This window comes from Salvelinus alpinus, chromosome 29 (assembly GCF_045679555.1).
Source record: "Salvelinus alpinus chromosome 29, SLU_Salpinus.1, whole genome shotgun sequence".
Taxonomy (NCBI): Eukaryota; Metazoa; Chordata; class Actinopteri; order Salmoniformes; family Salmonidae; genus Salvelinus; species Salvelinus alpinus.
Genome location: NC_092114.1, coordinates 12,320,739 through 12,392,827, shown reverse-complemented (window position 1 = coordinate 12,392,827; position 72,089 = coordinate 12,320,739). Strand labels below are relative to the sequence as shown.

Here is a 72,089-nt window from a genome sequence, read left to right as displayed (position 1 = left end):
CCAGACAAAATGCTGATAGGCACAGTATCTGTATCGGCTGGGAATGACAATGAAAGATGAAAGGTCCACATTGTTATATAACCAGAATACTTCTTCTGTGGTATTATTTAAAAGGTTGTTTATTCTACATGGACCTGTTGCTATATTTGAAAGTTATCAAAACACTTAGTTTAATATATTTACATCAATTCAGCAATTGCATTCTTCTCATATTAATCTGTTGGCTACTGACCTATTCAAGGCTTCCTCCGGCATCTGACCGTACATCTGTCTGTAGTTACTGAACTCAACCTGCAGGGGGAGGTTTAGTTGTTGTGATTGAGTGGAGGGGAAACAGCTGTGGGCAAGGTTCTGACAGAGGGGTGTGTCTTGGTGGTGGCAAGGACACACCCAAGAAACACCCACATCAAACCACACCCCCAAGACAACTCACGTTTGGCGTCTGTCATGGCCGCCAGCGTTTCTTGAGGAGCTGAAAAAAGAGGCCAAATCAGCGGGTGCAGTTCCCCTTTAACTTCTCTGATCTACGGATACCGGATGCGGGTTTAAATTCGACAACATACGGTGATCGCCACAAATAGTCATATTAAACATTCCTGAAAATACAAGTGTCTCACATGCTTCAAAAGCCTAGAATCTTGCTAATCCAACTGCGTTGTCAGATTTAAAAAAGGATTTACTGCGAAAGAATACGATGTGATTATCTGAGCACAGAGACCCATACCAAAAAACTTTTTCAACCAGCACAGGCGTAACAAAATCACAGATTGCAATGAAATAAATTGTTTACCTTTGAAGATCTTGCTCTGTTTGCAATCCCAAGGCTCATTGTTACACAATGAATGGTCTTTTGTTCGGTTAAATCCATTTTTATAGCCTAACACGAAACATTTTGTGAACGCTTATCTCGTTGAATTTCGTGTCATTCAATTTTCGACGAAACATTCGACGTAAATACACAGACTAAACCTGACTTTATCCAGTCATGTTTGGTTTCCTTGCAATCAACTGTTTGTTTGTAACACAACCAAACATGATGGGTCATTTCGCGGGACGTATTGACCCAAAGAAACCAATTGGAAGACAACAAGTAACGACCTCATTGTGCACCAATTATATTACCGCTGTTTCGTTGATTGACTGTATTTTAACCCAATGACCACTGATCGTCTTGAAATCTAGCTGGGTAGATAGCCAATGAGTAGAGGTAAACGGCAATATCTAATGTTTGTGTTTTGGAAGACCAACCCATGTAGTAAACTCCGGCCTAAAGACGGTCTTTCGCCATTGAAGATTCATACTGGAAGGAGCCAAGCTTGTTACGCACAGCACTGTTTCGGTAACAAGCATCTTCAGATGTTTATATATCGAACATCATGGCGAATAAGTCAGGGAAAGATAAATCTAAGACTAGATATACGAATGTAGACAAAATTATAGAGGAAATTGATCGTGAAAGTGAAACATATGCTTTTGGAAGACGACTCAGTTAGCGACCATGACTCAAATGGAAGCATATTTTTTGAACGGAGAGGACATTGTTTTGGACTGGTAAGTTCTTCTCATGCTAATGCCGTTGTTTGAAATTAATAATATAAAATATTATTTGAGATTGTTTTTACATTTTATTTGCAATATATAAAAATGTAATGAAATGTGTAAAGTACACATTGGTTATACTTCCTCCAGCGGCATGCTTCCTCAACTCAGTCTACATATTATGGATTAGAGGGAGCATGGTCGAGATGCGTGTGTCTGAAGCTGGTTCATCCAGCTGGACTCCTACTGTCTCTGGCTCCACACCTCCCGGGCCATCTAGAGGTAAACTGTTCATATTTACTCTTGAGGGCTATATAAATTGATTTGATTTGATAGAGGACTGAGGGTCTTCCAAATATAGAAAGTGTGTAAATAGTTACCCATGTTATTTTGTAAATGTATATATTCTTTTTCTTCAATATTTTATTTTTCAATATTTTTTTTCCCATTTTTTTCCTCCATTTTTTGGGGGGGTGTGTTAGAATACCATTTTGGTATTTTGTATATAGTTATTTGTTTCAAAATGTATACCTTCACCAATTTGGCCACTTGGGTACATTTGGGCTACTTGTGTGGGACACCTGGGTGACTTCATGATAAATGTCATGTAGCACACTCATTTAGGAAGTTATCATTCTGAAACTTTGCACAAGTACTGTTGCCCTCTTATGTGTTCCACTGAAATTGTCCCCATATTCATATCTGAATGTTTGTTTTATCTTGTTCATTTTAAAGATGATGATACAACAATTAAAAATTAAAAACGTATGGTTTTTTCATTGTATTATCTAAACCAGATCTATTGTGTTATATTCTCCTACATTCAATTCACATTTGTAAAAACTTCAGAGTGTTTACTTTCAGATGGTACCAAGAATATGCCTATCCTTGCTCCTGGGCCTGAGCTAGAGGCAGTTAGATTTGGGTATGTCTTCAGGCGGAAATTGAAAGGGGGGGGTAGCTGTAAGAAAGGGTAGCTGTAAGAGGTTTTAAGTGACAAGAAAAGAGTCACATTATTGCAGTGGTTTTGTATCGCCATCTAGTGTACTTTTACTAAACACTGAGTTTACACTGACATCAGCCATGCCCGTCCTGCAATAACATAACTTCACCAATAGGTGTCAGCAAAGTACTACAGATTCCTGCATTATCACATATCACAGCTAAAGTACTACAGTATGACAATTGGGTACTTTTCCCCCCACTGATGGCCAGAGAAGGGAGAGATGTGTCCACCACCGACCAACCACCCCAAACCGTTTATGGAACTGAGTGAAAGTTAATGTAGAGTACCAGTCAATAGTTTGGACCTTCTCATTCAAGGATTTTCTTTATTTTTCACTATTTTCTACATTGTAGAATAATAGTGAAGACATCAAAACTATGAAATAACACATATGGAATCACGTAGTAATGAAAAAAAAGTGTTAAACAAGTCAAAATATATTTTAGATTCTTCAAAGTAGCCACCCTTTGCCTTGATGACAGCTTTGCACACTACAAACACACTTTAATTTTATTTATTTTATTCCACCTTTATTTAACCAGGTAGGCTAGTTGAGTACAAGTTCTCATTTACAACTGTGACCTAGCCAAGATAAAGCACAGCAGATTGACACATACAACAACACAGAGTTACACATGGAATAAACAAACATAGAGTCCATAATACAGTAGAAAAATCTATATACAATGTGTGCAAATGAGGTAGGATAAGAGAGGTAAGGCAATAAATAGCTATGGTGGCGAAGTAATTACAATATAGCAATTAAACACTGGAATGGTAGGATGTGCAGAAGATGAAAGTGCAAGTTGAGATACTGGGGTGCAAAGGAGCAAGATAAATAAATAAATACAGTATGGGGATGAGGTAGTTGGATGGGCTATTTACAGATGAGCTATGCACAGGTGCAGTGATCTGTGAACTGCTCTGACAGTGTCACGCCCTGACCATAGTAAGCTGTTTTTTCTCTGTGTTGGTTGGGGCGTGATAGTGACTAGGGTGGGTCATCTAGGTTTTTGTATGTCTATGTTGGCCTGATATGGTTCCCAATTAGAGGCAGCTGTTTATCGTTGTCTCTGATTGGGGATCATATTTAGGTAGCCATTTTCCCCATTGTTAGTTGTGGGATCTTATCTAAGTTTAGTTGCCTGTCTGAACTATTTGTATAGCTTCACGTTTCGTTCGTTGATTTTTGTTGTTTTTGTTAAGTGTTTCATTCATATGAGAATGTACGCATACCACGCTGTGCCTTGGTCTCATCTCATACGACGATCGTGACAGAAGATCCCACCAATAATGGACCAAGCAGCGTGTACAGGAGGAGTGGACTTGGGAGGAGATCCTGGATGGAAAAGGACTCTGGACGCAGGCCGGGGAGTATCGCCGTCCTAAGGAGGAGATAGAGGCAGCGAAAGCGGAACGGCGGCGATACGAGGAGATAGCTCAACGGAGCAAGCACGAGAGGCAACCCCAATATATATATTTTTTTGGGGGGGGCACATGGAGCCAGTCAGGGAGTCGAGTGAGGAGTTCGATGCAAGATTCCGAAGAGAGGTGCTGGCATTGAGAGCGCTGCAGAGCGGGCGTGCTGAGGTGCGTGTCATCAGCCCGGTGCCGCCTGTATCGGTCCCACGCATCAGGTCTCCAGTGCGCTTTCACAGCCCAGTGCCTCCTGTGCTAGCTTCCCACACTTGCCGGGCTGGAGTGAGCATCCAGTCAGGATGGGTTGTGCCAGCTCTGTGCCCTAGACCTCCAGTGCGCCTCCACAGTCCAGTACGTCCTGTGCCTCCTCTCCGCACTCGCCCTGAGGTGCGTGTCATCAGCCCGGTGCCACATGTACCGGTCCCACGCATCAGGTCTCCAGTGTGCATCCACAGTCCAGTACGTCCTGTGCCTCCTCTCCGCATTCGCCCTAAGGTGCGTGTCATCAGCCCGGTGCCACCGGTACCGGTCCCACGCATCAGGCCTCCAGTGCGCCTCCACAGTCCAGAGCTTCCGGCGACAGTTCCCAGTCCAGAGCTTCCGGCGACAGTTCCCAGTCCAGAGCTTCCGGCGACGTTTCACGGTCCGGAACCTCCTGAGACGGTCTACGGTCCGGAACCTCCTGAGACGGTCTACGGTCCGGAACCTCCTGAGACGGTCTACGGTCCGGAACCTCCTGAGACGGTCTGCGGTCCGGAACCTCCTGAGACGGTCTGCGGTCCGGAACCTCCTGAGACGGTCTACGGTCCGGAACCTTCTGAGACGGTCTACGGTCCGGAACCTCCTGAGACGGTCTACGGTCCGGAACCTCCTGAGACGGTCTGCGGTCCGGAACCTCCTGAGACGGTGTACGGTCCGGAACCTCCTGAGACGGTCTACGGTCCGGAACCTTCTGAGACGGTCTACGGTCCGGAACCTCCTGAGACGGTGTACGGTCCGGAACCTCCTGAGACGGTCTGCGGTCCGGAACCTCCTGAGACGGTCAGCGGTCCGGAACCTCCTGAGACGGTCTATGGTCCGGAACCTCCTGAGACGGTCTGCGGTCCGGAACCTCCTGAGACGGTCTGCGGTCCGGAACCTCCTGAGACGGTCTACGGTCCGGAACCTCCACCGACGGTCTGCGGTCCGGAGCCTCCTGAGACTGTCTACGGTCCGGAACCTCCTGAGACGGTCTGCGGTTCGGAGCCTCCAGCGACGGTCTGCGGTCCGGAGCCTCCAGCGACGGTCTGCGGTCCGGAGCCTCCAGAGACGGTCTGCGGTCCGGAGCCTCCAGCGACGGTCTGCGGTCCGGAGCCTCCAGCGACGGTCTACGGTCCGGAGCCTCCGGTGACTGTCGGCGGTCCAGAGCCTCCAGCGAGGGTCGGCGGTCCAGAGCCTCCAGCGAGGGTCGGCGGTCCAGAGCCTTCAGCAGGGGTTCTCAGTCCAGAGCCTCCTGCAACAATTTACGGTCCGGTTCCTCTGCCGACGATCCACGGTCCGGGGCCTCCAGCGAGAATCCACGGTCCGGGGCCTCCGGCGACGACCCACGGTCCGGAGCTTCCAGCAATGCGCCCCGCACTGGAGCCGTCCCCGACGCCCTGCGTCATCCAGCATAGATGCCCACCTGGACCCTCTCCTATTGAGTCAGGTTTTGCGGTCGGAGTCCGCACCTTTGGGAGGGGGTACTGTCACGCCCTGACCATAGTAAGCTGTTTTTTCTCTGTGTTGGTTGGGGCGTGATAGTGACTAGGGTGGGTCATCTAGGTTTTTGTATGTCTATGTTGGCCTGATATGGTTCCCAATCAAAGACAGCTGTTTATCGTTGTCTCTGATTGGGCATCATATTTAGGTAGTCATTTTCTCCATTGTTAGTTGTGGGATCTTATCTAAGTTTAGTTGCCAGTCTGAACTATTTGTATAGCTTCAAGTTTCGATCGTTGATTTTTGTTGTTTTTGTTAAGTGTTTCATTCATTATATGAGAATGTACGCATACCACGCTGCGCCTTGGTCTCACTCATACGACGATCGTGACAGACAGCTGGTGCTTAAATTATAGATGGGCTATGTACAGGTGCAGTAATCTATGAGCTGCTCTGACAGCTGGTGCTTAAAGCTAGTGAGGGAGGTAAGAGTCTCCAGCTTCAGAGATTTTTGCAGTTCATTCGAGTCATTGGCAGCAGAGAACTGGAAGGAGAGGTGGCCAAAGGAAGAATTGGCTTTTGGGGGTGACCAGTGAGATATACCTGCTGGAGCGCGTGCTACGGGTGGGTGCTGCTATGGTGACCAGTGAGCTGAGATAAGGCCGGGCTTTACCTAGCAGAGACTTGTAGATGACCTGGAGCCAGATGGTTTGGCGACGAGTATGAAGCGAGGGCCAGCCAACGAGATCATACAGGTCGCAGTGGTGGGTAGTATATGGGGCTTTGGTGACAAAACGGATGGCACTGTGATAGACTGCATCCAATTTATTGAGTAGAGTGTTGGAGGCTATTTTGTAAATGACATCGCCGAAGTCGAGGATCGGTAGGATGGTCAGTTTTTACGAGGGTATGTTTGGCAGCATAAGTGAAGGATGCTTTGTTGCGGAATAGGAAGCCGATTCTAGATTTAATTGGAGATGTTTAATGTGAGTCTGGAAGGAGAGTTTACAGTCTAACCAGACACCTAGGTATTTGTAGTTGTCCACATATTCTAAATCAGAACCGTCCAGAGTAGTGATGCTGGACGGGCGGGCAGGTGCGGGCAGCGATCGGTTGAAGAGCATGCATTTAGTTTTAATTGCATTTAAGAGCAGTTGGAGGCCACGGAAGGAGAGTTGTATGGCATTGAAGCTCATCTGGAGGTTAGCTAACACAGTGTCCAAAGAGGGGCCAGAAGTATACAGAATGGTGTCGTCTGCGTAGAGGTGGATCAGAGAATCATCAGCAGCGAGAGCGACATCATTGATGTCTACAGAGAAAAGAGTAGGCCCGAGAATTGAACACTGTGGTACCCCCATAGAGACTGCCAGCGGCCCGGACAACAGGCCCTCCGATTTGACACACTGAACTCTATCGGAGAAGTAGTTGGTGAACCAAGCGAGGCAATCATTTGAGAAACCAAGGCTGTTGAGTCTGCCAATTAGAATGTTGTGATTGACAGAGTTGAAAGCTTTAGCCAGGTCGATGAATACGGCTGCACAGTAATGTCTCTTATCGATGGCGGTTAGGATATCGTTTAGGACCTTGAGCGTGGCTGAGGTATACCCATGACCAGCTTTGAAACCAGATTGCATAGCGGAGAAGGTATGGTGAGATTCGAAATGGTCGGTAATCTGTTTGTTAACTTGGCTTCCAAAGACCTTAGAAAGACAGGGTAGGATAGATATCGGTCTGTAACAGTTTGGGTCTAGAGTGTCTCCCCCTTTGAAGAGGGGGATGACCACGGAAGCTTTCCAATCTATGGGAATCTCAGACGAAACGAAAGAGAGGTTGAACAGGCTAGTAATAGGGGTTGCAATAATTTCGGCAGATCATTTTAGAAAGAGAGGGTCCAGATTGTCTAGCCCGGCTGATTTGTAGTGGTCCAGGTTTTGCAGCTCTTTCAGAACATCAGCTATCTGGATTTGGGTGAAGGAGAAATGGGGGAGGCTTGGGCAAGTTGCTGTGGGGGGTGCAGGGCTGTTGACCAGGGTAGGGGTAGCCAGGTGGAAAGCATGGCCAGCCGTAAAAAAAAATGCTTATTGAAATTCTTAATTATTGTGGATTTATCAGTTATGACAGTGTTTCCTAGCCTCAGTGCAGTGGGCAGCTGGGAGGGGGTGCTCTTATTCTCCATAGACTTTACAGTGTTCCAGAACTTTTTTGAGTTTGTACTACAGGATGCAAATTTCTGTTTGAAAAAGCTAGCCTTAGCTTTCCTAACTGCCTTTGTATATTGGTTCCCAACTTCCCTAAAAGGTTGCATATCACGGGGGCTATTCGATGCTAATGCAGTACGCTACAGGATGTTTTTGTGCTGGTCCAGGGCAGTCAGGTCTGGAGTGAACCAAGGGCTATATCTGTTCTTAGTTCTGAATTTTTTGAAAGGGGCATGCTTATTTTAGATGGTGAGGAAGGCACTTTTAAAGAACAACCAGGCATCCTCTACTGACGGGATGAGGTCAATGTCATTCCAGGACACACAAGGAGAATATAGCCCAAGAGTCACAAGTCCAAGTTCATACGGACACGCCATTCCTCTAATGTAAACACAGTGACATCGTCAACGTCAGAACCTGTAGTGTACAGTGATTTGTGTCTCAACGACCCCGAGACACATTGTCAGGACTGATGGACTTTGACACCCATCAGCTGAGATTTCTAAACAAGCCCTGTATGTGTTTATGCGTGTGCGTGTGTGTGTGTGCGCACATCCGCTGATTGGCCACTGAGGACAGTCACTTGAACTTGAGCCTAGAGGTAATTTCAGTCCAAGAGAAAGAACCAAACGAACAGGATCAGACCATAGATGAACAGGATCAGACTAGAGACGAACAGAACCAGACCAGAAATGAACAGGATCAGATTAACAGGATCAGACCAGAAATGAACAGGATCAGATGAACAGGATCAGACCAGGGATGACAGGATCAGATGAACAAGATCAGATGAACAGGATCAGACCAGAGATGAACAGGATCAGATTAACAGGATCAGACCAGAAATGAACAGGATCAGATGAACAGGATCAGACCAGGGATGACAGGATCAGATGAACAAGATCAGATGAACAGGATCAGACCAGAGATGGACAGGATCAGATGAACAGGATCAGACCAGAGATGAACAGGATCAAATGAACAGGATCAGATGAACAGGATCAGACCAGAGATGAACAGGATCAGATGAACATGATCAGATGAACAGGATCAGACCAGAGATGAACAGGATCAGATGAACAGGATCAGACCAGAGATGAACAGGATCAGATGAACAGGATCAGACCAGAGATGAACAGGATCAGATGAACAGGATCAGACCAGAGATGAACAGGATCAGATGAACAGGATCAGATAAACAGGATCAGACCAGAGATGAACAGGATCAGATGAACAGGATCAGATGAACAGGATCAGATGAACAGGATCAGATGAACAGGATCAAACCAGAGAAGAACAGGATCAGACAGTGGAAGAGTTTTCCCATGTACAGCAAGCTGTGACCTTTACCACTAATATTCCTGATTAAATCAATACTTCCAGTCCTAGTGCAGTCAAATAATACTGTGAAAATGATCAGGCCCTTTTAGTTTAAGAGCTGTTTGAAAAGCCTACCTGACATTCCAGCCGGTTGCGGTGGGATGGCGTTTTGGCCTGTCCAGTGACATCACCAAGTGGTAAATTGGTTAATAGACCAATAACAAAGAGAGTTCCAAAGCTCTCTGCCAATAACAGCTAGTTTTCAGTTGTCCCCTCCCCACTCAGACCGCTCCCAGACAGTCCTAGCAAACTTCTTGCTTGAGAAATTGCTCTTTGCTAAGAAGCATGTTTTTGTTGTTGAACATTTTAATTGAAAACAATCCCAATAAGATATTTAATTGTTACCCACAAATTATTTGATATTGAGATACAAATGGCTGGATTGGACCTTTAAAGCTGGAGAAGGTTTTAGGAATCAAAACAATATGAGATTAAAACAATATTATCATTAAGCAAGACGGTGGAACTAAGCTCATGAGGCAATGTATAAGTTATTTTCTTCAAGAATCAATGGGCATTCATATCATTCATGTAAAATACCTAAAATGGTTTTACTCAGGCTTGTATGAAGTCACAGTATTGTGCTGGATTGTTGTAGAACACGGACAGTAGAGCTGGCAGCAAGCATCACACCATGGACAAGTATACTGACGCTCCTACCACTGCCCTCCTGGTCACCACTGTGTGTTGACAATGGCATGGAGAAGTTCTGATGTGATCATTTATGGAGTCGAAATTACTAACACCCTTCTGTCACGGATTCCCTTACCTGTGAGTTGTATAACTCCCATGTAGCTCACTCTACTCTCCCCCCCCCCCACCCCAACAGTGGAATAGAGGCTAGGGAAGAGGGTTTCCAACCCTGTTCCTGGAGCGCTACCCTCCTGTGGGTTTTCACTCCAACCCTGTTCCTGGAGCGCTACCCTCCTGTAGGTTTTAACTCCAACCCTGTTCCTGGAGAGATACCCTCCTGTGGGTTTTCACTCCAACCCTGTTCCTGGAGAGATACCCTCCTGTGGGTTTTCACTCCAACTCTGTTCCAGGAGAGCTACCCTCCTGTGGGTTTTAACTCCAACCCTGTTCCTGGAGAGCTACCCTCCTGTGGGTTTTAACTCCAACCCTGTTCCTGGAGAGCTACCCTCCTGTGGGTTTTAACTCCAACTCTGTTCCTGGAGAGAGACCCTCCTGTAGGTTTTAACTCCAACCCTGTTCCTGGAGAGATACCCTCCTGTAGGTTTTAACTCCAACCCTGTTCCTGGAGAGAAACCCTCCTGTAGGTTTTAACTCCAACCCTGTTCCTGGAGAGCTACCCTCCTGTAGGTTTTCACTCCAACCCTGTTCCAGGAGAGCTACCCTCCTGTAGGTTTTCACTCCAACCCTGTTCCTGGAGAGAAACCCTCCTGTAGGTTTTAACTCCAACCCTGTTCCTGGAGAGATACCCTCCTGTAGGTTTTAACTCTATTCCCTAATAGTGCACTACTTTAGACCAGAGCCCTATTCCCTATATAGTACACTACTTTAGACCAGAGCCCTATTCCCTATATAGTACACTACTTTAGACCAGAGCCCTATTCCCTAATAGTGCACTACTTTAGACCAGAGCCCTATTCCCTATATAGTACACTACTTTAGACCAGAGCCCTATATAGTGCACTACTTTAGACCAGAGCCCTATTCCCTATTATAGTGCACTACTTTAGACCAGAGCCCTATTCCCTATATAGTACACTACTTTAGACCAGAGCCCTATATAGTCCACTACTTTAGACCAGAGCCCTATTCCCTATTATAGTGCACTACTTTAGACCAGAGCCCTATTCCCTATATAGTACACTACTTTAGACCATGGGGATAGGGTTCTGTGTAGCTATTGTGTTTGAAATAATCACAACGAATGTCAGGACCCGGTGCGAGAAACAGTCACTAAATAATTGGCAGAACCCAGAAGATGAGGCAGACACAGCAGTACTAGAGATGGTGGTTTAATAAAAAATAGATATCCTCCAAAATACAACGAAAAATCCACAAAGTGGTAAAAAACAGCAGGGAAAAACAAACCTCAAAAGACTACTCAAATAATAAACAAGAACAAAACCAGAGAACCTCTGGAAAATCCAACAAGAGAAAAGTCTATATAAAACAAGGCTTGGGCTGGGGCTGGGTGCTAACTTACAAACACTGAGCAAGGAACTAAGGAACACACAGGGTTTAAATACTAACAAGGGAATGACTTACAGGTGCAAACAATAATTGGAGCAAGAAAAACAAAAGGTACAAAAAAAGGTGCAAGGGGGACATCTAGTGAACAAAACCTGAACAGTCCTGGCCAAAACCTGACAGAATCCCCCCCCTAGGAACGGCTCCTGACGTTCCTACCAGCCTTCTCAGGGTGGAGGACCCTGAACTGACGAATGAGGTCAGGGTCCAGTATGTCCTTGGCAGGAACCCAGGAGCGCTCCTCGGGACCGTAGCCTTCCCGGTCCACCAGATACTGCCAGGACCGCTGCACCCGGCGGGAATCCAGTATCCGATGGACGGTATAAGCCGACTGGCCTCCGATGATACGGGGCGGAGGGGGAGGTCTGCCTGCCGGGATAAGGGGAGAAAAAACAACAGGTTTTAATAAAGAAATGTGAAACGTGGGATTAATTTTAAGGGATCTGGGTAAGTGCAGGCGAAAAGTAACGGGGTTCACTTTTCTGGCAACCTTAAAGGGACCGATGAATTTCTGGGACAGTTTGCGAGACTCCACCCGTAGCGGTAAATTCTTGGTTGAGAGCCATACTCTCTGGCCGAGGCGCAGGGTAGGCCCGGGACGGCGACGTCTGTTGGCTTGTTGTTGGTACCTCTGTGAGGAACGCAGAAGATTAAGACGGGCTTTCTTCCACGTAAGCCGACAGCGTCTGATGAACCTCGAGGCTGAAGGCACACTGACTTCTGCCTCCTGGTCCGGGAACAATGGAGGAGCATAGCCAAACTGACACTCGTGCGGGGACATACCAGTGGAGGAGGAGCACAAGGTGTTGTGCGCATACTCGGCCCAAACCATGAAGGACGACCATGTGGACGGGTTGTTGGAGACCATACATCTGAGGGTGGTTTCCAGCTCTTGATTCATCCTCTCGGTTTGGCCATTGGACTCCGGATGGTACCCTGAAGATAGACTGGCAGTGGCCCCTATGAGTTGGCAGAAGGCCTTCCAAAACCTTGAGGCGAACTGGGGACCTCTGTCAGAAACCATATCTTGCGGAATGCCGAAGACTCGGAACACATGGTTAATCACCAACTCAGCCGTTTCCTTGGCAGAAGGTAACTTAGTCAACGAACGAACCTGGCCGCCTTAGAAAACCTGTCGATGATGACTAGGATAGTTGTATTACCATGGGACGGAGGAAGGCCAGTAATAAAGTCCAATGAGATATGGGACCAGGGTCGGTGGGGAATAGATAGAGGGTGAAGGAGTCCTTGAGGGCGGAGGTGAGAAGATTTGCCCTGGCAGCACACGGAACAGGCCTTGACGAAAGTGGCAACGTCTTCTTTTATGGTGGGCCACCAGAACTTACGCTGGATGAACTCCAAGGTGCGACCTACGCCCGGGTGACAGGTGAGGCGAGAGGAGTGCCCCCACAGAAGGACTTGGGACCTTGCTGCCTTGGGAACAAACAACCGATTGGCAGGACCTCCTCCAGGGCCCGGTTCGATGGCTTGGGCTTGTTTCACGGTATCCTCCACTTGCCACGAGATCGGAGCCACGATCTTAGCGGCCGGAAGGACAGTCATGTCAGTATCTTCTCGAATGGCAGGAGAGTAGATTCGTGACAAGGCGTCCGGTTTGAGATTCTTCGACCCGGGTCTATAGGTGAGGATAAACTGAAATCGGCTGAAGAAAAGAGACCATCGAGCTTGTCTGGAGTTCAACCGCTTCGCCTGCTGGATATACTCCAGATTTTTGTGGTCCGTAAGCACTTGAAACGGTTGAGAAGCCCCCTCGAGCCAGTGTCTCCATTCCTTCAATGCCATCTTAACCGCTAGGAGTTCACGATCCCCCACATCGTAATTCCTCTCGGCCGGGGTAAGCCGGTGAGAGAAGAAGGCGCAAGGATGAAGCTTCTTGTCTTCACCCCTCTGAGACAGGACAGCTCCAACCCCAACCTCTGATGCGTCTACCTCCACCACAAAAGGTTCATCCGCCATTGGTAGTGTCAGAATGGGAGCAGAGAGGATGCGCTGCTTGAGTCCTTGGAAGGCCGTCTCAGCTTCTCTTCCCCACAGAAACCTTGTGTTGCCACCCTTGGTTACAGCTGAGAGAGGGGCTGCCACCGAGCTGAAGTTCTTGATGAACTTGCGGTAAAAGTTGGTGAAGCCCAGGAAACGCTGAACTTCCTTAACGGACTTGGGGGTGGGCCAATCCGCTACCGCCCCTACCTTCTTGGGGTCCATCTGGACTCGACCGGGTTCCACTACAAATCCCAGGAATTGTACTCGGGAGGAATGGAATTCACATTTTTCCGGCTTCACGTACAAATGGCTGTCAAGGAGGCGTTTGAGTACTTGTCTGACATGCTTAGTGTGTTCTTGAAGGGAGCTCGAAAAGATGAGGATGTCATCCAAGTAAACAAACACGAAGATGTTAAGCATATCCCTAAGCACATCGTTTATGAGCGCTTGGAACACAGCCGGAGCGTTGGTCAGGCCGAAGGGCATCACCAAGTATTCGTAGTGACCAGTAGGCGTGTTGAAAGCGGTCTTCCACTCGTCACCGGGTTTGATCCGCACAAGATGGTATGCGTTCCGCAGGTCAAGCTTAGTGAAGACAACTGCTTCCTGGAGCAGCTCAAAGGCTGTGGCCATAAGGGGTAGCGGGTAGCGGTTACGGACGGTTATGGCATTAAGTCCCCGGTAGTCGATGCAAGGACGTAATCCCCCGTCTTTTTTGGCCACAAAGAAAAACCCTGCTCCCGCCGGCGAGGTGGATGGACGCATGAGGCCTGCTGCCAGAGCGTCCTTGATGTAGGTATCCATAGCAGCTCGTTCGGGAGGAGATAGGGAAAAGATCCGACCCCTGGGGGGGCAGGTGCCCGGAAACAGGTCGATGGGGCAATCGTAAGGTCTATGGGGTGGTAGTTTGGTGGCCCTCTGTTTGCTAAATACCGGTTTGAGGTCATGGTAACACTCGGGAACTCGGGACAGGTCGATGGATTCTAGAGACTCGGGAGGGGAACTCGGGGAACTTGGGAAGATACAAGTGGCTTGGCACGTAGGACCCCACTGCTTGATAGTGCCCACAGACCAGTCGATGTGAGGGTTATGGCTGTGAAGCCAGGGGTATCCAAGGACGAGAGGGAACTCGGAACACGAGGTCAGATGAAAGTTCATCACTTCCTGGTGTTGGGAAACTGAAAGTCGCAAGGGAGTAGTGACACGAGTGACAAGTCCAGATCCCAAAGGGCTTCCATCCAACGTAGTAACCCTTATGGGGTCACTTAGAGGTTCAGAGGGAACGCCATTCTCCTTCGCCCAGACACCATCCATGAAGTTACCTGCGGCTCCAGAGTCTACCAAGGCTTGAAGGGGAAGCTCGTGGTTGTCCCAGGAAAGGGTAACTGGAATGAGCAGGCGGGAGTTGGATGGATGGGAGGAGGTTATGTTACCCGTTACAGTCCTCCCAGGCCTGCACGGGAGAGTGCGTTTTCCCTGGAGCCCGGGACACGTGGAGAGGAAATGGCCCGGTTTGCCGCAATATAGACAGCATCGCTCCCTCATCCGGCGGTCTCTCTCAGCCTGGGAGATGCGTCCAACCTGCATGGGTTCCGGTGGGTAAAAAACAGCAGGGAAAAACAAACCTCAAAAGACTACTCAAATAATAAACAAGAACAAAACCAGAGAACCTCTGGAAAATCCAACAAGAGAAAAGTCTATATAAAACAAGGCTTGGGCTGGGGCTGGGTGCTAACTTACAAACACTGAGCAAGGAACTAAGGAACACACAGGGTTTAAATACTAACAAGGGAATGACTTACAGGTGCAAACAATAATTGGAGCAAGAAAAACAAAAGGTACAAAAAAGGTGCAAGGGGGACATCTAGTGAACAAAACCTGAACAGTCCTGGCCAAAACCTGACAACGAATATGCAAATAAAAACATGATGCAATATAGAATATCATTTAAAATGTAACTTTATCATTCATTGTGATAGGTCGGGGAAACCTGTCTTCACGTTGACCAACCCCCAAAACATCACACACAGTCCGCCCCAGAACATATTCAGCCAATAGAAAGCAGTTATTTCTGGATCATGTTGGAATGTGTCAACTTCAACATTTTTGAAAGGTGTCCGTTTTGTCCCAGACAGATGGACATTGTAACCCACCAATGTTTAATCTGTAATTCAGACAGTCTGTCCAGTGTGTCTAACCCTTGGTGATTACTGGCACAGCGAAAGGCAAGAGTTTCTCCCTGTCTACCACTTCTGGAGAGTTCTTTGAGGACATATTGTTACCAAATAACTCCCCTAGAAAACAGTTGGAGTAGAGAACAGTCTGTGTGCCTGCGTATGTGTAATGTGTGTGTGTGTGTGTGTGTGTGTGTGTGTGTGTGTGTGTGTGTGTGTTTGTGTGTGTGTGTGTGTGTGTGTGTGTGTGTGTGCATTTGTGTGTGTGTGTGTGTTTGCATTTGTGTGTGTGTGTTTGAATGTGTGTGTGTGTTTGTGTGTCTGCATTTGTGTGGGTGTGTGTGTGTCTGCATTTGTGTGTGTGTGTGTGTTTGTGTGTGTCTGCATTCGTGTGTGTGTGTGTGTGTGTGTGTTTTGTGTGTGTGTGTGTGTGTGTGTGTCTGCATCTGTGTGGGGGGGTGTTTGTGTGTGTGTGTCTGCATCTGTGTGGGTGTGTGTGTCTGTGTCTGTGTGCCTGCATTTGTGTGTGTGTCTGTGTACCTGCATATATGTGTGTGTGTGTCTGTGTCTGTGTACCTGCATATATGTGTGTGTGTGTGTGTGTGTGTGTTTGTGTACCTGCATTTGTGTGTGTGTGTGTGTGTGTACCTGCATTTGTGTGTGTGTCTGTGTACCTGCATATATGTGTGTGTGTGTCTGTGTCTGTGTACCTGCATATGTGTGTGTGTGTGTCTGTGTGCCTGCATATATGTGTGTGTGTGTGTGTGTGTGTCTGTGTACCTGCATATGTGTGTGTGTGTGTGTGTATGTGTACCTGCATATGTGTGTGTGTGTGTGTGTGTGTGTGTGTGTGTGTGTGTGTGTGTGTGTGTGTGTGTGTGTGTGTGTGTGTTTGTGTACCTGTATTTGTGTGTGTGCGTTTGGTGTGTTGTATCTCTCCAACCCAAGTTGGCAACAGTAAATCCCCCGGTGGCTTATAATGCCTCACCATGTTAAAGTAGTTTACATAAACGTTCACACACACACACACACACACACACAGACACAGACACACTGTAATATCAGCCAACTTCTTGGAGAGAGAAGTTAATCCGTAAATGAACAGAAACTCATGCTAACAGGCAGTATCATACACGTTCTCTTAGGCGAAGTTCAACTTTTGAGAGCAGAAGTCCCTACCTATCCTCACAATCTATTGGTCGGCAGCGTAGCCTAGTAATTAGCGCGTTGGACTAGTAACCGTAAAGGTTACAAGACGGAATCCCCGAGCTGACAAGGAAAAAAATCTGTCGTTCTGCCCCTGAACATGGCAGCTGTCATTGAAAATAAGAATTAGTTCTTAATAACTGACTTGCCTAGTTAAATAAAAATAATACAATTTTAAACAACTTAAACATCATAAAGGCACACAGACCTTTAATAAAAACCTTGAGGATATTTTGTTGTGGTGAAGAAGATGCTGCATATTAAATACTAAATACATTCGGAAAGTAGTCAGATCTCTTGAATTTTTCTAAATGTTGATACTGAATGAATGATGGAGGCCCCTGTTCTTGGGGACCTTCAATGCTGCAGAAATGTTTTGGTACCCTTCCCCAGATCTGTGCCTCGACACCCAAAATCAATTCTTCCTTTGGCCGCCTCTCCTTCCAGTTCTCTGCTGCCAATGACTGGAACGAACTACAAAAATCTCTGAAACTGGAAACACTTATCTCCCTCACTAGCTTTAAGCACCAGCTCACAGATTACTGCACCTGTACATAGCCCATCTATAATTTAGCCCAAACAACTACCTCTCCCCCTACTGTATTTATTTATTTATTTTGCTCCTTTGCACCCCATCATTTCTATCTCTACTTTGCACATTCTTCCACTGCAAATCTACCATTCCAGTGTTTTACTTGCTATATTGTATTTACTTCGCCACCATGGCCTTTTTTTACCTTCACCTCCCTTATCTTACCTCATTTGCTCACATTGTATATAGACTTATTTTTCCACTGTATTATTGACTGTATGTTTGTTTACTCCATGTGTAACTCTGTGTTGTTGTATGTGTCGAACTGCTTTGCTTTATCTTGGCCAGGTCGCAATTGGAAATTAGAACTTGTTCTCAACTTGCCTACACCTGGTTAAATAAAGGTTAAATAAAGGTGAAATAAAAAAAAATTAAATCCTGTCTCAGAGCTCTACAGACAATTCCTTCGACCTCATGGCTTGGTTTTCGCTCTGACATAACACTGCCAACTGTGGGACCTTAAATAGACTGTGTGCCTTTCCAAATCATGACCAATCAGTTGAATTTACCACAGATAGACTCCAATCAAGTTGTAGAAACATCTCAAGGATGATCAATGGAAACAGGATGCACCTGAGCTCAATTTAGATTCTCATAGCAAAGGATCTGAATACTTATGTAAATAAGGTATTTCTCTTTTTTATGTCTATAAATTTGCAAACATTTCTAAAAACCTGTTTTCCCATTGTCATTATGGGATATTGTGTGTAGATTGATAAGGAAAAAAAAACATTTAATCCATTTTTAATAAAGCTGTAACTAAGTCAAGAGGTCTGAATACTTTCCAAATGCACCGTATTTCAACATGGCTTCCCTTGCAAGCTTTTGCAACATTGTGATCAAATGTATTGCTACTTTAGTGGATGATCAGAAACAGACTTGCACATCCAGACTCTGCATCTACTACTATGTGAGCCTAAATCTCAGTGTGTGCAGGGGGGCTGGTAGGGACAAGATTAACAGAGATGAAAAAGGGACAAGATTAACAGAGATGAAAAAGTGAGCTGATAGAATTATGTGTGTGTGAGAAAGAGATAGAGAAAGGTAAAGAGTGTGTGAGAGAGAGAGAGAGAGAGAGAGAGAGAGAGATAGAAAGAGAGAGAGAGAAAGTAAGAGAGAGAGAGAGAGAGTGTCTGTGTCTTCACTGTTACAGAACGTTACTGTCATCTCTGTTTACTAACACAGACTCTATGTCCAGTCTGACTCTGGGACTATATGGTCCAGTCTGACTCTGGGACTATATGGTTCAGTCTGACTCTGGGACTATATGGTCCAGTCTGACTCTGGGACTATATGGTCCTGTCTGACTCTGGGACTATATGGTCCAGTCTGACTCTGGGACTATGTGGTTCAGTCTGACTCTGGGACTATATGGTCCAGTCTGACTCTGGGAATATATGATCCAGTCTGACTCTGGGACTATATGGTCCAGTCTGACTCTGGGACTATATGGTTCAGTCTGACTCTGGGACTATATGGTCCAGTCTGACTCTGGGACTATATGGTCCAGTCTGACTCTGGGACTATATGGTCCAGTCTGACTCTGGGACTATATGGGCCAGTCTGACTCTGGGACTATATGGTTCAGTCTGACTCTGGGACTATATGGTCCAGTCTGACTCTGGGACTATATGGGCCAGTCTGACTCTGGGACTATATGGTTCAGTCTGACTCTGGGACTATATGTGGTCCAGTCTGACTCTGGGACTATATGGTTCAGTCTGACTCTGGGACTATATGGTCCAGAGAGAGAGAGAGTGTCTGTGTCTTCACTGTTACAGAACGTTACTGTCATCTCTGTTTACTAACACAGACTCTATGTCCAGTCTGACTCTGGGACTATATGGTCCAGTCTGACTCTGGGACTATATGGTCCTGTCTGACTCTGGGACTATATGGTCCAGTCTGACTCTGGGACTATATGGTCCAGTCTGACTCTGGGACTATATGGTCCAGTCTGACTCTGGGACTATATGGTCCTGTCTGACTCTGGGACTATATGTGGTCCAGTCTGACTCTGGGACTATATGGTCCAGTCTGACTCTGGGACTATATGGTCCAGTCTGACTCTGGGACTATATGTGGTCCAGTCTGACTCTGGGACTATATGTGGTCCAGTCTGACTCTGGGACTATATGTGGTCCAGTCTGACTCTGGGACTATATGGTCCAGTCTGACTCTGGGACTATATGGTCCAGTCTGACTCTGGGACTATATGGTCCTGTCTGACTCTGGGACTATATGTGGTCCAGTCTGACTCTGGGACTATATGGTCCAGTCTGACTCTGGGACTATATGGTCCTGTCTGACTCTGGGACTATATGTGGTCCAGTCTGACTCTGGGACTATATGGTCCAGTCTGACTCTGGGACTATATGTGGTCCAGTCTGACTCTGGGACTATATGGTCCAGTCTGACTCTGGGACTATATGGTTCAGTCTGACTCTGGGACTATATGGTCCAGTCTGACTCTGGGACTATATGGTTCAGTCTGACTCTGGGACTATATGGTCCAGTCTGACTCTGGGACTATATGGTCCAGTCTGACTCTGGGACTATATGGTCCTGTCTGACTCTGGGACTATATGTGGTCCAGTCTGACTCTGGGACTATATGGTCCAGTCTGACTCTGGGACTATATGTGGTCCAGTCTGACTCTGGGACTATATGGTCCAGTCTGACTCTGGGACTATATGGTCCAGTCTGACTCTGGGACTATATGGTCCAGTCTGACTCTGGGACTATATGGTCTTCACCTGGGTTCAAGCATATTTGAAATATTTTTAAATACTTGATCTGTGCTTGATTGAGCTTGCCTGGCTTAATGGACCAATAGAATATCCCCAAAAGACTGTCAACCTCTGGCACTCGAGGCAGGCCAGAGCCGATGCTAAAAGATTTCAAATAGTAGTTGAACCCATGGTTTGATATGGTCTGATTCTGCCTGAACTTCAGTGTAGAGTTGGAGTTACAGAGTTCAGTGAAAAGTTGTTCAGTAGGGCAAGGGAGAGAGCTCCTTGGAAGGTTACGTGTCTGTGTGTGTGTGTGTGTGTGCGCATGTGTGTGTGTGAATACATTAGTCTCCACGTGGCCCTTCGAGATCCTCAGTAACACACGGGCCAGAGTTCAAAGTCACAGTGTTTGAGTCACAGGAGGCCGCTGAGAGGAAGACGGCTCATAGCGACGGCTGGAATGGAGCGAATGGAACGGCATCAGACACATTGAAACCATGGAAACCATGTGTGTGATGTGTTGGATCCGATTCCATGTACTCCATTCCAGCCATTATAATGAGCCTGTCCTCCCCAATGAAGGTGTCACCAACCAGCATATATATATTTTTTTACCTTCATTTAACTAGGAAAGTCAGTTAAGAACATATTCTTATTTTACAATGATGGCCTATCCCGGCCAAACCCTCTCCTAACTAGGATGACGCTGGGACAATTGTGCAACGCCCTATAGGACTCCTGATCACGGCCGATTGTGATACAGCCCGGGATCGAACTACATCAAATAAAAATATATATATATTTGTCACATGCGTCGAATACAACATTTCACCTTACAGTGAAATGCTTACTTACAAGCCCTTAACCAACAATGCAGTTTTAAGAAAAATACCCTAAAAATATATATAACCAGAGTCTACAGTGATGCTTCTATCACTGAGATTCAGTGCCGTAGACCGCAAGACGCCCGTCGGGGAGCCATACTAGTGTATATGTGCATAGCTAGGGAACATACCCTCACATCATAACCAGTTACCACTGCCCATTAGCAAATAGAAGGTTTACCTGCAAACATAATCATAAGGCTGTATACAACTCACATCTATTTGCTCTACTGCAGATGTGGAATGTCCACGAAAACATTGACGGTGCTGTATAGCTTACAGTTTGGTGTGTATTAGGCCAGATCAGGGTACGTGGTATCTCTGGTTCATAGTGTGTAGTTCTATGTAGTGATCTTTTGAGTTGACCTAATTACTATATCTTAAAACATGTTTTACATGACCAGAATCAATGGGAAAACGAACAATTATCGATTGACATTATTGCACAAATAATTATTGGAAATACATTTCAGTCCATGTCCATTGGAAATCATGTGTTCGATGTATTTGATACCATTCCACCAATTTGAGGGGCGGCAGGTAGCCTAGTGGTGAGAACGTTAGGTCAGTAACTGAAAGTTTGCAGGATCGAATTCTTGAGCTGACAAGATAAAAATCTGTCGTTCTGCTCCTGAAAAAGACAGTTAACCCACTGTTAGGCCGTCATTGTAAATAAGAATTTGTTCTTAACTGACTTGCCTTGTTAAATAAAGGTTACATTTAATAAAAAATTCGGCTCCAGTCATTAGCACGATCCTGTCCTCCCCAATTAAGGTGCCACCAACCTCCTGTGTTACAAAATCTATAAACAGTATGATAATATTTTCTTTGGAATTTCCTTAACTTCTGATATCTGAGATATCTACTGCAGCCCTCATCCTCCAGGTACAACACCCGTTCTGCCAGTCACATTCTGTTAAAGGTCCCCAAAGCTCACACATCCCAAGGTCCCTGTCTTTTCAGTTCGTTGCAGCTAGCAACTGGAATGAGCTGCAACAAACACTCAAACTGGACAGTTTAATCTCAATCTCTTCATTCAAAGACTCAATCATGGACACTCTTACTTTGTGTTGCTACCATGTTGTTGTTGTCATGTTGTGTTGCTACCACGCTATGTTGTTGTCTTGTTGCGTTGTATCTCTTATCGTGATGTGTTTTGTCCTATATTTTTTATTTAATGTATTTTTAATCTCATCCGCCGTCCCCGCAAGAGGCCTTTTGGTAGGCCGTCATTGTAAATAGTAATTTGTTCTTAACTGACTTGCCCAGTTAAATAAAGGTGAAATAGATGAATACACATTCAAACTTGGTCTGAGTCTTCGCCAGCTTTGTGGGCGGGGTTATCGTACTGAACGGTAAGGGGCGGGGTCCTACTGCTACATCATGGCAGACTCCTAGTCGTCACATTTCACATGTTGTGTAGTCTGAACGGAGCTCACAAGGTGTAACCGATTTAACTACCGAGTTCTGTTTTAAAACGCCGTTTTGATTTTATTAAAGTATAATATTTGTTTTTTCAAAAGGTTATTTATCCGTAAAGTGATGGCAAAAGGAGAAGGCGCCGACCAATATTCCAACAATAGTTTATTAACGAATAAACCGATCAACCCAGAAGTGGTCAAATTAGCTGGGAAGGTACGTTGATTATTAATGTATAGTTTTATGAACAACAATATTAGCAGCACATGTGTATGCATGAATGTACATCCTGAACTAAACTAGAGAGGAAGACGGCTTTGACTGAACGGCGATTCCAAAGAGATGGAACGGTTTGTCAACATTCTCATGTCTGTAACTTTTTATACGTCCAGCCTAATCAATTAGCCTAGTTGCCTAGCCAGCTACTTCTTGATGATAAACTATAGTCAGTTTTATTTCCACCGGCTTTGATGACAGCAGCCATCACGTTTCAATTACATTTCCCAAGGCGAGCACCAAACCCCCGGTCTGTCTTCCCTTTATTCAATGAAAATTATTTGCTACAGCTATTTATGTTAAGGATGCTTTTTGCTTTGAAAAACCTATTGAGAATAGCGTAGGTTATATAAGTGATTAGAACTAGCTATGCGGTTTAGGCAATAAACATGAATTGGAATGGGGCTTTTGGGAGTTTGAAATATAGGAGTAGCCTACGCCGTGCCAGAGAAGCGTCTTGCTCGATGTAGCTAACAATAGCAGCGAGGCTACGTGTCATTTCACCGGGACTGGAGCTGTGATTTCTTTTGAAGTTTGAATGAGCGCTACCATGCATGCATGATTTTGGTGTATACTAGGGGTGTGAATCGTTAAAAAATAAAAATAAAGTTGGGATCCTTAAACGTTAAGAAAAATGCCTAACCGTTAGTTGTGTAATAATGCAAGTTATCAACTACAGTCAAACTGCACGCAGATTTAAACTCCTCTTTCCAGCTCAGAATGAATTGTCTTATCCTCCTATACTGCCTTTTTAGCAGCTGGTTCAAGGTTTGGTGGTGTTGGACCAATGGGGTGCTTTCCTGGTGTCTTGACCAGCTTTCCTGGTGCCCTGACCAGCTTTCCTGGTGCCCTGACCAGCTTTCCTGGTGCCCTGACCAGCTTTCCTGGTGCCTGGTGCCCTGACCAGCTTTCCTGGTGCCTTGACCAGCTTTCCTGGTGCCTTGACCAGCTTTCCTGGTGCCTTGACCAGCTTTCCTGGTGCCTTGACCAGCTTTCCTGGTGCCTTGACCAGCTTTCCTGGTGCCTTGACCTGCTTTCCTGGTGCCTTGACCTGCTTTCCTGGTGCCTTGACCTGCTTTCCTGGTGCCTTGACCTGCTTTCCTGGTGCCTTGACCAGCTTTCCTGGTGTCTTGACCAGCTTTCCTGGTGCCTTGACCAGCTTTCCTGGTGCCTTGACCAGCTTTCCTGGTGCCTTGACCAGCTTTCCTGGTGCCTTGACCAGCTTTCCTGGTGCCTTGACCAGCTTTCCTGGTGCCTTGACCAGCTTTCCTGGTGTCTTGACCAGCTTTCCTGGTGCCTGGTGCCTGACCAGCTGTCCTGATGCCTGACCAGCTGTCCTGGTGCCTGGTGCCTGACCAGCTTTCCTGGTGCCTGGTGCCTGACCAGCTTTCCTGGTGCCTGGTGCCTGACCAGCTGTCCTGGTGCCCTGACCAGCTGTCCTGGTGCCCTGACCAGCTGTCCTGGTGCCTGACCAGCTTTCCTGGTGCCTGGTGCCTGACCAGCTGTCCTGGTGCCCTGACCAGCTGTCCTGGTGCCCTGACCAGCTGTCCTGGTGCCCTGACCAGCTGTCCTGGTGCCCTGACCAGCTGTCCTGGTGCCCTGACCAGCTGTCCTGGTGCCTGACCAGCTTTCCTGGTGCCCTGACCAGCTTTCCTGGTGCCCTGACCAGCTTTCTTGGTGCCTGGTGCCCTGACCAGCTTTCCTGGTGCCCTGACCAGCTTTCTTGGTGCCTGGTGCCCTGACCAGCTTTCCTGGTGCCCTGACCAGCTTTCCTGGTGCCTGACCAACTTTCCTGGTGCCTTGACCAGCTTTCTTGGTGCCTGGTGCCCTGACCAGCTTTCTTGGTGGCTGACCAGCTTTCTTGGTGGCTGACCAGCTTTCTTGGTGGCTGACCAGCTTTCGATGCTTGTTGACCATTTTATTACACTTCCATCTGCCAGAAATCACACCGACAAGAGTAGGCTACACACATCTGAAAACGAAGGTAAAACTGCAGTACACGGGATGCTTAACACCCTGACTTATTTTTCTTGTCCCGGGCCAATTGTTAAGGTCGAGCCCTGGGTTATTGCACACTCTTCTCTAGAGGTGGATTGCACAGGAAGGTTTAGATGTTGCAGTGCCCATGTCCTGCAGTTTCTCATTCATTTAACTCCTTTACAAGTGTAGGCCCACATGTCAGACAGACAGGTTTGATATGGGTAATGTGTAGGCCCACATGTCAGACAGACAGGTTTGATATGGGTAATGTGTAGGCCCACATGTCAGACAGACAGGTTTGATATGGGTAATGTGTAGGCCCGCATGTCAGACAGGTTTGATATGGGTAATGTGTAGGCCCGCATGTCAGACAGACAGGTTTGATATGGGTAATGTGTAGGGCCCGCATGTCAGACAGGTTTGTTAACCCAGACCCTGCGTGTCCCCAGGCGCTCTCATCCTTACCGTGTCTGAATCCTGGCTCAGGAAGGCCACCAAAAATTCTGAGATTTCCATTCCCAACTACAACATTTTCCATCAAGATAGAACTGCCAAAGGGGAGGAGTTGCAATCTACTGCAGAGAGCCTGCAAAGTTCTGTTATACTTTCCAGGTCTATGCCCAAACAGTTCGAGCTTCTAATTTTAAAAATGAATCTCTCCAGAAATAAGTCACTGTTGCCGCCTGTTATAGACCCCCCCCCCCTCAGCTCCCAGCTGTGCCCTGGACACCATATGTGAATTGATTGCCCCCCATCTATCTTCAGAGTTCGTTCTGTTAGATGACCTAAACTGGGATATGCCTAACACCCCGGCAGTCCTACAATCTAAGCTAGATGCCCTCAAACTCACACAAATTATCAAGGAACCCACCAGGTACAACCCTAAATCCGTAAATATGGGCACCCTCATAGATATTATCCTGACCAACTTTCCCTCCAAATACACCTCTGCTGTTTTCAATCAGGATCACTGCCTCATTGCCTGCATCCGCTATGGGTCCGCGGTCAAACGCTCCCTAAAACACTTCAGCGAACAGGCCTTTCTAATCGACCTGGCCCGGGTATCCTGGAAGGATGTTGACCTCATCCCGTCAGTCGAGGATGCCTGGTCGTTCTTTAAAAGTCATTTCCTTACCATCTTAAATAAGCATGCCCCTTTCTAAAAATGTAGAACTAAGAACCGATATAGCCCTTGGTTCACTCCAGACCTGACTGCCCTGGACCAGCACAAAAACATCCTGTGGCGGACTGCACTAGCATTGAATAGTCCCCGCGATATGCAACTGTTCAGGGAAGTCAGGAACCAATACACGCAGTCAGTCAGGAAAGCAAAGGCCAGCTTTTTCAAACAGAAATTTGCATCCTGTAGCTCTAACTCCAAAAAGTTCTGGGACACTGTAAAGTCCATGGAGAACAAGAGCACCTCCTCCCAGCTGCCCACTGCACTGAGGCTAGGTAACACTGTCACCATCGATAAATCCACGATAATTGAGAATTTCAATAAGCTTTTCTCTACGGCTGGCCATGTTTTCCTCCTGGCTACCCCGGCCAACTGCTCCGCACCCCCCGCAGCTATTTGCCCAAGCCTCCCCAGCTTCTCATTCACCCAAATCCAGATAGCAGATGTTTTGAAAGAGCTGCAAAACCTAGACCTGTACAAATCAGCTGGGCTAGACAATCTGGACCCTCTCTTTCTAAAATTATCCGCCGCCATTGTTGCAACCCATATTACCAGTCTGCTCAACCTCTCGTATTATCCGAGATCCCTAAAGATTGGAAAGCTGCCGCGGTCATCCCCCTCTTCAAAGAGGGAGACACTCTAGACCCAAACTGTTACAGACCTATATCCATCCTGCCCTGCCTTTCAAAAGCCAAGTCAATAAACCGATCACTGACCATTTCGAATCCCACCGTACCTTCTCCGCTATGCAATCCGGTTTCCGAGCTGGTCACAGGTGCACCTCAGCCACGCTCAAGGTACTAAACGATATCATAACCACCATCGATAAAAGGCTTTCGACTCTGTCAATCACCATATTCTTATCGGCAGACAACAGCCTTGGTTTCTCAAATGACTGCCTCGCCTGGTTCACCAACTACTTCTCAGAGTTCAGTGTATCAAATCGGAGGGCCTGTTGTCCGGACCTCTGGCAGTCTCTATGGCGGTACCACAGTGTTCAATTCTCGGGCCGACTCTTTTCTCTGTATATAATCAATGATGTCGCTCTTGCTGCGGGTGATTCCCTGATCCACCTCTACACAGACGACACCATTCTGTATACTTCTGGCCCTTCATTGGATACTGTGTTAACAAACCTCCAGACGAGCTTCAATGCCATACAACACTCCTTCCGTGGCCTCCAAATGCTCTTAACTGCAAGTAAAACTAAATGCATGCTCTTCAACCGATCGCTGCCCGCACCCACCCGCCCGCCTGACTAACATCACTACTCTGGACAGTTCCGACTTAGAATATGTGGACAACTACAAATACCTAGGTGTCTGGCTAGACTGTAAACTCTCCTTCCAGACTCAGATTAAAGTCTGTGTGCCAGACAGGTTTGATATGGGTAATTTGTAGGGCCCCACATGCCAGACAGACATGTTTGATATTGGTAATTTGTAGGGCCCCACATGCCAGACAGGCATGTTTGATATTGGTAATGTGTTGGGCCCCACATGCCAGACAGGTTTGATATGGGTAATGTGTAGGGCCCCACATGCCAGACATGTTTGATATGGGTAATGTGTTGGGTCCCACATGCCAGACAGACATGTTTGATATGGGTAATGTGTAGGGCCCCACATGCCAGACAGACAGGTTTGATATGGGTAATGTGTAGGGCCCCACATGCCAGACAGACAGGTTTGATATGTGTAGGGCCCCACATGCCAGACATGTTTGATATGGGTAATGTGTAGGGCCCCACATGCCAGACAGGTTTGATATGGGTAATGTGTAGGGCCCCACATGCCAGACATGTTTGATATGGGTAATGTGTAGGGCCCCACATGCCAGACAGACAGGTTTGATATGGGTAATGTGTAGGGCCCCACATGCCAGACAGACATGTTTGATATTGGTAATTTGTAGGGCCCCACATGCCAGACAGACATGTTTGATATTGGTAATGTGTTGGGCCCCACATGCCAGACAGGTTTGATATGGGTAATGTGTAGGGCCCCACATGCCAGACATGTTTGATATGGGTAATGTGTTGGGCCCCACATGCCAGACAGACATGTTTGATATGGGTAATGTGTTGGGCCCCACATGCCAGACAGACAGGTTTGATATGGGTAATGTGTAGGGCCCCACATGCCAGACAGACATGTTTGATATTGGTAATTTGTAGGGCCCCACATGCCAGACAGACATGTTTGATATTGGTAATGTGTTGGGCCCCACATGCCAGACAGGTTTGATATGGGTAATGTGTAGGGCCCCACATGCCAGACAGGTTTGATATGGGTAATGTGTAGGGCCCCACATGCCAGACAGACAGGTTTGATATGGGTAATGTGTAGGGCCCCACATGCCAGACAGACATGTTTGATATTGGTAATTTGTAGGGCCCCACATGCCAGACAGACATGTTTGATATTGGTAATGTGTTGGGCCCCACATGCCAGACAGGTTTGATATGGGTAATGTGTAGGGCCCCACATGCCAGACAGGTTTGATATGGGTAATGTGTAGGGCCCCACATGCCAGACAGGTTTGATATGGGTAATGTGTAGGGCCCCACATGCCAGACAGACAGGTTTGATATGGGTAATGTGTAGGGCCCCACATGCCAGACAGGTTTGATATGGGTAATGTGTAGGGCCCACATGCCAGACAGGTTTGATATGGGTAATGTGTAGGGCCCCACATGTCAGACAGGTTTGATATGGGTAATGTGTAGGGCCCACATGCCAGACAGGTTTGATATGGGTAATGTGTAGGGCCCCACATGCCAGACAGGTTTGATATGGGTAATGTGTAGGGCCCCACATGCCAGACAGGTTTGATATGGGTAATGTGTAGGGCCCCACATGCCAGACAGGTTTGATATGGGTAATGTGTAGGGCCCCACATGCCAGACAGGTTTAATATGGGTAATGTGTAGGGCCCCACATGCCAGACAGGTTTGATATGGGTAATGTGTAGGGCCCCACATGCCAGACAGGTTTGATATGGGTAATGTGTAGGGCCCACATGCCAGACAGGTTTAATATGGGTAATGTGTAGGGCCCCACATGCCAGACAGGTTTAATATGGGTAATGTGTAGGGCCCCACATGCCAGACAGGTTTGATATGGGTAATGTGTAGGGCCCCACATGCCAGACAGGTTTGATATAGGTAATGTGTAGGGCCCACATGCCAGACAGGTTTAATATGGGTAATGTGTAGGGCCCCACATGCCAGACAGGTTTGATATGGGTAATGTGTAGGGCCCCACATGCCAGACAGGTTTGATATAGGTAATGTGTAGGGCCCCACATGCCAGACAGGTTTGATATGGGTAATGTGTAGGGCCCCACATGCCAGACAGGTTTGATATAGGTAATGTGTAGGGCCCCACATGCCAGACAGGTTTGATATGGGTAATGTGTAGGGCCCCACATGCCAGACAGGTTTGATATGGGTAATGTGTAGGGCCCACATGCCAGACAGGTTTAATATGGGTAATGTGTAGGGCCCCACATGCCAGACAGGTTTGATATGGGTAATGTGTAGGGCCCCACATGCCAGACAGGTTTGATATGGTTAATGTGTAGGGCCCCACATGCCAGACAGGTTTGATATGGGTAATGTGTAGGGCCCCACATGCCAGACAGGTTTGATATGGGTAATGTGTATGGCCCACATGCCAGACAGGTTTAATATGGGTAATGTGTAGGGCCCCACATGCCAGACAGGTTTGATATGGGTAATGTGTAGGGCCCCACATGCCAGACAGGTTTGATATAGGGTAATGTGTAGGGCCCCACATGCCAGACAGGTTTGATATGGGTAATGTGTAGGGCCCCACATGCCAGACAGGTTTGATATAGGTAATGTGTAGGGCCCCACATGCCAGACAGGTTTGATATGGGTAATGTGTAGGGCCCACATGCCAGACAGGTTTAATATGGGTAATGTGTAGGGCCCACATGCCAGACAGGTTTAATATGGGTAATGTGTAGGGCCCACATGCCAGACAGGTTTAATATGGGTAATGTGTAGGGCCCCACATGCCAGACAGGTTTGATATGGTTAATGTGTAGGGCCCCACATGCCAGACAGGTTTGATATGGGTAATGTGTAGGGCCCCACATGCCAGACAGGTTTGATATGGGTAATGTGTATGGCCCACATGCCAGACAGGTTTAATATGGGTAATGTGTAGGGCCCCACATGCCAGACAGGTTTGATATGGGTAATGTGTAGGGCCCACATGCCAGACAGGTTTGATATGGGTAATGTGTAGGGCCCCACATGCCAGACAGGTTTGATATAGGTAATGTGTAGGGCCCCACATGCCAGACAGGTTTGATATGGGTAATGTGTAGGGCCCCACATGCCAGACAGGTTTGATATGGGTAATGTGTAGGGCCCCACATGCCAGACAGGTTTGATATAGGTATGTATGTGGGGTAGTAGTCCCAATAAGTCTGTTGGGAAATGCATCTCATGGGTTGGCACGGTTTTGGTTTCAAAAGATTCAACCTTGTACAATACCATTTGGTGTTTGACCATGAATTAAAAACTAGTGTTAGGCCAGATATTGTCAGTGAGTCAGTCCAACACTGTGAAAGATGCCTTCATGTCCCTGTGGTTAGCCTACATCAGGCTTAAGAGAGGGTCCTTTTTTATTTCAGTCAGAACAAGTTGTCACTGAAAGAATGTGCTGGTGCGTCAACAGCCTTAGTTATCTGACGTTGATGGTCACACGGTGACTCGTGTGTCTCACCAGATCCAAAGTACAAACAATAATAGACACAGATTCTCAAGGAGTTGTTTTATTTTGAACTTGTTTTATGGCCTGTGAACTTGCCCGGAAAATCTAGATGTGTTGGCAATGCCACTTAGCCTAGCACAGGATAAGGATTGATTTGGGACCCGGGCACAAATAAACTTTTATTTGCCCTGTAGTTCTTAGTACCCAATGTTCCCCCTATGTGTGAATGAGGTGACGTCTCAGATCCCACCAATCAGGATCCTCGCAAACCCGGGTGGTGGCCACAGAGAGCCCTTTTCATTGGCTTAGGAGGAGGGTGTGGGTGCCTGTGCTCCTGACTCCCTATTGGTTGACAAACGTTGAGGGCTCCCTTTCAAGTTGGCCAGCCATCCTGGCAAAGTTCCCTGTGAGAGAAGTGCAGAAAGGCCCTCGTTCTCGCCAGGGGATTGTGACAACCCTGTGAGACGACACACTAACCAGTCTGGACGTTTATTAATTTTTTTGATCAGGCTCCATAGAGTGATGTAGAGAATACAGTGCCATTCTGGAGGCAGTCTGTCAGGTCACTCATGCCAGGGAAATGATATGAAAGTAGTGCGCTATATATGGGGAGTAGGGTACCGTTTGGGATGCGGACAGGGTGATTGGTATCGAGGAGGGAAAGGTTACAGTCTACAACCTGTGGGGACAGAGACAGAATAATTGGGTTACACTGTTCTCACGCTGTCGTGGGACCGTCTCATGACAAAATGCCTCTTTGTCCCAGATTCCCAGCACTGGTCCTCCTGTTACTGTGGGTGTCTTCTGTAGCCCCTGTTCCTGCGCCTGGGCCTCACGTTACTGTGGGTGTCTTCTGTAGCCCCTGTTCCTGCGCCTGGGCCTCACGTTACTGTGGGTGTCTTCTGTAGCCCCTGTTCCTGCGCCTGGGCCTCACGTTACTGTGGGTGTCTTCTGTAGCCCCTGTTCCTGCGCCTGGGCCTCACGTTACTGTGGGTGTCTTCTGTAGCCCCTGTTCCTGCGCCTGGGCCTCACGTTACTGTGGGTGTGTTCTGTAGCTGGATGGTTGATCTGGAAACCAGAACTCTTGAGTAAAACGGACGAGGGAGGACGGGAGAGAGACTGTTTTGGATTTGGCTGCTAAGCAGCATGTCCCCCCCATCACCATTATAAAGAGCGCCTGCTAAATGCGAAGCCAAAGAGACCGTAGATCCAATCATACTTAGGCTAGCTCTGCAAATAAGTTGATGTGATTATTATTTGACCCTTCTGGTCATTTATGAACGTTTGGACATCTTGAAGAACGATCTGGCCATGTACTCTTATTATCCCCCGGAAGAGCCAGAAGAGGACTGGCCTTCCCTCAAAGCCTGGTTCCGCACTACATTTCTTCCTAGGTTCCTGCATTTTCTAGGGAGTTTTTCCTAGCCAGTGTGTTTCTACATAGGTTAATGCACCTTGCACTAATTGTTTCAAGTTATTGACACACTGTCCAGTTAGTTGGATCATCTTTGGATCACTTTGTAGTAGGGCTGGGAATTGCCAGGGAACTTACAATACAATATGTTCATGATACTTAGCAATATATTGCAATTCTACTATTCTATATGCATTGCGAATTGGTGTCATGTGTGTTGCAGAGGGACAAGAGAACCATAATAAAAAAAACCACTTCTAATCAGTCATGGAAATAAGTCATGGAAATAAGTCATGGAAATAAGTGCTAAAATCATGTTGGCTTACCATTTCATAAAGAGAAATACAGTGGCTTGCAGTAGTAATCCCCCTGGCATTTTTCCTATTTTGTTGCCTTACAACCTGGAATTAAAATTGATATTTTTGGGGGGGGGCATTTGTATCATTTAATTTACACAACATGCCTACCACTTTGATGCAAAATCTTTTTTGTGGAACAAGCAAGAAATAAGACAAAAAAACAGCATGCATAACTATTCACCCCCACCCAAAGTCAATACTTTGTAGAGCCACCTTTTGCAGCAATTACAGCTGCAAGTCTCTTGGGGTATGTCTCTAAGCTTGGCACATCTAGCTACTGGGATTTGTGCCCATTCTTCAAGGCAAAACTGCTCCAGCTCCTTCAAGTTGGATGGGTTCCGCTGGTGTACAGCAATCTTTAAGTCATACCCCAGATTCTCAATTGGATTGAGGTCTGGGCTTTGACTAGGCCATTCCAAGACATTTAAATGTTTCCCCTTAATCCACTCGAGTGTTGCTTTAGCAGTATGCTTAGTATGTCATTGTCCTGCTGGAAGGTGAACCTCCGTCCCAGTCTCAAATCTCTGGAAGACTGAAACAGGTTTCCCTGAAGAATTTCCCTGTATTTAGCGTCGTCCATCATTCCTCCAATTCTGACCAGTTTCCCAGTTCCTGCTGTTGAAAAAAATGCTTCACTGTGCTTCACTGTGGGGATGGTGTTCTCAGGGTGATGAGAGGTGTTGGCTTTGCACCAGACAGCGTTTTCCTTGATGGCCAAAAAGCTCAATTTTAGTCTCATCTGACCAGAGTACCTTCTTCCATATGTTTGGGGAGTCTCCCACATGCCTTTTGGTGAACACCCAACATGTTTACTTATTTTTATCTTTAAGCAATGGCTTTTTTCTGGACACTCTTCCGTAAAGCCCAGCTCTGTGGAGTGTACGGCTTAGTGGTCCTATGGACAGATACTCCAATCTCTGCTGTGGAGCTTTGCAGCTCCTTCAGGGTTATCGTTGGTCTCTTTGTTGCCTCTCTGATTAATGCCATCCTTGCCTGGTCTGTGAGTTTTGGTGGGCGGTGCTTTCTTGGCAGGTTTGTTGTGGTGCCATATTCTTTCAATTTTTTTGGTAATGGATTTAATGGTGCTCTGTGGGATGTTCAAAGTTTCGGATATTTTTTTTATAACTCAACCGTGATCTGTACTTCTCCACAACTTTGTCCCTGACATGTTTGGAGAGCTCCTTGGTCTTCATGGTGCCGCTTGCTTCAGAACAGATGTGTGTGTGTATATATATATATATATATATGTGATCATGTGACATTTAGATTGCACACAGGTGGACTTTATTTAACTATGTGACTTCTGAAGGTAATTGGTTGCACCAGATCTTATTTAGGGGCTTCATAGCAAAGGGGGTGAATACATATGCACACAATTTATTTTATTTTTTTAAACTTCACCAATTTGGACTATTTTGTGTATGTCCATTACAATGTATGTGTATGTCCATTGTCCATTGAAATCCCCCCCAAAAACATTGAAATTACATGTTGTAATGCAACAAAATAGGAAAAACACCAAGGGGGGTGAATACTTTGCAAGGCACTGTATAGGAAATGTTATACCGTATGTTTTTGAATATTTATTTTATTATATCGTAAAAAAATATTGCGGTAACAATATTGTATCCCTACTTTGTCTAGAATTCCCTCTCTGATGTTAGAGCTGTTTAGTTATTTGTTGGTTTGTGACTCTGTTGAAGGTCAGACTGCAACAAAGTTCAGTTGGTGTCTGATGTGAAACAGTGATTTTACCAGACACATTATTGCATCAAGCCATTCCGTGCAAGCCTGGGTGCCATCTTGTTTCTGCTTTGCAGTAGCAAACCCCATTGATGCAACAGACTAGCATTCAGGGCCTAAGTTATTGCATGAAACTTTTTAATAAGGAATTAATGTAACATTCATGCATTGCACATTCCTCTACCTTTAATGTGGATCCTAATAAACTAAACTGTTAAACATGTCAACTTGTTGTTAATGAACCCCTCCCCCCCCCCCCCTGTCTTTCCCAGCGTGAGCAGTACGACAGGTTGACCATATGCAACAAGTTGTGCTACGCGGTGGGAGGAGCGCCCTATCAGATCACAGGATGTGCGCTGGGCTTCTTCCTCCAGATATACCTACTGGATGTGGCACAGGTGAGTGTTCAGTCAGTAGCACCCTTTTCTCTATTCAGTGCACTAGCCATAGGGCTCTGGTCAAAAGTAGTGTACTATATAGAGAATAGGGTGCCATTTGGCACTCAGATGAAGTTATTAACTCAGTGGTGGGTTGTCACCTGACTGTATCAAAGAGCTTACTGAGGCTTAGCCAGAGGGAGGGGAGTAGACTGACTCGTCTGGCCCGGGGGAGAACGGTCGGCTAGACTGACTCGTCTGGCCCGGGGGAGAACGGTCGGCTAGACTGACTCGTCTGGCCCGGGGGAGAACGGTCGGCTAGGCTGACTCTACTCTGCGCTCTCGCGTTAGTAGAATGTTGATGTTGATCTGGTTGTTGAGGGCAAGATGGCGTCCAACTCCCCCCTCCCCCCAACCGCTGAGATCAGTGATGAAGAGTCAATTCGGCAACACAGCATAGCCATCGTTCTTCGCACTATAGTCACGACTTTCTCTGCTCTGGCTTTTGTCAACATCCAGCGTCCACTAGTGTTTTAAAACTGCAAAATGTAACTTTTTTTGGGAGACCTGACTAAATTCACGTAGAAATGTGAGTTATAGATCTGTAATTCATGTTGAAAACAAGTCTCTAAGAAGTCATAGATCTGTTCTGTTCACTATTTCTATGCTTCCTGTTCTCAAGTTGTTTTTTGAGTCTTACTTTTGTAAAAGGTTTTGTACACCAGCTTAAACAACAAAATGTTTGGTTATGGAAAATTATATTTCACAGCGGTTTAGATGGTACAGTGAGTCTCTAAACTTGCTTGTTGTGACGTAAACGGTTTGAATTTTAGCAACCAGGAAATGGTGAAGCGGTTTCTGCATAGTGCACGTTTTAAGTGTAACCTCCTTGAACAGGTGGTAGGATTCATGGAGTAATCTCCTTAGGCTCTCTAGACATAGTCTTTTGTAATCTTGTGGTTTCCTGTTATTCTGTAGCATGATGAGGGAACACTTTCAGTAGCCCACAGGACTGACTCAATAGGTTGAACATGACCGCTTTATGCTTCAAATGAGCCGCCTCTGTCAGGTCAGTTGGACCTGTTTCCATCAAGTCTCCCAGCCTGGTCTTTTAGTTCTAACCATTCATCCATCCATATCTCTAACCTTGCTCTCTCTCTCTCCTCTTTCCTCAAGTTGGACCCATTCTATGCGTCGATAATCCTGTTCGTGGGGAGGGCCTGGGATGCTGTGACGGACCCGATCATTGGGTTTATGATCTCGCGCTCTCCCTGGACACGCTTCGGACGAATGCTGCCATGGTACGGCCCATTTTACTGGTTCTGATATCAAATCAGTCACATTTTAGCCTGAGAGAGCTTCATGTGTTTTCTCTTTTCCTGTTTTGTTGTGAAATTCATCCCTCTGAATGGTAGTCATGAAGGAAAGAACTGAGGAAAGCGGCCGTAACTCCTATCTGTGGGCTCTAGGTTCTTCCCCACTAATTCAGCCATTTTGTTTTAGAATTCCCTGGTTGTGGCATCTGTTGCTGTAACTAAAGGCAACCTCTATTGGCAGATGGATATCAGGCTACCTGACGGTTTCAAATATCCACATTGCCTTTACAAGATTGTGTTATTTTCATTTTTGGAGTGTTACTATTCACAGGTTCTATGCAACAACAACAAATGTAAGTGCAAGGGAGTGTCAGGAATACTTGGTGACAGCCAAAAGGGTCATAGTCTGCGTTTACCAACAATGGTTTAGCAATAGATCTCGCTGGAATGTCTGTGTGTTGGCCATTTCCCCCATTGGTCCCCAGTCATTTTGAAATCCCACTGGTGTGCCAAGTGTGCTTCAAGCTTACGTGTCCCAAATGGCACTCTATTCCAACATACTACATTTAAAACAGAGCCCTATAGGCCCTGGTCAAAAGTAGTGCACTATATAGGGTTAGGCCATAGGGAATGTGTGATAATTGGATGGGGTTAGGCCATAGGGAATGTCTGCTAATTGGATGGGGTTAGGCCATAGTGAATGTGTGCTAATTGGATAGGGTTAGGCCATAGTGAATGTGTGCTAATTGGATAGGGTTAGGCCATAGGGAATGTGTGCTAATTGGATGGGGTTAGGCCATAGGGAATGTGTGCTAATTGGATGGGGTTAGGCCATAGTGAATGTGTGCTAATTGGATAGGGTTAGGCCATAGTGAATGTGTGCTAATTGGATAGGGTTAGGCCATAGTGAATGTGTGCTAATTGGATGGGGTTAGGCCATAGGGAATGTGTGCTAATTGGATGGGGTTAGGCCATAGGGAATGTGTGCTAATTGGATGGGGTTAGGCCATAGGGAATGTCTGCTAATTGGATAGGGTTAGGCCATAGTGAATGTCTGCTAATTGGATAGGGTTAGGCCATAGGGAATGTGTGCTAATTGGATGGGGTTAGGCCATAGGGAATGTCTGCTAATTGGATAGGGTTAGGCCATAGTGAATGTCTGCTAATTGGATAGGGTTAGGCCATAGGGAATGTGTGCTAATTGGATGGGGTTAGGCCATTTCTTAGCATACATTCACTATGACCTGTGTTGTAACTGTCTGATGGTGAAATTTTGGGGCAAGTACCTCCTGGTACGATTTGAGTACATTTTCATTCAAATTTCAGCTGCGGCTCTGAAAGGGTTACTGCAGTTGTTTACCGCTCAGAGTACTTACACACACGGCTATAAAGATGTTACTTTCTGTAAAAAGATTTCTTTAAACATTCTCTGAAACATAAGCCACATTTCCTACAGGGCAAAAATGAAGACAAAAAAACAACAAACAGTCAGGCTTCTATTTAAGTCTTTGTTAATAAAGATTAGAGGTTCCCACCGAGTTCCTGGTCTTCAGCCTTCATACATGTCTCACTATGCTTTTTCTTTAAACCTTTTTAAAAGGGCCGAGTTTTGCGTCTCTTTTGGGATATACGGTGCATTCGGGAAAGTATTCAGACCTTGACTTTTTCCACATTTTGTTACGTTACAGCCTCACTCTAAAATAAAACATCCTCATCAATCTACACACACTAACCCATAATGACAAATCCAAAACAGGTTTTTAGAAATGTTTGCTAAAGTATTCAGACCCTTTACTCAGTACTTTGTTGAAGCACATTTTGGCAGCGACTACAGCTTTGAGTCTTCTTGGGTGTGATGCTACAAGCTTGGCACACCTGTATTTGGGGAGTTTCTCCCATTTTCTTCTCTGCAGATCTTCTCAAGCTCTGTCAAGTCTGATGGGGAGATTTGCTCGACGGCTCTTTTCAGGTCTCTCCTGAATCCTGTTCCATCGGGTTCAAGTCCGGGCTCTGGCTGGGCCACTCAAGGACTTGTCCTGAAGCCACTCCTGCATTGTCTTGGCTGTGTGCTTAGAGTCGTTGTCCTGTTGGCAGATGAACCTTCACCTGAGTCTGTGGTCCTGAGGGCTCTGGAGCAGGTTTTCATCAAGGATCTCTTTACTTTGCTCCGTTCATCTTCCCTCAATCCTGACTAGTCTCCCTTTCCCTGCCGCTGAAAAACATCCCCAGAGCATGATGCTGCCACCACCATGCTTCACCGTAGGGATGGTGCCAGGTTTCCTCCAGATGTGACGCTTGGCTTTCAGGCCAAAGAGTTTAATCCTGCTTTCATCAGACCAGATAATATTGTTTCTCATGGTCTGAGAGTCCTTTAGGTGCCTTTTGGCAAACTTCAAGTGGGCTGTCATGTGCCTTTTTTACTGAGGAGTGGTAACTCATCCAGAAGGTTGTCCTGCTGGAAGGTTCTCCCATCTCCACAGAGGAACTCTGGAGCTCTGTCAGTGACCACGGGGTTCTTGGTCACCTCCCTGAACAAGGCCCATCTCCCCTGATTGCTCAGTTTGGCCGGGCAGCCAGCTCTAGGAAGAGTCCTGGTGGTTCCAAACTTCTTCCATTTAAGAATTATGGGGACTTTCAATGCTGCAGAAATGTTTTGGTACCCTTCCCCAGATCTGTACTTAGACATAATCCTGTCTCTGAGCTCTACGGACAATTCCTTAGACCGCATTGCTTGGTTTTTGCTCTGACATGCACTGTCAACTGTGGGACCTTATATAGACAGATGTGTGCCTTTCCAAATCATGTCCAATCAATTGAATTTACCACGGGTGGACTCCAATCAAGTTGTAGAAACATCTCAAGGATGATCAATGGAAACAGGATGCACCTGAGCTACATTTCGCCTGTCATAGCAAAGGGTCTTGTTTACATTTGTTTTAATATTACCTTTTAATTTAAACAGGCAAGTCAGTTAAGAACAAATTCTTGTTTACAATGACGGCCTACCGGGGAACAGTGGGTTAACTGCCTTGTTCAGGGGCAGAACGACAGATTTATTTGACCTTGTCAGCTCGGGGATTCGATACAGAAACATTTCCGGTTACTGGTCCAACGCTCTAACCACTAAGCTACCTGTCACCCCAGGTAGCCGAGTGGGTTTTTTATTTATTTTTGCAAAAAAATCTAAACTCTTTCGCTTTGTCAATATGGGGGGGTATGGTGTGTAGATTAATGTTTTTTTTTATTTAAGCCATTTTAGAATAAGGCTGTAACGTAACAAAGTGGAACAAGTCAAGGGGTCTGAATACTTTGCGAAGGCTCTGTATCTGCTCTTTTTTGGGGGGGGGGGGGGCTGCAGCTCGAGTTGGTTGTTACACTGTCCATCTATCATGAGTGAGTCATTAATTAATTAATCATATTTAGTAGATTTTAGTTTAAAAAAAATTGGTGTATCTATTTCTCCCTTATGTTTGCATCATGGGAAATGTCCCTGCTTTACCCCTCTGGAACTCTGTGTGTAGTTTTGTCCATCTGCTCTTTGACCCCTCTCTACGGAATTAGGACTGACAGTGCTTTTTCCCCGAGGGGGGGGGGGGTCTGTGTAGCTGAGCTTTCAAACCATTTTTATTCAAGGTCACTGACCCTGGTGGAATAGCCCCCCCCCCCCCCCCCCAGGCAACCATGCAAGGCTTCCTTTTGTCCTCCTCCCAGCATCACAGCTCTCCCTGTCCTGTCCCCAACTTTCCAGCATCACAGCTCTCCCTGTCCTGTCCCCAACTTTCCAGCATCACAGCTCTCCCTGTCCTGTCCCCAACTTTCCAGCATCAGTGTCATTACAAATGGCATTATTATCCAGTTCTATCTGATGACCAGGCCCACTGTCACAGATGGAGACTTTTTCAATCGTGGGCTTCAGGAATGTAGACCATGACATGACTACTTTCACATTTCTGTGACTTTTCATTCTAAAATAAAATAGGAAATTTGAACCAAAGTCTGAGTCATTCACTTGTATGAAGATTTTAAATTGTGTCCTTACTGGGTCATCTATATTCCTGCACCAGTCCACACTGATGACTCCACCCTCCCTCGTACACTCAGGCCTCTACACCGAGAGGTCCTCATTCCCTAACGGTCAGGCAGGTCTGATTCCAGTCAAAGGCCCTCTGTGACCGAGGTACAGTGTCAGTCTGTCAGTGCCTCTGATAGGTCATGTAGGATTCTGGAACTCTTCAGAGGATGTTCCAGAACACCAGGTGTGTCTCTCTGTACCACCTAGGCTGAGTCCCAACTCGAACCCCATGTTCTATTATAGTGCATATTGACCAGAGGGATGGATTGGGTGCCATTTGGGAGACGGTCCAAGTAGGGGACCTGAAGATCCTTGAGAGATGGATGGATGGATAGGGAGGGGTTTGAGGTGGCTGGGTGACGGAATGCTTTCCTAATGCTGACTAGTCCACTTGCATCAGTGCAGGAGGTGGGGGCGGTGGGTCAGATGGACACGAGTACTACATCCTCCTATAGTATAAATGCAGTAAAGTACACACATTTTGAGCAAAATTAGTGTTTTTAGACACAACTGCACACGTGCAAAGGGTTAGGCAACCCTGATCCTGGAAGTTCTGTACGAGACTTTTTGAACCCACTGAGGAACCCGAGTCATGTAGACGGATCAAAAGATGCCATGGAATTCAGTGACTCTGGTCGGGGCAGGATGCAGCTTGATGAAATCTGTTTCCTTCATTTCTCTGGCGTTCTTATTCTAACGTATTCTGAGGGGAAAGAAGGGAGAACGGAGGAAGATTCAAGTTCAGTCCGAAGGGTTAGGCCCTAGCTAGGTGTTGAGAGGATCGGTCTCATACTTTGACTGAGAGGGAGGGGGAGGGGTATGTTTTGAGGGGTATGTAGATGAGTGACTAATGTAGTCAATCGAGGGTTTGGTTCAGAACAGACGTCAATCTTGAGGAGCGGTGCTTCAGTGGGGCTGAGAGGAAGAGGGAAAGAGGAGGAGGAGGGGGGTGGAGTAGAGTGCTCTATGCTTCAGTGTTTGTGAGGGGGGGGAGGGTAGGGGAGCTCTGATTGGCTGAAACTGGTGGTGTGTTGTGGGCTGGACCAATAAGAGGCGTCTGTGTAGCATTTTTAAAGCGTAGCTGAGGAATCTGAAGGTGTTACTGCAGTTCAAGAGACATGGAAAAGAGCTGAAGGCTTGAGCACAGTCAGAGTTGCAGTCTAAGCTGCGACTGAACGACTGGGGCCGAGCGACGCTTCCCAGAGCACGTCTAGTATTTACTGTAGGAGTAGCCCATACATTTTAGTTCAGATTTTAATACACGATTTCCTAACACCTAATAGCTTTTAATAACAAGGCCTCGACTGCTGTGTCAAAGAGCACGCCATCTATTTTACTGGTTTTTTTTGCATCTCAGGTTTCACAACTCGGTTACTTCAACATCTTGACTGTCAACATTACCAGGAATTCCAGTCTGGTTTTCTGAGGTCACCCATTTTAAGCTTTTATAAGCCATATTTCCACTTATCCTGCCAGCTATGTTTATTAGAAAGGATTTTGCCATTTAATCGATCCAATAATCATAATTATATGTGTGTGTGTGTGTACACTAATAGTTACTTAGAATAGGTATGAAGAATTTCTTGTAGACCAGACGTTGGATGTCTTCACCCACATGGCAGTTGTATGTAAACATCAACATCCTCTGCTTCATTCAAAATTAGTTGAACATTTTCCCTTTATTATGATTAGCATGTCGCTACAAGTGTTTGATGCCACGGTCTTCTTATTGTCTCTGCCTTTTTAGTCCTATATATCACAGTGTCAAGGGCATATGAACTAACAGGTTATAGAGCAAACGACACAATTATCACAACGCGGTTGTAATATGGCTTTTTATTTTTTCCTGGCTTGGCTTCCCCCGGTGATATTACCCACGCACCACTGCTGCTTTGATGTGGCGCAGAGATTGGCTGAACCAGGCTCCCGACAGGGCATTATGCACATTACTGGTGGGTTGGGTCACACCACTCCCTGAATGTAACCAGGCATCTGCTCTGCTATCATAATTACAGGTCATAAAAGTCCATATGTTTTCATATCATCACTATCTCTGCTTCGTTCACAAATTAGTTTAACTCCTTCCCGTTTTTTATATTTATTACGATTTAGCATGTCGCTACGAAGTGTTTTACTAAGCAAACACCTAGTAGTTACTTGACTTTAAATAAGTATTACTCTGACCCCCCCCCCCCCCCCCCTCAGTCACTGGGGGGCTATTTTAGCAGAGGGAGGAAGTCATTTGACTCCTGGGTGTCTGTCCAATGCTTCTGGTTTATAGGCTCAGTTCTACTGTGAGATGGGTGGGCTATGGTAGTCAGGTTTATAGGCTCAGTTCTACTGTGAGATGGGTAGGCTATGGTAGTCAGGTTTATAGGCTCAGTTCTACTGTGAGATGGGTGGGCTATGGTAGTCAGGTTTATAGGCTCAGTTCTACTGTGAGATGGGTAGGCTATGGTAGTCAGGTTTATAGGCTCAGTTCTACTGTGAGATGGGTAGGCTATGGTAGTCAGGTTTATAGGCTCAGTTCTACTGTGAGATGGGTAGGCTATGGTAGTCAGGTTTATAGGCTCAGTTCTACTGTGAGATTGGTAGGCTATGGTAGTCAGGTTTATAGGCTCAGTTCTACTGTGAGATGGGTGGGCTATGGTAGTCAGGTTTATAGGCTCAGTTCTACTGTGAGATGGGTAGGCTATGCTTCTGGTTTATAGGCTCAGTTCTATTGTGAGATGGGTGGGTTATGGTAGTCAGGTTTATAGGCTCAGTTCTACTGTGAGATGGGTAGGTTATGGTAGTCAGGTTTATAGGCTCTGTTCTACTGTGAGATGGGTGGGCTATGGTAGTCTGGTTTATAGGCTCAGTTCTACTGTGAGATGGGTAGGCTATGGTAGTCAGGTTTATAGGCTCAGTTCTACTGTGAGATGGGTGGGCTATGGTAGTCAGGTTTATAGGCTCAGTTCTACTGTGAGATGGGTAGGCTATGGTAGTCAGGTTTATAGGCTCAGTTCTACTGTGAGATGGGTGGGCTATGGTAGTCAGGTTTATAGGCTCAGTTCTACTGTGAGATTGGTAGGCTATGGTAGTCAGGTTTATAGGCTCAGTTCTACTGTGAGATGGGTAGGCTATGGTAGTCAGGTTTATAGGCTCAGTTCTACTGTGAGATGGGTAGGCTATGGTAGTCAGGTTTATAGGCTCAGTTCTACTGTGAGATGGGTAGGCTATGGTAGTCAGGTTTATAGGCTCAGTTCTACTGTGAGATGGGTGGGCTATGGTAGTCAGGTTTATAGGCTCAGTTCTACTGTGAGATGGGTAGGCTATGGTAGTCAGGTTTATAGGCTCAGTTCTACTGTGAGATGGGTGGGCTATGGTAGTCAGGTTTATAGGCTCAGTTCTACTGTGAGATGGGTAGGCTATGGTAGTCAGGTTTATAGGCTCAGTTCTACTGTGAGATGGGTGGGCTATGGTAGTCAGGTTTATAGGCTCAGTTCTACTGTGAGATGGGTAGGCTATGGTAGTCAGGTTTATAGGCTCAGTTCTACTGTGAGATGGGTAGGCTATGGTAGTCAGGTTTATAGGCTCAGTTCTACTGTGAGATGGGTGGGCTATGGTAGTCAGGTTTATAGGCTCAGTTCTACTGTGAGATGGGTAGGCTATGGTAGTCAGGTTTATAGGCTCAGTTCTACTGTGAGATGGGTAGGCTATGGTAGTCAGGTTTATAGGCTCAGTTCTACTGTGAGATGGGTGGGCTATGGTAGTCAGGTTTATAGGCTCAGTTCTACTGTGAGATGGGTGGGCTATGGTAGTCAGGTTTATAGGCTCAGTTCTACTGTGAGATGGGTAGGCTATGGTAGTCAGGTTTATAGGCTCAGTTCTACTGTGAGATGGGTGGGCTATGGTAGTCAGGTTTATAGGCTCAGTTCTACTGTGAGATGGGTAGGCTATGGTAGTCAGGTTTATAGGCTCAGTTCTACTGTGAGATGGGTAGGCTATGGTAGTCAGGTTTATAGGCTCAGTTCTACTGTGAGATGGGTAGGTTATGGTAGTCAGGTTTATAGGCTCTGTTCTACTGTGAGATGGGTGGGCTATGGTAGTCTGGTTTATAGGCTCAGTTCTACTGTGAGATGGGTAGGCTATGGTAGTCAGGTTTATAGGCTCAGTTCTACTGTGAGATGGGTAGGCTATGGTAGTCAGGTTTATAGGCTCAGTTCTACTGTGAGATGGGTAGGCTATGGTAGTCAGGTTTATAGGCTCAGTTCTACTGTGAGATGGGTAGGCTATGGTAGTCAGGTTTATAGGCTCAGTTCTACTGTGAGATGGGTAGGCTATGGTAGTCAGGTTTATAGGCTCAGTTCTACTGTGAGATGGGTAGGTTATGGTAGTCAGGTTTATAGGCTCTGTTCTACTGTGAGATGGGTGGGCTATGGTAGTCTGGTTTATAGGCTCAGTTCTACTGTGAGATGGGTAGGTTATGGTAGTCAGGTTTATAGGCTCAGTTCTACTGTGAGATGGGTAGGCTATGGTAGTCAGGTTTATAGGCTCAGTTCTACTGTGAGATGGGTGGGCTATGGTAGTCAGGTTTATAGGCTCAGTTCTACTGTGAGATGGGTAGGCTATGGTAGTCAGGTTTATAGGCTCAGTTCTACTGTGAGATGGGTGGGCTATGGTAGTCAGGTTTATAGGCTCAGTTCTACTGTGAGATGGGTAGGCTATGGTAGTCAGGTTTATAGGCTCAGTTCTACTGTGAGATTGGTAGGCTATGGTAGTCAGGTTTATAGGCTCAGTTCTACTGTGAGATGGGTAGGCTATGGTAGTCAGGTTTATAGGCTCAGTTCTACTGTGAGATGGGTAGGCTATGGTAGTCAGGTTTATAGGCTCAGTTCTACTGTGAGATGGGTAGGCTATGGTAGTCAGGTTTATAGTTGGCACAGCATCCAGCCTTTTTTTCTTTTTTAAATGTCCACCTCCCAGATTGGTGTCTCTCTAATTTGGAAGCCACATGGGGTATGGCTGGACACATGGGGTATGGCTGGACACATGGGGTATGGCTGGACACATGGGGTATGGCTGGACACATGGGGTATGGCTGGACACATGGGGTATGGCTGGGCACTCAGGCTGATTTTGGACATTTAAAAAAATAAATAATTGAGTCTCCTGCCATGTCACAGGTAAACCAGAGTTTGGAGCTAAAGTTATCATAAAAGAACACAGTTGTATAAAAGTGAAGTCTGTTAACAGCAGTTCAGAACTGGGCAGATGATGGTCTCATGACCCAACTGACTTTTTTCTTTTTTAAACATCTCAATTTCCCTTTTGTATAGAAAATCCAATTTCATACACTGGAAATTAATAAATAAACTTTTGTCTTAATTTGGATAATAAAGATGCAGTGTTATTTTAGTCCGTTGACTAAACACTTTACAGGCAGATATTAAACAGGACTTTGGCTACAACGAACGCTGGTCGAAACCACAGACAGTTCGGGGACTTTTGTTTTGGAACGTGGCAGAGCCGAGTGATTTATTATTTTTTTTGACGCAGTGGCGTGTATCCGTGGATGCCAAGGAAAAAAGAAAATAACACAATAATTGATCTTTCTATGTTACATAAATGTCAATTCGCCAAGAGGCTGAATGTATGTCACCGGCGATAGCATCGGAGTGAACGAAACGGTGCCCCTCTGTCTCAGTATGTGTAGCGCATATATCTGATGCTGTCTGGGCAAAAAGAGTGACATTGTTGCCACTCATGACATTGAATGCAAGGGAAACCAGTGAGCATTTGGCCTCCTGTGATTTAAAAAAAAAATTAATAGCCAATCAGTGTTGAGTTAAACTGAATGAGCTCTGCTGTGAATGGTCCTGGCCCACCAAACAGTGTCAAGGGAAGCCAACTTGGCTTTGGCTTCACACCAATCACATCAGAAGCCAAATGTCATTGACAAATCTTGAATTGTTGCATCTCACTGTGTTGTCCTCTGGTGGCTGGCTAGCTAGCTAAATTTGACTTTTCCTGAATTGGCCATGCATGGAGAAGGGGATTTGGACTTGTGGTTTTACTTAATTATCTGTACTGGCCAATGGTTATAACAGCGATTCTGATCCAACTTGTTGTGCCCCTGGCTTGAGAGGATGGAAGTTCAACATGTAGTAGGATAATGTTAACTAGCTAACGTTGTCCATGAATGGAAGTTAGGTTAGCGAGCATGCATTTTAGCCAGGTAGCCTAAGACAACTAAAAGGGTGTATGACTGTTTAGGCAGCATTAAAGAGGATAGCATTGGCGTTTCTCAACAAGTAGGGTGAGTCAACATGTTGTTTTTACACACACACACACACACACACACACACACACACACACACAAATCAGTACAATCGACAGCCACATCCTATTTAGTTTACGTTGATTAGACTAAAATAGTTTTTGGTTTCTTTTTAGTTGTCGTTGTATTAGACTAAGCAAAGATTATTTTTTTAGATGTTGGCGTAGTGGAGACGGAGCGACTTGTGGTAACGTTCCATGGTTCTGAATGTAGGCGTTTAATAGTCTAAACAAAATGTGGGAAACATTAACATGCTTGGTCATTATAACTGTTAGTTACAATATATTTTGTAGACTTCACAGGACAAATGTTGCTCTACGGTTTTGTAATGAAACAAAGGTGTGGTGTAATTTATTCTGCCACTGTGTCTTCTTATTGTCTCTGCCTTTTTAGTCCTATATATCACAGTGTCAAGGGATATGAACTAACAGGTTACAGAGCAAACAAAGTCATTATCACAACACATTCTTTCCTGGGTTGGTTTCCCCTGAGGTTTTTACCCACTGTTGCTTTGATGTGACACAGAGAGCGAGGAGAAAGGCTAAACCAGGCTCCCGGCGAGGCATTGTGTAAAGTACATTCCTGGTGGGTTGGTCACGCCACTTCCTAAATGTAAACCACCATCTGCTCTTGTGTCCCGGAGATCACACCACCCTGACACATTCCCTCTCATGTATCATTTTCACAACAATCCCCCTGCCACAAATCACATCACACGCATGAGTTGGTGGGGTGTGCTCTGTACTCTTTATGGGTGGCTGCATCTGTTGTCTAAAGTACCTTCCTCTCTAGTATTTTCTCCATTCCCAGGTACTGATCTGAAATACTGACTCTGTACCGGTACCCCCTGTATATAGCCTCCACATTGACTCTGTACCGCTACCCCCTGTATATAACCTCCACATTGACTCTGTACCGCTACCCCCTGTATATAGCCTCCACATTGACTCTGTACCGTAACACCCTGTATATAGCCTCCAGATTGACTCTGTACCGTAACACCCTGTATATAGCCTCACTTGTTATTTTACTGCTGCTTTGAATTTTTTATTTTTTATTTTTTTACTTAACACTTTTATTTTTCTTAACTGCACTGTTGGTTAAGGGCTTGTAAGTAAGCATTTCACTGTAAGGTCTACTACACCTGTTGTAGTTGGCGCATGTGACAAATAAAATTAGATTTTGATTTGGAAATGCAGCTTCCACCTGCCCAGTGCTTTTAGGAGACAACTCTACTGTGGATATGAAAGTACGTCCCAAAATAAGTTTTAATGTCACATGCACACTTTCTTGTGGGCCCTAACCCCAAAACAATGCAGTCATCAATGTAATACTTAAAATAACACGGTAGGAAAGAAAACACAAAGTTTTCACCTGACCAGTTTCTTTGATTTCTTTTTTTATTAGTTCTGATTTAAGCGAAGGAGACGACAAGACGAGGAAACATGTTTGGACTTTTGATACACCCACTTAGGGCATCTCCAACAGGCTGAACCTGCAGTAGCCAAACAAATCTACTTCTGAAGGAATGTGTTATGGTTTATTTTGGGGTGTCCTAATCCGCCGTGCCAAACTGTCATGACTGGGCTGTCGTCATCAACGCTAGAGAGATCAGGTTGTACATGATGGCGTATTGTGTTCCCATATGACATTTCCTGTCTGTGTAGCGATTTGAGATCTAGTGGCTTCCACCATATCCTCTTTAGCCAATCAGTGACCGGATATGATGCAGCCGTTTCCTGATCGGGGAAACCTAACTGTGTCTGTGATGATCTGTCTATAGCACGAGAGAAGAGGGGGTTTGTGTAGGGGAGTGTCTGAGTGGGTGTGGACATGAGACGGAAAGTGAGGGAGAATGTAGAGGGGGTGTGTCCATGGAAAGTAAGAGGAGGTATGTTGCTATCCTTCATCTGTCTGACACTTCTCACACAGCCCTTTCATAACACATGACGGTTACAGTGATGTCATTCCTCTCTTACTGCCAGTGGTGAAGAACAGAGTTGAGTGACAGCTGATCGTTTTCCAAGGACCTGTAGGACTGCCTTCCTCGTTTAAAAAAAATGTATTTTAATTTAAACTTTTTATTTATTTTAACGAGGCAAGTCAGTTAAGAACAAATTCTTATTTTACAATGACGGTCTAGGAATAGTGGGTTAACTGCCTTGTTCAGGGGCAGAACGACAGATTTTTACATTGTCAGCTCAAGGATTCGATCCAGCAACCTTCACGATCTAACCACTTGGCTACCTGCCGCCCCCTTGTGTACTAGTGGGGAATAACAGACAGAATTAGGTGCAGTTAAGGAGAGGAAGCCATGTCAGTCTACTGGTCTGTCCTTGTCTCCTATATCAGTGGAGGTGAAGTGTCTCTAGACTATTGAAATGGACCCGTTCTTAAAGCTAGGCCTATATCAGTGCTAGTGAAGGAGACGGGACGAGGTGACGTACTTCTAGACTATTGAAATGGACCCGTCCTTAAATCTAGGCCTATATCAGATCAGTGCTAGTGAAGGAGACGGGACGAGGTGACGTACTTCTAGACTATTGAAATGGACCCGTCCTTAAAGCTAGGCCTATATCAGATCAGTGCTAGTGAAGGAGACGGGACGAGGTGACGTACTTCTAGACTATTGAAATGGACCCGTTCTCATCAAGGTGCTTTTTGCTTCCAGAAAAATGAGGCGTCCAACACTTAGTTTCAGACTTCTTGGATGCAGATTCATTTATTTTTGCTCTGTAATCCTCGTTTGGCTTTAGCGAGTGCTTCGAGAAACCTAAGTGTAAAATGTCATGCTGAGTAATGGTTCATTTACTAACCCAGAATGCTGTTAACGCACTGTGAGGACTACAGCTAATTCATCATTAGGTAATGACTGTCCTCTTCACACACTGGCTACTGCTCTGTGACGATGTGAGACGCAGACTGACTGACCTCTGTCTCTCTCCATCCCTGTAGGATCCTGTTCTCCACTCCTCTAGCTGTGGTCAGCTACTTCCTCATCTGGTATGTTCCTGTGATTGAGAATGGGAAGGTCATCTGGTACCTGGTCTTCTACTGCCTCTTCCAGACCCTCCAAACTGTGAGTACTGTAGTCTACAACGCCATACTGGTAGAGCAGCGGTTGGGGAAGTTCACACACACACACACACACACACACACACACCAGAAGACCTAAAAGAGCTGCACCAGATGTATAGAACACAAACCCAGTATAATCAGTAAAAAAAATAAAACTAATTAGGATACATTTTAATGTCTCATAACATTCTCTGTCTCTCTCTCTCTGTCTCTCTCTCTGTCTCTCTCTCTGTCTCTCTCTCTGTCTCTCTCTCTGTCTCTCTCTCTCTCTCTCTCTCTCTCTCTCTCTCTCTCTGTCTCTCTCTCTCTCTCTCTCTCTGTCTCTCTCTCTGTCTCTCTCTCTGTCTCTCTCTCTGTCTCTCTCTCTGTCTCTCTCTCTGTCTCTCTCTCTGTCTCTCTCTCTGTCTCTGTCTCTCTCTGTCTCTCTCTCCAGTGTTTCCATGTACCCTACTCAGCTCTCACCATGTTCATCAGTGAAGACCAAAAGGAGAGGGACTCTGCCACTGCTTACAGTAAGTCCCCTTTATGCATGGACACACAACTCACTACCTAGACACTACTTAGTACACATGACCAAATAGATTACTTCATTCTAGGTAGTAGTGATGGGCACCGATATGGAAAATCTGTATCCCATTATTTATCAATTGCATTTATTTAAAAAAATGCTATCATCATGTTCATAAATAATACTACAGCGGTGTTGACAACTGTTGATTGGTTGTCCCGCTGGGTGTGAATTCTCTGGGAGCGTAAGCCTGTCTAACCAGTGTCAATACGATGACAAACCCCATCTGCAGGCTATTCAGTATGTTGAGTCCGAGAGTTGTCCCTACAGGAACGTGTGTGTGTGTGTTAACAGCTAGGATAAACTGTTACGATATGCCTTGCTCATATAGACATCAAACGGTATCACATTGAATTATCGATAGCGGTAAGTTAGTCTATGCATTTTGGATATTAGGACACAAACAACTTAATCATTAATACACAGTATAAACATGAATACTATTTTATCTAAGCCATCCATGCAAAGATTTTACGTATGGGTGATTCCCGGGAATCAAACCCACCATCTTGGCGTTTTACAAGCACCGACTACCAACTGAGTTAGAGAACCACCAAGAGGATCGTTGGTTGGTTTTTCTTTGGACAAAATGGAAAGATGATCGTTGGTTGGTTTGTGTCATCTGTATGCTTCTGACCTCTCGTCCAATCAGGAATGACGGTGGAGGTTCTGGGTACTGTGATTGGCACAGCCGTCCAGGGTCAGATTGTGGGCATGGCCAACCCCCCCTGTATCCTGGCCCCCGGTGACAATGTAACAACAGAGGGGCTGAACTCCTCCTCCCTGCTGCTGGGACAGGAAGTTAACACCACGGTCATCTCTCCCGGCATCACCCTGGACCAGACGGTACGCCGATAGACCGTATCCTAACCTCTCGCCTAAATACTTGTATCTTCATGAAGATGACTGAGCTCACAAATACAGATCATTTTAGACTTTACGATAAAGCTAGTGTATGTTGTGCTATGTTAGTTATACCAGATGTACTGTAGTAGGTTACTATAGTCCACTAACCTGTCTCTCTCTCCTGTTTTTAGTTTCTGTAGTCCACTAACCTGTCTCTCTCTCCTGTTTTTAGTTACTGTAGTCCACTAACCTGTCTCTCTCTCCTGTTTTTAGTTACTGTAGTCCACTAACCTGTCTCGCTCTCCTGTTTTTAGTTACTGTAGTCCACTAACCTGTCTCTCTCTCCTGTTTTTAGTTACTGTAGTCCACTAACCTGTCTCTCTCTCCTGTGTTTTTAGTTACTGTAGTCCACTAACCTGTCTCTCTCTCCTGTTTTTAGTTACTGTAGTCCACTAACCTGTCTCTCTCTCCTGTTTTTAGTTACTGTAGTCCACTAACCTGTCTCTCTCTCCTGTTTTTAGTTACTGTAGTCCACTAACCTGTCTCTCTCTCCTGTTTTTAGTTACTGTAGTCCACTAACCTGTCTCTCTCTCCTGTTTTTAGTTACTGTAGTCCACTAACCTGTCTCTCTCTCCTGTTTTTAGTTACTGTAGTCCACTAACCTGTTGTCTCTCCTCTGTCACAGAAAACAGCCTACATGATAGCCTCCGGTGCCATCTGTTCCATCTACGTGCTCTGTGCTGTGGTGCTGTTCTTCGGAGTCAAGGAGAAGAAAGGTAAAGGCAGGATGACCATTTTATCTACCAATGCCTCAAATCAACACATCCCTATTGCTATTTCAGTGGTCTTATGGGTTCACTTTGGGTCATTCATTTCAATGTACCTATTGGATAATGATGAACTCGTGTGTGTGTGTGTGTGTGTGTGGGAGGGTGGGTGGGGGGGATTCCCCAACGGCCTGCCAGTCTTCTAAACAAGCCCACTCCCTCGTGGATTTTTATTGAGATCTACGGTTGTGATGCTGACGCAGTACGCTGTTTCTGTCTCCTATGACTATGGGCTGTGACCCTGGTGGCTTGATGCTCTAACAGATGACCTAATGAGGGTTTACTAGGAAACGTACTGGTCAAATGGGGCGGCAGGTAGCCTAGTGGTTAGAGTGTAGAGGCGGCAGGTAGCCTAGTGGTTAGAGTGTAGAGGCGGCAGGTAGCCTAGCGGTTAGAGTGTAGAGGCGGCAGGTAGCCTAGTGGTTAGAGTGTAGAGGCGGCAGGTAGCCTAGTGGTTAGAGTGTAGAGGCGGCAGGTAGCCTAGCGGTTAGAGTGTAGAGGCGGCAGGTAGCCTAGCGGTTAGAGTGTAGGGGCGGCAGGTAGCCTAGCGGTTAGAGCGTAGGGGCGGCAGGTAGCCTAGTGGTTAGAGCGTTGGACTAGTAACCGAAAGGTTGCTGGATCGAATCCCTGAACTGACAAAGTAAAAATCTGTCGTTCTGCCCCTGAACAAGACAGTTAACCCACTGTTCCCCGGTAGGCCGTCATTGTAAATAAGAATTTGTTCTTAACTGACTTGCCTAGTTACATAAATAAAAAATAAAAAAACGCTGACTGACTTAAAGTTGAAACACATTTGACAACTTTATGAGGTTAACTTTTATATTATAACATTGTCTGTCTGTGTCTCTCCAGAGTCGTCTCGCCCCCGGTCAGAGCCCATGTCGTTCTGGCAGGGTATCGGGCTGGTGATGGGTCATGGACCTTACGTCAGGCTGGTCATGGGCTTCCTCTTCACCTCACTGGCCTTCATGGTGACTATATAGGACACACACTTGTTTAGGCATTACTCACTCACTCAGGCATACACACTTTTGCTCTCTGCATTTGCATGTCTACACACACACTACAACCCCCCCCCCACACACACACACACACACACACACACACACACACTACAACACACCTCACCTTACACCCCCCCCCCCCCCCCCACACTACAACACACCTCACCTTACACCCCCCCACCCTACACCCCCCCACACACACACACACTACAACACACCTCACCTTACACCCCCCCACACACTACAACCCCCCCCCCCCCATTTATTTACAGGTCAGTGATGCATATAACACTCAGTCATAAATGTTCCATGTCCACACAGCTCTCTAACGACCGCTGACGCTATTGTTCACAATACACACATGCCCTTAATGGTGAGTGACACGCATCACGTTTTGGTAGAAGTGTCATGTGGTGTTTTATAATATGTCAGAGTCTCTGACCATAACCACCTCATCACCTACAATAAAACTTAACCCAGCCATAAAGCTAAGCTTCAAACCCAACCGTAAGCTAACCTTCAGTATGGCCTCATGTTGGGATAGGCTGTCTGCCACCGCTCTACTCCTTTTTAGAGTGTCTGGCTGTGTATTCTGTTTATTTATGTGGTCTCTGGGTTAAGCCTGCCTGTCGTGTTAAAGTTGAGTCTCCAGCCAGCGAGCGCTTGGCTCCTGTGTGTGAGGCCAGTCTAACTGAGCGTGTCTGTGTTTCTGTCACTCTCTCTCTCTGCAGCTCCTGGAAGGGAACTTTGCTCTGTTCTGCTGCTACACTCTGGGCTTTAGGAACGACTTCCAGAACATTCTACTGGTCATCATGGTGAGGACACACACAATGGCCTTTTTATATGTTTGATACAGACAGATTGATACTCTTTTCCCCACATCATTCACTGACCTCTCTATTGTTACTGTAACCTTGACTGAACCACTGGAGACAGTCAGGAGGTTGTCTATACAAAACAGCGCTCTCTCTCTCTCGCTCTCTCTCTCTGTGCCTGTCTCTCGCTCTCTCGGTGTCTCTGTCTCGGTGTCTCTGTCTCTCTCGGTGTCTCTGTCTCTCTCGGTGTCTCTGTCTCTCTCGGTGTCTCTGTCTCTCTCGGTGTCTCTGTCTCTCTCGGTGTCTCTGTCTCTCTCGGTGTCTCTGTCTCTCTCGGTGTCTCTGTCTCTCTCGGTGTCTCAGTTTCTCTATACAAAAGAGCTGTCTCTCCCTGTATGAGAACATGCATAGTCTATCTGGTAGCCAGCCAGTGAGGGCTAATGACTTGTAGCTGCTATTACTGTGAGCTGTGTTCACTTCCACTGGTCTGAATACCAACCTGTTCCCACAGACGTTTACCACTGCTATGAAAGTCGCTCTCTGTCCCCCCCGACATCCCTATTTATCCCTCTCTTCTGTCATATGATTAAAAGGACTTAATGACGTCTTTATCCTAACAGGAATGTAGTTGGTAAATGTGGCAGTTAGCCTGACACATGACCTTACTGCAGTGCAGTATGGGGGAAACTCTTGGTTCTAATTCCATAAATAAAAGGGATAAAGTGACCAGTATTAATGTCCTTTCCTTTATGTAAAGTTGAATTACCTTTTTATTTAGGAGTTAATTATGGTTTTAGGGTACTGATTAGGATCAGTTTACCCTGCCCTAATCCTTACCATTAGGCACAGGTCTAGGATCAGTTTACCCTGCCCTAATCCTTACCATTAGGCACAGGTCTAGGATCAGTTTACCCTGCCCTAATCCTTACCATTAGGCACAGGTCTAGGATCAGTTTACCCTCCCCCAATAGAGACACACTAAACTGACGTTAGAGCAGCTTCATTCTATATTCACCCCTTCGAAGGCTGTTGAGGGTTCTTAACCTGTTTTCTTCATTCTAAAGCTCAATGTTATTCAGTACTACAGCCTTTCACCACGTCTCTCTGGCCTCAGTACTACAGCCTTTCACCACGTCTCTCTGGCCTCAGTACTACAGCCTTTCACCACGTCTCTCTGGCCTCAGTACTACAGCCTTTCACCACGTCTCTCTGGCCTCAGTACTACAGCCTTTCACCACGTCTCTCTGGCCTCAGTACTACAGCCTTTCACCACGTCTCTCTGGCCTCAGTACTACAGCCTTTCACCACGCCTCTCTGGCCTCAGTACTACAGCCTTTCACCACGTCTCTCTGGCCTCAGTACTACAGCCTTTCACCACGCCTCTCTGGCCTCAGTACTACAGCCTTCACCAGATCTCTCTGGCCTCAGTACTACAGCCTTTCACCACGCCTCTCTGGCCTCACTACTACAGCCTTTCACCACGTCTCTCTGGCCTCACTACTACAGCCTTTCACCACGCCTCTCTGGCCTCAGTCCTACAGCCTTTCACCACGTCTCTCTGGCCTCAGTCCTACAGCCTTTCACCACGCCTCTCTGGCCTCAGTACTACAGCCTTTCACCACGCCTCTCTGGCCTCGGTACTACAGCCTTTCACCACGCCTCTCTGGCCTCGGTACTACAGCCTTTCACCACGCCTCTCTGGCCTCGGTACTACAGCCTTTCACCACGCCTCTCTGGCCTCGGTACTACAGCCTTTCACCACGTCTCTCTGGCCTCAGTACTACAGCCTTTCACCACGCCTCTCTGGCCTCGGTACTACAGCCTTTCACCACGCCTCTCTGGCCTCGGTACTACAGCCTTTCACCACGCCTCTCTGGCCTCGGTACTACAGCCTTTCACCACGTCTCTCTGGCCTCGGTACTACAGCCTTTCACCACGTCTCTCTGGCCTCAGTACTACAGCCTTTCACCACGTCTCTCTGGCCTCAGTACTACAGCCTTTCACCACGTCTCTCTGGCCTCAGTACTACAGCCTTTCACCACGTCTCTCTGGCCTCAGTACTACAGCCTTTCACCACGCCTCTCTGGCCTCGGTACTACAGCCTTTCACCACGCCTCTCTGGCCTCGGTACTACAGCCTTTCACCACGCCTCTCTGGCCTCGGTACTACAGCCTTTCACCACGCCTCTCTGGCCTCGGTACTACAGCCTTTCACCACATCTCTCTGGCCTCGGTACTACAGCCTTTCACCACGCCTCTCTGGCCTCACTAATGGGGTCACTCCAGGTGGCTTGGCTCCTCTCTGGGCAAGGGCACAGTCTTCATTGCTACACTGTTTGGTAATAGGGTAACTCAATAGGGTTGCCAGATTGGGCTGGGTAGAGGGAACACGGATAGAGAGGGGGGGGGGGGGGTTAGACATACAAGACCTTGTGCCCAATGCAGAGGAAGTTGGTTCATGAGGAGACAACAAGACAAAAGGACCTTGTCTCTGGTCAGTGTCCTTAAATGGCCCCCATTCTGTATTGTGCACTATGTCTCTGGTCAAAAGTAGTGCACTACGTCTCTGTTCAAATTTAGTGCACTACGTCTCTGTTCAAATTTAGTGCACTACGTCTCTGGTCAAAAGTAGTGCACTACGTCTCTGGTCAAAAGTAGTGCACTATGTTTCTGGTCAAAAGTAGTGCACTATGTCTCTGGTCAAAAGTAGTGCACTACGTCTCTGGTCAAAAGTAGTGCACTATGTTTCTGGTCAAAAGTAGTGCACTATGTCTCTGGTCAAAAGTAGTGCACTACGTCTCTGGTCAAAAGTAGTGCACTATGTTTCTGGTCAAAAGTAGTGCACTACGTCTCTGGTCAAAAGTAGTGCACTATGTTTCTGGTCAAAAGTAGTGCACTATGTCTCTGGTCAAAAGTAGTGCACTACGTCTCTGGTCAAAAGTAGTGCACTATGTTTCTGGTCAAAAGTAGTGCACTATGTCTCTGGTCAAAAGTAGTGCACTACGTCTCTGGTCAAAAGTAGTGCACTATGTCTCTGGTCAAAAGTAGTGCACTATGTCTCTGGTCAAAAGTAGTGCACTACTTCTCTGGTCAAAAATAGTGCACTACGTCTCTGGTCAAAAGTAGTGCACTATGTTTCTGGTCAAAAGTAGTGCACTATGTCTCTGGTCAAAAGTAGTGCACTACTTCTCTGGTCAAAAATAGTGCACTACGTCTCTGGTCAAAAGTAGTGCACTACGTCTCTGGTCAAAAGTAGTGCACTACGTCTCTGGTCAAAAGTAGTGCACTATGTCTCTGGTCAAAAGTAGTGCACTATGTCTCTGGTCAAAAGTAGTGCACTATGTCTCTGGTCAAAAGTAGTGCACTATGTTTCTGGTCAAAAGTAGTGCACTACGTCTCTGGTCAAAAGTAGTGCACTATGTTTCTGGTCAAAAGTAGTGCACTATGTCTCTGGTCAAAAGTAGTGCACTACGTCTCTGGTCAAAAGTAGTGCACTATGTTTCTGGTCAAAAGTAGTGCACTACGTCTCTGGTCAAAAGTAGTGCACTACGTCTCTGGTCAAAAGTAGTGCACTATGTCTCTGGTCAAAAGTAGTGCACTATGTCTCTGGTCAAAAGTAGTGCACTACTTCTCTGGTCAAAAATAGTGCACTACTTCTCTGGTCAAAAATAGTGCACTACGTCTCTGGTCAAAAGTAGTGCACTATGTTTCTGGTCAAAAGTAGTGCACTACTTCTCTGGTCAAAAATAGTGCACTACGTCTCTGGTCAAAAGTAGTGCACTATGTAGGGAGTAGGGTGCCATTTGGGACTCTCGTTGTTGTGACTCTACTGTAGCCAGTAGTTTTCCTAGATGTCTTTGTGGGAAGTGGTTATGTTGCTAATTAAGTGGTGAGCGCAGACAGGACAACAGTAGCCTGTTGTGACTCTACTGTAGCCAGTAGTTTTCCTAGTTGTCTTTGTGGGAAGTGGTTATGTTGCTAATTAAGTGGTGAGCGCAGACAGGACAACAGTAGCCTGTTGTGACTCTACTGTAGCCAGTAGTTTTCCTAGTTGTCTTTGTGGGAAGTGGTTATGCTGCTAATTAAGTGGTGAGCGCAGACAGGACAACAGTAGCCTGTTGTGACTCTACTGTAGCCAGTAGTTTTCCTAGTTGTCTTTGTGGGAAGTGGTTATGCTGCTAATTAAGTGGTGAGCGCAGACACGACAACAGTAGCCTGTTGTGACTCTACTGTAGCCAGTAGTTTTCCTAGTTGTCTTTGTGGGAAGTGGTTATGCTGCTAATTAAGTGGTGAGCGCAGACAGGACAACAGTAGCCTGTTGTGACTCTACTGTAGCCAGTAGTTTTCCTAGTTGTCTTTGTGGGAAGTGGTTATGTTGCTAATTAAGTGGTGAGCGCAGACAGGACAACAGTAGCCTGTTGTGACTCTACTGTAGCCAGTAGTTTTCCTAGTTGTCTTTGTGGGAAGTGGTTATGCTGCTAATTAAGTGGTGAGCGCAGCCTGTTGTGTTCAGAACATGTGACTCTATTCACTCTGAAATATACCTATTTTTTTGTAGACACTGAAAATGTTTAATGCTGGAAGGAGAGAGACTTGAGGGGGCAGTGGGGTGTAGACAGTTCAAGGGAAGCTAGATGCAGGTGACCTTGACGCGGCACCGCCAGGCGACTTAGGCGCGGCACCGCCAGGCGACTTAGGCGTGGCACCGCCAGGCGACTTAGGCGTGGCACCGCCAGGCAGCAGACCAAACATTTGTGAAGATGTTTAGCCGACGCAATCCACCCACAGGTGATGCACTAGGAAGGTGACTCAAACACAAATTACAGAGTGCTGCATTTTACTAGAGCAGGTTTAGGGGAAATGTACCTTTATGATCTGTACTTCCTTGGCACTATTAAAGCCTACAGTACTAATACTGTGACGTTTTGAAAATAATCCATTTTTAGTGTAAGAGCTGTTGGTAAAGACCACCGGCGGTTTCAGCCTGTTTTGGTGGGATGGAGTTTTGGCCTTCCATGGTGACATCACCAGGCGGTAAATTGGTTAATAGACCAATAAGAAAGCATTCTGAACCCCTCTGCCAATGACAGCTATTCTTCAGTTTTCCCCTCCCTACCCAGACCACTCCCACAGTCCCTAGCAAAATTCTTTAAAAAAATAAATATAGTTTCTTTTTGACCATTTTAATTGAAAACAGTCACAGTAAGATATTTTAATTGTTACCCACAAATGATTTGAGATTAAAAACAGCTGTATTTGACCTTTTTAACTTGAGTTGGAATGTTTTGGGAAGCAGTTTTTGCATTTTGTATTAATGAGAAGACTGGTAAAATCCTAAACACGAACCAGACTAAAACTGCTGTTTTTGGTTTTGTCGTCTTCCTCACCACATGTTCTACAACATTGCGTACCAAATCTCACCCTATTTCTTAATATAGTACATATGTTCCCTGGTCAAAAAGTAGTACCCTACATGGGGAATAGGTTTTCGTTTCAGACTCGACCCTTCTCTTTTACACGTTGGCAAAAGGAGAAATGGACTGGAACGCCGGCTAGGTCAAAGAAAGATGGACACAACTAAATACAGCTATTTTCTATATGAAGTGTTTTGACTAAAAACGACACACTACTTTGTCTCGTCTCCAGCTCGCTGCGATGCTCACCATCCCTTTCTGGCAGTGGTTCCTCACCAAGTTTGGCAAGAAGAACGCTGTGTACATCGGCACCTCGGTAAGACTAAGCAGAATGATCACACAGCACTATGCCGTAGTCCAGGGTTTACCAAACTCGGTCCTGGGACCCCACAGGGGCTCTGGCCCTGCACAGATGATTTTCAAATAACCAACTTTTCATCAAGTGTTGATTTTTGAATCAGCTGTGTTGTGCTCGGGCAAAAACCAAAACGTGCCACCCAAGTGGGGCCCCAGGACCCGAGTTTGGGGAAACCCTGCCTTAATCCATGGAGACATGCTTTATTGGACCAGGGTCTCAGAGTTATAATGATGATCCTGGTGGTGTGTGACGATGATCCTGGTGGTGGTGTGATGATGATGATCCTGGTGGTGGTGTGATGATGATGATCCTGGTGGTGGTGTGATGATGATGATCCTGGTGGTGGTGTGATGATGATGATCCTGGTGGTGGTGTGATGATGATGATCCTGGTGGTGGTGTGATGATGATGATCCTGGTGGTGGTGTGATGACGATGATCCCGGTGGTGGTGTGATGACGATGATCCCGGTGGTGGTGTGATGACGATGATCCCGGTGGTGGTGTGATGATGATGATCCCGGTGGTGGTGTGATGATGATGATCCCGGTGGTGGTGGTGTGATGATGATGATCCCGGTGGTGGTGGTGTGATGATGATGATCCCGGTGGTGGTGGTGTGATGATGATGATCCCGGTGGTGGTGGTGTGATGGTGGTGGTGTGATGATGATGATCCCGGTGGTGGTGGTGTGATGATGATGATCCCGGTGGTGGTGTGATGATGATGATCCCGGTGGTGGTGGTGTGATGATGATGATCCCGGTGGTGGTGGTGTGATGATGATGATCCCGGTGGTGGTGGTGTGATGATGATGATCCCGGTGGTGGTGGTGTGATGATGATCCTGGTGGTGGTGTGATGATGATGATGATCCCGGTGGTGGTGTGATGATGATGATCCCGGTGGTGGTGTGATGATGATGATCCCGGTGGTGGTGTGATGATGATGATCCCGGTGGTGGTGTGATGATGATGATCCCGGTGGTGGTGGTGTGATGATGATGATCCCGGTGGTGGTGGTGTGATGATGATGATCCCGGTGGTGGTGGTGTGATGATGATGATCCCGGTGGTGGTGGTGTGATGATGATGATCCCGGTGGTGGTGGTGTGATGATGATGATCCCGGTGGTGGTGGTGTGATGATGATGATCCCGGTGGTGGTGTGATGATGATGATCCCGGTGGTGGTGTGTGATGATGATCCTGGTGGTGGTGGTGTGATGACGTCGGTGTTTATAATACGGTGTTTCTGTCTTCTCTGCAGTCTGTGATCCCCTTCATGATCCTGGTGGTGTGTGTGAAGAGTAATCTCATCATTACCTACATGGTGTCGTTTGCTGCCGGGGTCGGAGTCGCTGCTGCCTTCCTGTTGCCGTGGTGAGTTGGAGTTTTTCCTCTCTTCGACCCTCTCGCTGTCGTCTCTCCTCTCTGGTTTCTCTCCCTTATGTTTCTAACCCCTACACTCTTATGTGTGTTTGGATGTCTCTGTCTCTAGGTCCATGTTGCCAGATGTGGTGGATGTTACGGTCTCTCTGTCTCTGTCTCTGTCTCTGTCTCTAGGTCCATGTTGCCAGATGTGGTGGATGTTACGGTCTCTCTGTCTCTGTCTCTAGGTCCATGTTGCCAGACGTGGTGGATGTCTGTCTCTAGGTCCATGTTGCCAGACGTGGTGGATGTCTCTGACTCTCTGTCTCTGTCTCTAGGTCCATGTTGCCAGATGTGGTGGATGACTTCCAGGTCCAGAACCCAGACTCTCGGGGTCACGAAGCCATCTTTTATTCCTTCTATGTCTTCTTCACCAAGTTTGCCTCTGGAATCTCCCTGGGGATCTCCACTCTCAGCTTGGAGTAAGTTTACCCTTCACACAGTACACTGGAATGTCTCTCTGCACTTTCTAAGTAAAACACAAACACACTGGCCCCTGTTGTACTGTACATAGGTAAATGTTGTTGGTGTGAGAGGATAAACCCTACAGTCTCCATATGATTCCTCTGGCTCTCGCGTCCGCTCCATATGATTCCTCTGGCTCTCGCGTCCGCTCCATATGATTCCTCTGGCTCTCGCGTCCGCTCCATATGATTCCTCTGGCTCTCGCGTCCGCTCCATATGATTCCTCTGGCTCTCGCGTCCGCTCCATATGATTCCTCTGGCTCTCGCGTCCGCTCCATATGATTCCTCTGGCTCTCGCGTCCGCTCCATATGATTCCTCTGGCTCTCGCGTCCGCTCCATATGATTCCTCTGGCTCTCGCGTCCGCTCCATATGATTCCTCTGGCTCTCGCGTCCGCTCCATATGATTCCTCTGGCTCTCGCGTCCGCTCCATATGATTCCTCTGGCTCTCGCGTCCGCTCCATATGATTCCTCTGGCTCTCGCGTCCGCTCCATATGATTCCTCTGGCTCTCGCGTCCGCTCCATATGATTCCTCTGGCTCTCGCGTCCGCTCCATATGATTCCTCTGGCTCTCGCGTCCAAATTAGTAGTGTGTGTATGTCACATTAACCTCTTTGTTAGCGTGTTGATCAGTCATGAGGTTACATTCATTTGTACAATCAACCTCTAACGTGTGTCTCTGTCTCTGTGTGTGTCTCTGTCTCTGTGTGTGTCTCTCTGTCTCTGTGTGTGTCTCTGTGTGTGTAGTTTTGCAGGGTATATGACTCGAGGTTGCACCCAGCCTGAGAACGTGGATATAACCCTGAAGGTTCTGGTCTCCGCGGCGCCCATAGGACTCATTCTGATTGGCCTGGTCTTATTCCGCTCTTATCCAATCGACGAAGAGAGGAGGCAGGGCAACAGGAAGCTGCTTCAGGAGCAACGGTAAGACTGGCGTGTCTGGCTGGAGAACTCGGGGGGGCCTCGTACCCCAAGCATTTCCTGTATAACTGAAAGGATTGGATATATATATGATCTGTAAACAATGCCAAATTCCGCTCCTTGACATGCCTCGTACCCAGGCTACTCAAAGTACATTTTTGGTAACTGTTCAGGTATATTATGGACTGCTTGTATGTGCCATGTCTAACCCCTGGTCTCTGTTCTCACAGGGAAAATGAATCAGACTCAGAAACGGACTCCACAGAACTGACCAACATGGTGTAGGTTCTAGAACACTCATGGACCATTGGAGTGACACTGTTGCTTACACCGGGTGGGGCTAACGAGGGCTGGACCTATCACGATGGAGATACTGCTACCATCCAATCACACTGCTGCTCACGTGTCTCAGAACACCTGTCGTCATGACGATGCACCGTGGCAATGGAACAACAAAAGTATCTTATGGCGACGGAATCCTAAAACGGATTGACCTTCCCGGTTCAATTCCCCAGCCCACTTAAGCTATGACAAACTCGGAGACATTGTTTTGGGTGCAGTCTCAAAAGGCAACCGATTTCCTAGTGCACTCTATGGAGACTCAGAGTACTGTGAAACACATCCTTTTGTTGTCGTCGTCCATGAATGTTACACAAAACCTTAATGTGATGTGTGTACCTTTTCTTTTTTTTGTTGTGTATTTTGCCAATGTTGAATATTTCTGTCAGAACTTGATCTATCGTGGCAACAATTTTCAAACGCTCAAGACTTTTTAGACGTTGTTCTAGAACAATCTACTACTCCCCTCAACTGTGACACTTGAACGGCCGTCTTTCTATGGTGAAGACGACCGTCAATAAAATTTACTTTTTTTCTACTCGGTTTACATTTCAGTTAAAGGTAAAAAATAAAAATAAAAGCCAGACAAATTATTTTGGTAGAGAGAATTTCTACAACTGAATACCTATTACCGGTATACGTGTTTCTACAGACTTCAGTTTGGTACTGTGTATAAAACAAGGCAGAACCCTATCTAGCATTGACAGATTCAAAGTGTGATTTCATCGTTTAAATTCCTTTTTTTTTTTAAAGGTTTAAGACCTTGTCTGCTATTTGACACTACAATGGAGTTCTGTCACGGATTCCATTTTGTTTTTACAATGTTTCCTTCCTCACTTTTCATTTGCTCATTCAACAAGGGGTGTATTCACTAGGATGCCAAGAGGGAGGGACCTACCTGAATTTGTCCCATAGAAACTCCTTTGTTGCAAAACATTTTTGCTATGGTGTGCACCAATGAATACACCCCAGTAATGCCCAGAAGAGATTTGGTCCTAACTGCAACACTGTAGGTAACTATACATATAAGTAAAAATATGTCTCAAAAACACTGGTTCTTAGTCTCACCATTTTAAACCAGAACCACTATAGCACAACAATTGTTAACCAAACTATTTTACACAGCCTGTTACAATCTATCATGTATTAAAGTTGTTTTTCTTACAGCTAGTCATTAACTTAGTGTTGGGAAAAACCATAATGACAGCTAGTACTAATCTAGAAAGATTACGTTATTTAAGTATGTGAGTAAAATGTATTTGTCCTATTAAGAGAATACCGTTCAAGTTGCTGTTCCTACTGAAATGTGTTCTGAATGTGTACTAAAATGTTCTCACTGTGTGTATTGAGCTCAAAACCTTTTCATTTTTTAAAAAAAATCCATTTTATTTTTTGAAAACAGTGTATTCTCTACCTTGTCTCTTTTTTAATGAAGCAATAGACATGCATTTTAAAGAAAAGGGAAGAATACTAAAGTCAAAGTATTAGAAAATGGAGTGGGGAGTGAAGTCTGAGTTTTAATGTATTGAAAGTGTCGACCATGATGACACGTGTTTAAATTGACCTACAGGGGGAAAAGAAACAAGGATATTCTTAACAGTCCTGTGTGAAAAGATAATCCTACATTTCATGTCATATGTTACACAAACACACAGTTAAATATTTACAGAAGACATGTTGAGCAGTGCCTTCAAACATTGTGAAGGGAAGTCATGTTTAATGTCTCTCGTGGTCTAGCTCTGGTCCAGGGCAGTGCTAGCTCTGGTCCAGGGCAGTGCTAGCTCTGGTCCAGGGCAGTGCTAGCTCTGGTCCAGGGCAGTGCTAGCTCTGGTCCAGGGCAGTGCTAGCTCTCGTCCAGGGCATTGCTAGCTCTGGTCCAGGGCATTGCTAGCTCTGGTCCAGGGCATTACACGGTAGAGGAACAGTCTAATGCACTGGGGGTTGTATTCATTACTGTTGCAAAACGTTTCTTAAATGGAAGCGAATGGAATGAAACTGGGAGGGATCTACCTGGATTTGTCCAATAGAAACTTGTTTAATTCTTAAACTGAAATGGTTTCTGTAACGAATACTCCCCTGGACCTTGAGTTGGCGGACATCTTGAGAGCCGGAAGCGGGAGAGAGATGACAAATCCAGCTTCAGTCACCAGATGGCCCCCCATTCTTACCTGATCAGTCTCCTACAATAGGAAAACGTGTCATTTTCTATTGATTGGATTGGAGATGGAGACAGTCCCGCCTGCCTCTTGAGGCAGTGGTAGCCAAACGTTTCAGCTCTGATCCAATGGGAATATCACTACAGATCACGGACACAGAGAGCTCAAACAACGCCTTGTATAAAACACTGCCTCCTGTGCATAATGTAAATATTGAATGCAAGTAAAAGTTTGAAATATCTTTGTTGACAGAAACTAATGTGAACTGGTATTCATTGATGTAGTTATTTAAAAAGAGCTGTTACATTTAATAAATACTAATTAATACAGTATTGTGCTTTGTGGGAATTCATTCTTTTAAAATTATATATTTTTTTACAAACTTCATATACTCAGTCCTAGCCAAAGATGCAACCCAACAGTAAGGATAAACTGGCAAACACAGACTACCATACGGTTCTGAAACCTACATGTAGGTTTACCACTATATGAGGTGCTCCATCCACAGTTGAGTTGAGCAGCACGGTCATAACTATAAATTGTGATACCAGGTTTCATATTCAACCCCTTTCTGTAGATCTAGTGCAGTGGGAGAAATCTACATGTCTCAATCCCAAACTTTAAAAACTTTTATTTTTGAAGGGTCCTAAATTGACAGTGTGAGTTGCAGTTTAACAGTGCATCTCTTAAGAGAGTGAAGTGGGACATTTCCCTTCTTCCATCTGGACAGTCAAAAGGGACTGTAAAGCATACCTGGATAGCATCTTTTACATGTCTATACATTTAGCAATAAGGCCCAGGGGCTGTGATATATGGCCAATATACCACGGCTAAGGGCTGTTCTTATGTACGACACAAGGCGGAGTGTCTTGACACAGCCCTTGGCCGTGCTATATTGGCCATATATCACTATCCCCCCAAGGTGCTTTATTGCTTTTATTATCTGGTTACTAACGTAAAAAAAACATGTTTTGTCATACTCGTGGTATATGGTCTGATATACCACGGCTTTCAGCCAATCAGCATTCAGGGATCGAACCACCCAGTTTATAGTAAAGCTTTACCGCACCCTAAATCCAAAAAGGTATGGTCAGAGCTCTTTAACACTACACACACACGCCATCTGGTGGCGATGGATTATAGCTGTTGCGTCGATCGGAATTCGGGTGTGATTTCCCGAGTTCCTAGTTGTTTTGAAACGCAGCAATAACATGACCACTACTGTGGTGCTCCAATAGCAAGCGAATCCGGGAGATAGAACGCGCCCTTGTTGCAATTGGAAAAGCGTCGCGGTAGCTATTGATAATAAAGCACATCAAGACGAAGCAGATCTGGCAGACTCAATAAACACAAATGCTTTGTTTGTAAATTATGTCTGAGAATTGGAGTGTATCCCTGGCTATCTGTAATTAAATAAAACATTTAAAAATGGTGCCGTCTGGTTTGCTTAATATAAGAAATGTGAAATGATTTAAACTTTTACTTTTGATACTTAAGTATATTTAAAACTAAATACTTTTACTCAAGAAGTATTTTACTGGGTGACTTCCACTTATACTTGAGCCCTGAACAAGGCAGTTAACCCACCGTTCACCGGTAGGCCGTCATTGAAAATAAGAATTTGTTCTTCACTGACTTGCCTAGTTAAATAAAGGTAAAATAAAACATTTTAAACATTTAAAAAAATATATATATATTAAGGTATCTTTACGTTTCCTCAAGTATGAGAATTGGGTACTTTTTCCACCGCTGGTTAAGTTCTCAGAGCCCGATGCACAGAGGGTCAGGATAAAGATGAGTCTGTGACAGTAGGGTTGAAGTTTTGGTAAAAAGTGGACCCTTGCATTTTGGCTGATCCATTTGTGGTTTTAGGGTGGGTGATAACAGAGTTGGTTGCTGTGGAATCAGTGAGGGTAACCAGAAGTGGTCTTGAGATAATTGTTTGTGTTTCAGCTCCGTGTTAAACGAATGGGGGCAAGAGATGTGAATTGTTTTGCTCTCAAGAAAATGCCAAACGTCCTGCACGGTGTTGGGCTGTAAGCACAACCCCCACCTGTGGACGTCGGGCCCTCATACCACCCTCATGGAGTCTGTTTCTGACCGTTTGAGCAGACACATGGACATTTGTGGCCTGCTGGAGGTCATTTTGCAGGGCTCTGGCAGTGCTCCTCCTTGCACAAAGGCGGAGGTAGCGGTCCTGCTGCTGGGTTGTTGCCCTCCTACGGCCTCCTTCACGTCTCCTGGTGTACTGGCCTGTCTCCTGGTAGCTCCTCCATGCTCTGGACACTACGCTGACAGACACAGCAAACTTTCTTGCCACAGCTCGCATTGATGTGCCATCCTGGATGAGCTGCACTACCTGAGCCACTTGTGTGGGTTGTAGACTCCGTCTCATGCTACCACTAGAGTGAAAGCACCGCCAGCATTCAAAAGTGACCAAAACATCAGCCAGGAAGCATAGGAACTGAGAAGTGGTCTGTGGTCACCACCTGCAGAACCACTCCTTTATTGGGGGTGTCTTGCTAATTGCCTATAATTTCCACCTTTTGTCTATTCCATTTGCACAACAGCATGTACGCCAGCAGCATACCACCCTGCATACCACTGCTGGCTTGCTTCTGAAGCTAAGCAGGGTTGGTCCTGGTCAGTCCCTGGATGGGAGACCAGATGCTGCTGGAAGTGGTGTTGGAGGGCCAGTAGGAGGCACTCTTTCCTCTGGTCTGAACAAAGATCCCAATGCCCCAGGGCAGTGATTGGGGACACTGCTCTGTGTAGGGTGCCGTCTTTCGGATGGGATGTTAAACGGGTGTCCTGACTCTCTGAGGTCATTAAAGATCCCATGGCACTTGTCGTAAGAGTAGGGGTGTTAACCCCGGTGTCCTGGCTAAATTCCCCTCAACCATCACGGTCACCTAATAATCCCCAGTTCACAATTGGCTCATTCATCCCCCTCCTCTCCCCTGTAACTGTCCCCAGGTCGTTGCTGCAAATGAGAACGTGTTCTCAGTCAACTTACCTGGTAAAATAACGGAAAAATAAATAAATAAATGTGAAATGTATTGTCAATCAGTGTTGCTTCCTAAGTGGACAGTTTGATTTCACAGAAGTGTGATTGACTTGGAGTTACATTGTGTTGTTTAAGTGTTCCCTTTATTTTTTTGAGCAGTGTATATAAATGTCCCATCACTCAGTTAGTGAATACACAGCATCCAGCATAGTAATCAATCAAATATATTTTTACAAAAATACCTTTTTACATCAAAATAATAACCACAGTGGTTATAGAGGGTGCAACAGTTCAACACCTCAGGAGCAAATGTCAGTTGGCTTTTTCATAGCTGAGCATTCAGGTTGAGAGAGAGAGTCGAAACAGTAGGACCGGGACAAGGTAGCACATCCATTGAGACGGGTAAAAAAAATAAAACATCTGTGGAAAAACAATTCCACTCCGATTCCCTTTATGGATGGGGGTATCTTTTGAAGTCGCTGTTGAATGGCCTGCTCCTTCTCCATTTTCAGAACACCATCCCGCTCCCCCAAAGTGATCGATAGTATATCTTGGCTCGTGTAACCGATGTGAAATGGCTAGCTAGTTAGCGGTGGTGCGCGTTAATAGCGTTTCAATCGGTGACGTCACTCGCTTTGAGACCTTAAAGTAGTGGTTCCCTTTGCTCTGCAAGGGCCGCGGCTTTTGTGGAGCGATGGGTAACGATGCTTCGTGGGTGACTGTTGTTGATGTGTGCAGAGGGTCCCTGGTTCGCGCCCGGGTCGGGGCGAGGGGACGGACTAAAGTTAAAACTGTTACACTCGCACTGTGTTGATTGTGATTCTGAGCTCTCAGGTTCATACAGCGAGTCCTGGTCTTCACTGATCTCACTCTCCGTCAGCTCCATCTGTGGTGTAGTCCTGGTCTTCACTGATCTCTCTCCGTCAGCTCCATCTGTGGTGTATAGGGGCAGGACTCGGTTGTACTGATGGACGTGAGCTCAATCTAGCTGGGCCCTGAGCTCTTTAGTGAGGGTCCCGGTGGACCTCTTTAGTGAGGGTCCCGGTGGACCTCTTTAGTGAGGGTCCCGGTGGTTCTCTTTAGTGAGGGTCCCGGTGGACCTCTTTAGTGAGGGTCCCGGTGGACCTCTTTAGTGAGGGTCCCGGTGGTTAGTGAGGGTCCCGGTGGACCTCTTTAGTGAGGGTCCCGGTGGTTCTCTTTAGTGAGGGTCCCGGTGGACCTCTTTAGTGAGGGTCCCGGTGGACCTCTCTAGTGAGGGTCCCAGTGGACCTCTTTAGTGAGGGTCCCGGTGGACCTCTTTAGTGAGGGTCCCGGTGGACCTCTTTAGTGAGGGTCACGGTGGACCTCTTTAGTGAGGGTCCCGGTGGACCTCTCTAGTGAGGGTCCCGGTGGACCTCTTTAGTGAGGGTCCCGGTGGACCTCTTTAGTGAGGGTCCCGGTGGACCTCTTTAGTGAGGGTCCCGGTGGTTCTCTTTAGCGAGGGTCCCGGTGGTTCTCCTCTCCACCGCAGCACAGCAACACTCTGGCACCCAGGGGTCAGTTTGGCATGCTGTACTAACCATTCTTTCCTGTTGGTAGAAAACAATTAAGGCATCTATTAGGCTATAGTTATATTCAAGAATCACTGCATATACTTGAACTAAACAATAGCCTTAGAATGAACATGGATTTGCATGTACCTCCTCTGCCTACTGCACAGTCTCCTCCAGGATGAAAACCTTTTCAGGGATGTCATCCTGAAAACAAACAAACGTTTCTTTAAGACAACCGAACCCAAATCTATCAGTTGACGTTAACAAGCTACCTGTCTTGTATGCTTTGTCCACACACACACACACCGAATACAGGGACATTGATTTTTCAGCAAACATTAGCTGCCAACTTCAGTCTACCTAAATGAGGTGGAGCTAACAAAACATTACAAAAACAAATGTCAACTAAATGTTTTACAGTACTTGACTATCTGAGGTGGTAGCTAGCCACGGTAACTAACGTTACCTAATAACAGAGGTAACGTTACACGGAGAAACTGTTGCAGTTGAGTTGCTTGCTAATGTTATTTGCAAGGGGGTGTTGTAAGAAATTGTATAAGATACTGGTAACTTGTTTTAACCACTTCTCAACATAAGCTATTCTTGGCACAACATGCACCCATCCCCTCTACTTTGTCAGACCCACACACACATCCCCTCCCCCATGAATAGGGCCTGTGAAAACAAACGCACATGCAGGATGCCTTTGGATGTGAATAGGACAAAGAACTGTGTGAAAAGCCAATGGAATGTCGACATCAGGCCGAACAGGACTACCTACGACCCAGATCGACCAATCGGAAGGCCAGACGACAAGATCAACCTACTTTGCTTGTTGTCTATATAATCTGTATGTACTGCTTAGAGGGGTCTCTTCTCCGACGATTTCATAAGAATCTGACAGAAAGGGGCCGTGCACGTTTTTGCCTGATATCTTTACACTTTAATAAAACGGCCTTATAATAAAATTATCCACCTCGTCCTATGTCTCCACTTGGTCTCCTGTCTCCAGTAAACGTTTTATCAACAGTGTTTACACAAAACACTTCACACGCAGTTAGCTAGTTACCTTTTAATTGCAACAAAGTTGTCCAGTGTCTAACGCTGGCCTAGTCAACAACAGTCATGACCGGTTAACGTTACTTCAGGCTCCATTGCATTGACTCGCGTCGCCTCCGTTCAGTCGCTTTTGCTGGACTCCGAAGTCAGCGATGATGCTCGGTCGACAACCCCTACACCATAACCCTCGAAATGTTAAACGGAGGCGCAAGCAGACAGCTTCAACGTAGGCCTAGTTTCCATTCGGAAACTCCCGGTTGCCGCATCGAAAGTGCCCTTCATCGTGAAGTCTGCCTCCGCGAATTGCTGTCTGCAGATCCTGTGAGTTCGAGCTGGCACATCCTTCCATCTTCAGGACACGGAGCCACTTCTTCAAAAGTTGCGTGTCCTTGGGCAGCCTATGTGGTAGTTTACCGGGGGATATTTTTGGAGACAATTCATACAGCCTGGCGCTATACACTTCATGTTTGACTTACTATTTGTTGTTGTCCGCCCCTAACCTCACTCTCTTCGATACCACAGACAATGAGCTGATTCCTGCCAGGGACGCACTGGTGTCAGTCGTTACTATGGCAATTTAAAATGGCGCTGACTATAGCTCAAATAAACTTTGTCGTCGATCAAAATAATAAATATAAATATGTTTTTTATGTTAAATGCACATGTTTAGTATTAGTGGATTGAATACATATCTTTGCTTAGATTCATTTCCTTAAGTGTTTCCATTCCCCTTTAATACTATGATCAAACTAGCACATCAAACTGGGTTTAATTTAACGGTGTATATTTACTATTGATATCAGTGTTGTATTTTCCTTCCTGATGTATAAGCAATGCTATGGCTCTGTAATGACAGCCAAGTGCCCCCTGTTTTAAACACATTGTATCTTGTCTGGGAAATTCTTTGAGGAAAATATGGAACCACATTGGTTGTGACCATTTAACCTAGAGACTCGTTATGTACACTAGCTAGCCTTCAACAGTCTCTATTGTCTACCATGTCTTAAATCATCCACACCAGTCACCTATGACCTATCCATTACGGTGTGACAACGTGAATATAGAAGTGTGTCGTGGTGGTAGGTGAATGCTAGTGGATGTGTTAACGGTTGAAGATACATAACGTACAGGTCAATCAAGCTGTGATTTTATTATATGGAGGGGGGGGGGGTGGTACCAGGAATTAATCAGTTATTTTATCATATGGGGGGGTGGTACCAGGAATTCATCTGTTATTTTATCATATGGGGGGAGGGGGGGGGGGGGGGTGGTACCAGGAATTATCCTGTTATTTTATCATATGGGGGGAGGGGGGGGGGGGTGGTACCAGGAATTCATCTGTTATTTTATCATATGGGGGGAGGGGGGGGGGTGGTACCAGGAATTCATCTGTTATTTTATCATATGGGGGGGGGGGGGGTGGTACCAGGAATTATCCTGTTATTTTACACATGGTTACCACACAGTTACCCAACTGAAAAACACATACACTTGCACTTCTAATACACTTGAATAATTTAGCATCTTTTCATAAAATAAGTACATGACTCTACGTTTTCTTTCTTCTTATTTTGTACTTTTGAATCAGGTAAGAAACGTTGTTACTTTACATGACAATAAGGCCGGCCAGGTGCAGAGTCAAAAGAGATTAATTTATTCAATGTTAAACGATAACGTTTGCCGATGACTACCGAGATGTTTTCTCACTATGGGAAAAACCGAGGGAACTGCAGCCAATGTGAAAGGAGGATAACAAGAGTATAAAATAGTTATTTTCTTTAAAGAAATGTTGCCCAAAGGCTCACCATCGTCTCTCCTCAGTCCAGTGATACTGTAGCCTTCGTCTCTAGTAGTACTGAGTCCCATATAGCTCACTATATTCACCATCGTCTCTCCTTAGTCCAGTGATACTATAGCCTTTATCTCTAGTAGTACTGAGTCCCATATAGCTCACTATATACACCATTGTCTCTCCTCAGTCCAGTGATACTGTAGCCTTTATCTCTAGTAGTACTGAGTCCCATATAGCTCACTATATTCACCA

At 46.0% G+C, this 72,089-nt stretch overlaps 1 protein-coding gene across 2 annotated transcripts; it reads left to right on the top strand.

Annotated features, from left to right (window-relative positions):
* The first annotated feature begins 22,441 nt into the window (after positions 1–22,441).
* LOC139558947 (sodium-dependent lysophosphatidylcholine symporter 1-B-like) lies at positions 22,442–63,693 on the top strand. Of its 2 annotated transcripts, XM_071374467.1 has the most exons (14): positions 22,442–22,663; positions 34,420–34,545; positions 35,701–35,825; positions 49,190–49,313; positions 49,746–49,824; positions 50,533–50,726; positions 51,412–51,502; positions 52,406–52,524; positions 53,289–53,372; positions 59,018–59,101; positions 60,405–60,517; positions 60,844–60,987; positions 61,779–61,955; positions 62,183–63,693. In XM_071374467.1, exons 1-14 carry the CDS (start codon positions 22,571–22,573, stop codon positions 62,235–62,237), a joined length of 1,608 nt encoding a protein of 535 aa, XP_071230568.1. In that variant the 5' UTR covers positions 22,442–22,570; the 3' UTR covers positions 62,238–63,693. The 2 variants fall into 2 exon arrangements, with proteins under 2 accessions (XP_071230568.1, XP_071230569.1); XM_071374468.1 differs by lacking the exons at positions 60,844–60,987; positions 61,779–61,955; positions 62,183–63,693 and adding an exon at positions 60,636–60,808.
* Positions 63,694–72,089: the final 8,396 nt, after the last annotated feature.

Bases quoted from the DNA above. Each gene is read 5' to 3' on its own strand.
- LOC139558947 (XM_071374467.1), top strand. From the start codon at position 22,571: ATGGCAAAAGGAGAAGGCGCCGACCAATATTCCAACAATAGTTTATTA. The intron at 49,825-50,532 runs GTAAGTCCCCTT...TCGTCCAATCAG, and splicing joins GGACTCTGCCACTGCTTACA to GAATGACGGTGGAGGTTCTG. The intron at 52,525-53,288 runs GTGACTATATAG...CTCTCTCTGCAG, and splicing joins TCACCTCACTGGCCTTCATG to CTCCTGGAAGGGAACTTTGC.